The following is a 72,089-nucleotide window of genomic DNA, read 5'->3' on the forward strand; positions in this document are numbered from 1 at the left end:
GTAGATTTAAGGTAAGGGGCAGGAGGTTTAGAGGGAATTCGAGGAAAAATATTTTCAAGTTTCTCCAGTTGAATATCACAAAAATTAACGAATTATCCAATCAGAAGCCACCTCAATGGATCAAGCGTTTGACCAACGATGTCTAACTCTACACGTTAGCAATCTTTTCTTTCCTGCTATTAAATGATTCAGCTCTGGGTGGGGGAGGGGGGAGGGGGGAGGGGGAGGGGGAGGGGGAGGGGCAGGGAAAAACATACTTTCTTTCTCTAACCTGCTCGAAGCACAGTCATTTTCTCATCATGTCCTGTCCATTGCCCAATCCCGTGCCAGTGTTGACAGAGAGTCACAGAACAAGGCCATTCAGCCCATCGAGTCCATGCTTCTATACAGCAATCCAGTCTGTCCCATGCCCCCTCCTCTATCCCCATAGCCCTGCAAGTCTCTTTGCCTCCCATCTGATGTTCCCTCAAAACCATCCATCGTCCTGTTGTGGAGGAAAACAGGTACTGTGGAGTCTGTCAGATTCAAGTAATGAAAGATCTTAAATTTTAAAAATTCAGTCATAACAGGTCCCTTGCTCAAGTGACAGAGTCACACGAGGGGACCTGTTTTTAACATGGCTCACTGCTTTAGTTTTAATGTTATAAATCCTCAGTGCAAATGTACACCACACGGACTGCAACGGTTCAAGAAGGCAGCTCACCACCGCCTTCTCAAGGGGCAATCAGGGATGGGCAGGTCTAGCCAGTGATGCCCACTCTCTTTGTTGAATCCCCTACTGACTGGGCGAAAGCTGTCTGGGCTTGGGAGGTTCAGCATAACCATGTGAATTGTTTCTTTTATCTAGGGCCTTTGGATCAGGGTGGAGCACATGAAGGTTTATCAGAATTACGGGAGAAGGGTCAGGCACTGAGAAATACCCTTTTGAGTTTTGAGTACAGTTTTTAAATATTTGGAAATAAAATAAAAGTGAGGGTGAAGCTGTTGGATTGTGGTAAAAACCCAGCTGGTCCACCAACGTCCTTCAGAGAAAACAACCCACTGCCCGTCTCTGGGTTAGAGCAATAGGAGGCAGCATTGCAGTACCAGACCCCAGGGTGCCAACTCTTGGTGGATGTGTCCCTGGAGGATTCCACAAGAGTCAAACAGAATCATCCTGGGAGGGTTGGCAACAGCCTCACGAGACACTCAGCTGCACTGTGTAGGATAAGAGGTCCCGCTCTTTCTCAGGGCTGGATTATTGTTTAGTTTACAAGTGTTGGTGCTGACTCAAGCCAATTTCGATTGCTGAATGACATATCCTGCTCCAAACCCAAACATTGTGCTATCAGAACATCTGGGTCAGTGTGGTGGGGCTGACAAGAAAATGCGGACCGGATTTTGCCTTTCAGGATGAGCCCGTGACAGAGTTTTCACCAGAGCCCTTGTTGCCTCTGCCAGGGATCCCAGTGTGATTGTCGGTGCGCTTAACCTCATTCACCAGATCAATCTGTTGGTGCAGGGTTCACCAGAGCCCTGGAGGAAGTGCCCGTGTGATACCTTCGGTGAGACCCAGCGTCGATTCCTTTGATGTGACCCTTCAACGACTGAAAATTGTACCTTGGGTTAATAAGAATTGAAATTGATGCTGTAACAAAGATTTTGGCATAAGCTAAACATTTGCATCATCCCCAAGGCTGCCTATTTTTACCCCCCGTAATATCGCTGGACTCTGCCCTGCCTCAGCTCATCGACTGCAGAAACCCTCACACACGCCTTTGTTACCTCTACACTTGACTGTCCCAGCAGCCTCCTGGCCGCTCTCCCACATATGACCCTCCATAAACTCGAGCCCTTCTGAAATTCTGCTGCCCCCGTGTCCCAACTCACACCGAGCCCCGGTCACACATCACCCCCTGTGCTCGCTGACCCACTTTGCCTCCCGGTCAAGCGACGCCCCAGTTTTAAAATTCTCATCCTTGTCTTTAAATCTCTCCATGGCCTCACACCCCCTCCCACCAGCCCCTTCCCCTTCCCTCCTCCCTATCTCTGTAACCTCCTCCAGCCCCACAACCCTCTGACATCTCTGAGCTCCTCCAATTCCGGCCTTTTGTACAGCCCCCGATTTTAACCAGTCCACCAGTGGCAGCCATGACTTCAGCTTCCTGGTCCCTAAGCTCTGGAATACCCTCCCTAAACCTCTCCGCCCCCCTCTCTCTCTCTCTCTCTCCCTCTCCCCTCCTTTAAGATGACTTCTTTGGCCGAGAATTTGGTGACCTGATCCTAATACCTCCTTAAGTGACCTAGGGTCAAATTTTGCTTTGTAATGCTCATGTGAGGCGCCTTTGGGGTGTTTTATTCTGTAAAGGGCACTATATAATTATAAGTTGTTGTTATCAATTGCATGGTATGATCCCGGTTTAAAGTGTAATTATTCAATGCTGAAATAAATCTAGCTGGAGCTTGTGATATGTTTTTTGCAGCTTCTGTTTCGTGTTGAAAGTATGTTTTTTTCAATGTCTTGGTGTTGAAAATCTGGAACCTTCCACCTGGGAAACTGCTGATGTCAGGAGCCAATTGAAAATGCCAAAAGCACGGGTCAGTAGGTTTTTGTGAGATAAGTGTATTAAGGACATGGAACCAAGGAGGGTCATAGAAACATAGAAACTAGGAACAGGAATGAAGAACATTCAGTCCTTTGAGCCTGTTCCGCTATTCAATATGGTCATGGCTGATTCTCTGTCTCAACACCGTACTCCTGCTCTCTCCTTACACCCCTTAACGCCTTTAGAGTCTAGAAATCTATCTATTTCCTTCTTAAATATATTCAGTGACTTGACCTCCACAGCCTCTGTGGTAGAGAATTCCACAGGTTCACCATCCTCTGAGTGAAGAGGTTTCTCCTCATCTCTGTCCTAAATGGTCCACTCTGTACCCTGAGACTGTGACCCCTTGTTCTAGACCCCCCCTTATATGGGACACTTGCCTTTATCAATCGAGGCACAGGTTACAAAAGTAGGGAGGTCATGTTGGAGTTGTATAGAACCTTGGTGAGGCCACAGCTGGAGTACTGTGTGCAGTTCTGGTCGCCACATTATAGGAAGGATGTGGTTGCACTGGTGGGGGTGCAGAGGAGATTCACCAGGATGTTGCCTGGGATGAAACATTTAAGTTATGAAGAGAGGTTGGATAGACTTGGGTTGTTTTCGTTGGAGCAGAGAAGACTGAGGGGCGACCTGATCGAGGTGTACAAGATTATGAGGGGCATGGACAGGGTGGATAGGGAGCAGCTGTTCCCCTTAGTTGAAGGGTCAGTCACGAGGGGGGCATAAGTTCAAGATGAGGGGCAGGAGGTTTAGAGGGAATGTGAGGAAAAATTTTTTAACCCAGAGGGTGGTGACAGTCTGGAATGCGCTGCCTGGGAGGGTGGTGGAGTCGGGTTGCCTCACATCCTTTAAAAAGTACCTGGTTGAGCACTGGGCACATCATAACATTCAAGGCTATGGGACAAGTGCTGGTAAATGGGATTAGGGAGGTAGGTCAGGTGTTTCTCACGTGTCGGTGCAGACTCGATGGGCCGAAGGGCCTCTTCTGCACTGTGTGATTCTGTGATTCTTCAGAGGGGGAACATCCTTCCTGTATCCATCTGTCCCAACCTGCCAGAATCTTAAACCTTTCAATGAGATCCCCCCTCATTCTTCTAAACTCCAGTAAATACAGCCCCAGTTGGCCCGGGGGCGGGGCTACCATAGTAGTATTGTCACTGGACTAATATCCCAGAGGTCCAGGCTAATGCTCTGGGGACCCGGGTTCGAATCCCAGCACAGATGGTGCAATTTGAATCTAATAAGCTGCAGTAAGTCTGATGGTGACCACGAGACCATCGCTGATTGTTGTGAAAACCCATCTGGTTCACTAATGCCCTTTAGGGAAGCAAATCTGCCATCCTTACCTGCTCTGGCCTACATGTGATGCTAGACCCCACACTAATGTGGTTGAATCCTAAATGCCCGGCCTTTAGGGATGGGCAATAGATGCTGGTTCTAGCCAGTGAGCGTTGTCCACAGCCAATGAATATTAAAAAAAAAAATCTATCCTCATGCAACAATCCTGCCTTCTCAGGAATCAGCCTGGTTAACCTTTGCTGCACTCTCTCTGGGGCAAGCATATCCTTCCTTAGGTAAGGAGACCAAAACTGCACATAACACTCCAGCTGTGTAATGGATTTAAGATACTCTACCACCCACAAGGACAAGAGCAGCAGATGCATGGAAACACTACCGCCTGCAAGTTCCCCTCCAAGCCACTCACCATCCTGACTTGGAATTATGTCACCGGGTCAAAATCCTGGAGCTCCCTCCCTCACAGCGCTGTGGGTGTACCTACACCACATGCACTGCAGCGGTTCAAGAAGATGGCTCAATAACACCTTCTCTGGGCAATTTGGGATGGGCAACACATACTGGCCTAGCCAGCAATGCCCACATTCCATGAATGAATTAACAAAAAGGAGATATATATATAGATGTACATGCAGAAACAGATACATGTACACAAACATAAAGGTAAGAACAGACATGATAGCAGCAGTGGCATTCAACATGTCTCACTGACAATTAGCAGAAGTGCTAATTCTACAAGAGCAAAGTGGAACAAAATATTCTGGGATGACTACCCGGGGAAACCATGTCTCACTCACACCTTTCATCCCAGTCTGCAAATCTCACTGGTGCACTTTCATGTTGGAAGTTTATTATTAAATGCGTTACGAATGTGTGGGCCCACAATTCCTCTTTTATGGTTAGGCTTTGGTTTTTAACTTGGGAGTTACAAAAACCATCACATTTTCAGCTGTCACTGAGCCACACAATCCTGGATCTCGCTCCCTAACAGTGCTGTGGGTGTACCAACACCATTTATTCCAATTGGGATGATTATTGTGTATTTGTTTTATGAGGGGTTGACAATGGGTTATCAAACCCTCTCCAATTCTACATGCAATGACGTGGGGATATTCAAATGATCCAGGGAGTGTGGTTTCTCCTTACTGCTTGGTAAGGTTTCTCTCTGTTGTCTTCCCCTAGTGAATTTTCACAGGAGATTCACGTTCGCGTGTAGCCGATAGTAGCGTGAATTTAAAAAAGTTCAACAGATTTTCATTAAATGAGTCTTTAGAAGGCATGGAGTTTGTTCCAATCCTTCATTGTTCTTGAGGAGAAAGGAGTTAGCAAAGGAAACACTTTGGGGTGCGTACAGTTAAAGCTACAAATTCCTCGAGCTAGGTCATTTTGGACTTGTTTACAGCCTGGGGGTATTTAATTATCCATTCAAAATTTTATAGATGCTTGTCAACCCATGGGCGTTGTCTTCGATCCTGCTGATTGTGCTAGCCCTGCCACTTGACCAACGTGGATCTTGTGAGTTATTGTTCGTAACAAAATGAGCTGTCCAGTGTTGAACCTTCTCCAGGAGGGGAATGCTTTTATGGATTCCAAGCCGCTGTGCTGTGCACCAGGTGTGGCCTGAGTCGTGTTGGGTGCAGCATCTCCTTCACTGTAGAACGATGGAAGTTCCATTTCATGGACCCAAGTCCCTTAGAAGCCGTGTGTTGGATTTGTACATTCCACCTTAACTCGACTGGGATGAGATTTTCTAAGTACCGGCATTCGTTAGCAACTTCAAGGGGGAAGTACGTGCTGTGTAGTTGGTACTGATGGATATTAAGTATTGCTGAATCATGTGATATTACATTTCTCCATGTTGAGTTTCATACCCCAGATGTTGGTCCATTTGACGAGATTATTTAGACCGTCCTGAAGACCAACCTCATCTGCTTCTGTAATGGCTCTATAGACCAAGCAGTCATCTGCACAGAGACTGGCCTGGCTCTGATTCCCCATCCTGGATTTCATTTGTGAAGGGGAGAAGCAGAAGCAGGCCCAGGGTGTTACTGTGGGCCTTGCCACTGAAGATTGGCTTGCAGTTTGAGGCCTCCCCATTCGCTGTGACACTTTGTTGTTGCTATCATTGTCTCCCTCCCCCTCCCTGTGACTGATGACCGGTGACAGACTGTGAATATTGCCTGAGGGTGCGATTGGGCTTGATTGTGGTGAGGACCCACAGTCTAATAGGCACCCACCTGAGTTAAACCAAGCAAAGGTCAGCATTCACTCCCATTGTACATAATCCCAATGGATCCAGATCCCTCCCATTCACTCCCATTGTACAGAATCCCAATGGATCCAGATCCCTCCCATTCACTCCCATTGTACAAAGTCCCAATGGATCCAGATCCCTCCCATTCACTCCCATTGTACAAAATCCCAATGGATCCAAATCCCCTCCAATTCACTCCCATTGTACAAAATCCCAATGGATCCAGGTCCCTCCCCATTCACTCCCATTGTACAGAATCCCAATGGATCCAAATCCCCTCCCATTCACTCCCATTGTACAGAATCCCAATGGATCTAAATCCCCTCCCATTCACTCCCATTGTACAGAATCGCAAAGGATCCAGATCCCTGCCCATTCACTCCCATTGTACAGAATCCCAATGGATCCAAATCCCCTCCAATTCACTCCCATTGTACAGAATCCCAATGGATCCAAATCCCCTCCAATTCACTCCCATTGTACAGAATCCCAATGGATCCAGGTCCCTCCCCATTCACTCCTGCTGCACTGTACTGGTTGCACAGACTGAAGAGACACCGTAGCAAGGCGTGGAGAATATGGATGAAGAATGAATGTGAAGAAGACCAAGGCAATGATGATCATCATCATCGGCTATCCCTTGATTCGAGGATGACGTCTACTCAGTGCCGCATGTCTCTGCCGTGGGTCTTCATGTCACTCAACAGGTTGATTCTCAACCCTCAGACCTTTGGGCCCATGGGGTTGGATGTCCCACAAGGTAGCAGGATACAGGGTGCCCGATTTGCTTCATTTTCTTCCTTTCTCCGTTGCTGCTCTGCCTCATCATTAAGACACTTGGACTCAAAATGTGATGCAGCTCGATGGGCAAGTTGTCTTCATGCTGAACTATTGGTAGCAATCTCCTCCTGGCCATTGCTGCTGCGCTTCAAGGAAAGCCTCAGGGTGTTTTTGAAGACACTTGGCCATTCGAGAGTTGATAAAACAGGCGGAAGTGCTTTTCATCTATCCAGACAGTGTGCAGCCCTTTGAAGTTGCTTCTGCTTGAATGCTTGTGGAGCTGACTTCAAGAAGGACACTAGCATTTACAGCAGGGGGCATTGCTAATGGAAGCTCTCCAGTGTCCTCAGGTATTGCTGATTCACAGTCCCATTCGGGATAGTGGATGTGCGACACACACAATGGTGATAAGCAGAGGTCTATTGCTGGACTGAATGGAAAGGCTTGGAACAAGTGAAAAATTGCATGTAGCTTGGGCAGACTATCCCAGACAAGGTGAGCTGTAATTGTGAGATCTGAAGGAGAGTTTAGATAGACAAGAGCAGCTTTGTCAGAATGAAGGGCATGTTTACATCCCAGAAACTGGATCTATGTCTCAGGAAAGGAACGCTTAGATACCACATCTTGCCATCCATGTTATTTGCTTCAGTGACATAGGCAACAAGCAAAGAGATTACTGGTCAGCTGAATGTGTTGGAGATGTGATTGTACAGGAAGAAGTTCTACACTCTACCCAGAGGATGTGCTGGGAATGGTACTCCCAATGTACACAATCCCAATGGATCAAATCCCTTCCCATTCATTCCCATTTCACATAATCCCAATGGATCAAAATCCCCTCCCATTCACTCCCATTTCACACAATCCTAATGGATCAAATCCCTTCCCATTCACTCCCATTTCACACAATCCCAATGGATCAAACCCCCTCCCATTCATTCCCATTTCACACAATCCCAATGGATCAAATCCCTTCCCATTCACTCCCATTTCACACAATCCCAATGGATCAAATCCCTTCCCATTCACTCCCATTTCACATAATCCCAATGGATCAAATCTCTTTCCTTACAATCCCATTGTCCTGAATTCCAGTGGCACTTTGAGCCAATGAAGTACTTTGAAAGTTTTGTCATCCGTCTAACCCATGAAACACGGTGACGAACCTTTTGCGCACAGAAAGCTCCTGCAGTCAGCAACGTGACAATGACCAGATCATCTGTTTTTTAGTGATGCTGGTTGAGTGATTGAATAGTGGACTCAGGACACTGGGGAGAACTCTCCCCCGCAACCACCCCACCCCACCCCGCTCTGCTTCAGAACGATAGCCATGGGATCGCTTCCGTTCCCTGAGCTGGGTGGGGGGGGGGGCGCAGCTTAAAGTCTCATCCAAAAGATGGTGCCTCTGACAGTGCGGCACTGCCTCAGTTGCACGCTGTGGGTGTTAACCCAGAGTGCCTGAGGAGCAGTTTCACGGCAGATGATAAGTTGGTGAGGGGGGAATTGCTGTTTGAAAATCCTAGGATGAGTGTGGCTCTGAGGAAGAAGCTCCTTATTCTTTTGACCCCTGACTTGGGGAAATTTAAGTGGAAAGGCGTGTAGCTTTAATGTGCTCTGTGTGCTTTCCCAATTCGTAAACGATTGTCCCAGACATCTGGCTGATAAAGAAACAATGACTTGATGATTGATATTGGGCTGAGGGAACGTTTTCTTAGCTGATAGGCTCCTGTTGCAGCCTGAGCATGGGAGATAATGTTCTGCCTGGGAGGCTCTGGTCGTCTCTCGGGGCCACAGCTTCAACAGCATCAGCCCGTCCGCCGGCAGGGTCACGCACGGAGCGGGACCGGTTGCCCAACAGAGGCGCCGCTGCCCGGAAGCGGAGCACGCTCCGCTTTTAAACGTGTCTTTGAGAGGTCAGTGAGCACGCTGCTGCCCGATGTGTAGCCCAGGCGCCAACAAAGGAAAGCCCACCTTTCTATAGCACCTTTTGCGACTCTCCGACGTGCTTTCGGGCCAGCGAAGCACTTGCCTGAAGTGTAGCCGCTGCTGTCATGTAGAACAATGCAGCGGCCGATTTGCGCACAGCAAGATCCCACAAGCAGCAGTGGGATAACGGGCCGATAACTTGTGTCAGTGACGCTGATTGAGGGGTGAATGTTGGCCAGGCCGCCGGGCAGAACTCCCCTGCTCTTCTTCAAAATAGGGGCTGTGGGATCTTTTTTGTGCCCACTTGAGAGGGGAAGACCAGGCCTCGGTTTTAACGTCTCACCTGAAAGGCGGCGCATCCGACAGTGCTCCACTCCCTCAATACTGCACTGGGAGTGTCAACCTGGGTATTTCAGCTCAGGTCTCTGGGGTGAGACTTGAACCCCAATCTTCAAACTGAGGCATGAGCATCAAGAGACCAGGCAGCTTGACCCTGATTGGTCAAGGCATTACCCTGAGGAACGAGCCAGCGAATGGCTGTCACTTATTTTGTTTAGCTGAAACATGGGCAGCGTATGTACATGTTCTTTCTGTCTGCAAAGAACAGGGCCCTGTGTATTAATATATGGAGCTTCCACCTTGGCCGTCCAGCCAACTGAGGGGACCGGCCCCCAAAGAGGCCCCAGTTGCTGTGGCAACATGCGCTTTGACGGGCTAGTAGTGGTCTGGAGCTATGGGTGGTGACAATCGAGGCTCAAATGTCCTTCCCATCTCGTGGTCTGGCCAGGAATCCCTCCCGCTCTTACCGCCTGCCATTGGCGGCCATTGGAAGGACTTGCAGGGTGATACGTGAACCTGTTTGGCCGCTTTATGAATGCATCTTCCTTGGCCCTCAAGACCTGGAGTGGGACTCGAACCCTGGGGCTTCAGGCTCAGGGGCACAATCCACTGCCCAACAAGACACTATTAATGCATGTTGAAGAAAGCCTTTAGTCAACACCCAGGCCCTAAACCTTGAGGGCTGCAATAATTTAGTCGAGGTTAACATGAAGACTATTATGAGTCAAGTGCCTGCTGACAGGAAGTTCTCTCAGTGAATGAGTAATGACTCCAAGAATAATACACATAGTCAGGGACTCTCCAGTAAGACACACAGTAATGTTTGCTCACTCGGTGACTTCAAGGGTCAAATGCAGCGCAAAAGTGAAACTATTTAATGTGGATCATCAGGGGAATATGTGTTTGTGCCTAAAACACAGGGAATTTTTGTTTTGTCATGGGATGTGGGTGTCTCCAGAAAGGCCAGCATTTGTTGTCCATCCCTAAAACTGACAGGATCGCTCAACCATTTCAGAGCGAAGTTAAGCATCTACCACATTGCTGTGGGTCTGAGTCTCATGTAGGCCAGACAGAGTAAGGATAGCAGACTTCCTTCCCTAAAGGACATTAGAGAACCAGATGGGTTTTTAATGACAATCAACATGGTCGCCATTACTGAGGCCAGCTTTATAATTCTGCATTTATTTATTGAATTTAAATGCCACCAGCTACCATGGTGGGATTTGAGCCCATGTCCCCAGAGGATTAGCCTAGACTTCTGGATTTCTAATTCAGTGACACTACCACTACACCACCATCTGCCCATAACATTGGGACCACCCTCCCCCCTCCCTTTCTGAGACTGGGGGTCCAAATAGAGTTGCCGAGTCTCGACCTAATCCTACACACTTCATCCAAACTCCTGCCTCCAACTGCCCCGCCCCCACATGCCTGCCATTGGTCGCCCAACATAGCCATCCTTACCTTCTCATGGCCAATCAGATAGTGAACTGACCCAGCGTTACCATATCGGGTTTGGAAGGTGCTGTTGAAGGAGCCTTGGTGAATTCCTGCACTGCATCTTCCACACTGCTGCTTCTGTGCATCGGTGGTGGAGGGACTGAATGTTTAAGGTGGATGGGGTGCTAGTCAAGTGGGATGTTTTGTATTGGACGGTGTCAATCTTCTTGAGTATTGTTGGAGCTGCCCTCCTCCAGGCAGTGGAGAGTATTCCATCACACTCCTGACTTGTGCCTTGCAGATGGTGGACAGGTTTTGGGGAGTCAAGAGGTGAGTTATTCTCCACAAAATTCCCACCCTCTGACCTGCTCTTGTAGCCACAGTATTTATATGGTTGGTCCAGTTCAACTCAAGAGGTGAGGTGAGAGTGAGTGACCCTGACATTAAAGCAGCATTTGACCGAGTGTGGCATCAAGGAGCCCTAGCAATACTGGAGACATTGGGAATCAGGGGAATTCTCTCCGCAGGTGAAAGCCATACCTAGCACAAAGGAAGATGGTTGGAGCAGGCCAGAGGCTGGGAATTCTGTGGAGAGTGACTCACCTCCTGAGTCTGCAAAGCCTGTCCACCATCTAGAAGGCCTAGGATGTTGATAGTTGGGGATTCAGCGATAGTAATGCCCTTGAATGTCAAGGAGTGGTTAGATTCTATCTTATTGGAGGTGGTCATTGCCTGGCAGTTGTGTGGCAAGAGTGTTACTTGCCACTGGTCATCCCAAGTCTGGATATTGTCCAGGTCTTGCTGCATTTGGACACGGACTGCTTCAGTATCTGAGGAGTCGGGAATGGTGCTGAACATTGTGCAAACATCAGCGAACAGCTCCACTTCTGACCTTATGATGGAAGGAAGGTCAGTGATGAAACAGTACAAGATGGTTGGGCCTAGAACACTACGAGAAACTCCTGCAGTGATGTCCTGGAGATGGGAATCTCAACCATCTTCCTTTGTGCTAGGTATGACTCCAACCAGTGGAGAGTTTTCCCCCTGATTCCCATTGACTCCAGTTTTGCTAGGGCTCCTTGATACCACACTCGGTCAAATGTGGCCTTGATGTCAAGGGCAGTCACTCTCACCTCACCTTGGGAGTTCAGCTCTTTTGTCCATGTTTGAACCAAGGCTGTAACGAGGTCAGGAGCTGAGTGGCCCTGGCAGAACCCAAACTGGGCTTCAGTGAGCAGGTTATTGCTGAGTAAGCACCGATTGATAGCACTGGACATTTTCCATTGCTTTCCTGGTGATGGAGAGTAGACTGATGGGGGGTGGGGGGGTAATTGGCCGGGTTGGGTTTTCCTGCTTTTTGTGTACAGGACACACCTGGGCAATTTTCCACATAGCCGGGTAGTTGCCAGTGTTGTAGCTGCACTGGAACAGCTTGGCTAGGGGTGCGGCAAGTTCTGGGGCACAATCTTCAGTACTATTGCCGGGATATTGTCAGGGCCCATAGCCTTTGCAGTATCCAGTAGTTATTCCTTCATATCACATGGGGTGAATCAGATTGGCTGAAGACTGGTATCTGTGAGGCTGGTGACCTCCAGAGGAGGCTCAGATGGATGATCCACTCGGCACTTCTGGCTGAAGATTGTAGCAAATGCTTCAGCCTTATCTTTTACACTGATGTGCTGCCCCTCCCCCCACCACATCATTGAACATGGGGGCATTTGTGGAACTTTCTCCTCCCGTGAGTTTAATTGTCCACCACCATTCACAACTGGCTGTAGCAGGACTGCAGAGCTTAGGCCTAATCCATTGGTTGTGGGATCTCTTATCCCTGTCGATCATTTGCTGCTTATTCTGTTTGGTACACACGTAGTCCTGCGTTGTAGCTTCACCAGGTTGACACCTCATTTTTGGGTGTGCCTGGTGCTGCTCCTGGCATGCCCTCCTGCACTCTTTGTTGAACCAGGGTTGATGGTAATGGTAGAGTGGGGGATAGGCCAGGCCATGAGGTTACACATTGTGTTCGAATACAATTCTGCTGCTGCTGATGGCCCACAGCGCCTCATGGATGCCGAGTCTTGAGTTGCCAGATCTGTTGAAAATCTATCCCATTTAGCACAGCGGTAGTGTCACACAACACGTTGGAGGCTATCCTCAATGTGAATCTGGGACTTTGTCTCCACATGGACTGTGTGGTCATCGTTCCTACCAATACCGTCATGGACAGATGCATCTGCAACAGGTAGACTGGTGAGGACAAGGTCAAGGAGGTATTTCCCTCTTGTTGGTTCCCTCACCTCCTGCCAGTAGACCCAGTCTAGCAGCTTTGTCCTTTAGGACTGGACCAGCTTGGTCTGTGGTAGTGCTATCGAGCCACACTTGGTGATGGGCATTGAACTCCCCCAACCAGAGAACCCTCAGTGCTTCCTCCAAGTTCAACATAGAGGAAGCACTGATTCATCAGCTGAGGGAGGGTGGTACGTGGTAATCAGCAGGGGGTTTCCTTGCCCATGTTTGACCTGATGCCATGAGACATCATGGAGACCGGAGTCGATGTTGAGGACTGCCAGGGGAACTCCCTCCCGACTGTATACCACTGTGTCCCCACCTCTGCTGGGTCTGTCCTGTCTGGATCATTGGTCCTTTCATGTGGAATACAAACCCAATTAACCAACTGCTCTGCTATTGAATTTGCAACAGCCATGCCACTTACTTCACTGGAATTTCCTCCCTCAGTCCTCCAAGTGGCAGTATAATGCCTGAGAAGATTCAGGAAGCAAGCATTTGCTGTTTTTATTTCACTCCATATGACATAGGAGCTGATGTAGGAAAGTCCCTCACTGGTGATTATGTTAAAACAAAGTGCCAAATTCATTGGGAGCAGAGTTAGACGCGCTGCTCCTCAGGAGACAAAGCTTTAACTCCTCTGATGCAAAAATGTACAGCTTGAGCTTTGGAAAAGTGAACCAGGCGGACACCCCAGGTCTGTTGGCACTGGTTGCCTTGGCGATACTGCTGCCCGGGTCAGGTGAGTGATTTTAATTCTCCTGCCGTTTGATCGAATATGTTTGGGGGTTTTTTTTTGTGTCTCTGGGTATTTCTGATTCACAGCCTCAGTGGGGTGTGCTCCTTCCAACTCTCCACCTTCACCGGTCTCACCATGCGGGCAGTGCCCAAAAAGGGGGCCTCTGAGTTCACCCTGCGAGGTCTCTGGGTCCGGAGAGCAGGGTCGGATGGAGCGAGGGGGTGGGTGGGTGGGGAGCTAGAGAGATGGACTTCATTTCTGTAGAGCCTTTCTCAAGCACGGGACCGTCACCAAACACTGCCAACCCCCGCACCCCCCTAACCACCCCGTACCCCCATAACCACCACCCGCACCCCCCCCACCCACCCCCCCACTGCCGACAGACTGCATTACAGCCAAAGCTTGCGGATGCCAGTGAAGCACCTTCTTTTTTTCCAACCGCGATTACTTCTGTGGTGACAGGAAACGCGGCAGCCAATTTGCGCACAGTGCGATCCCACAAACAGCACAGCGGCAATGAGTGGGTCCGTGTGTCAGAAGTGCGTTGGGGTCAGGAAAGTGAAAGGAGGTCCGGGTGGGGGATGAGTGCTGGCACTGGAGGACATACGAAAGCTCGGAAGGCAGAATAGCAGAAGTAGCCATTCGCCACCGCCACCCCCCCCCACCCCCCCCCCCCCCAACCCCTCGAGCCAGCTCCATCATTCAATAAGACCCTGTGGCTGATCTGAGCGTGGTCTCAACCCCACCTTCCTGCCTGTCACGCCGCCCCACTGTTCTAACCCTTGACTCCCTTGTCGATCAAAAATCTGTCTAACTCAAGCCTCGAATATATTCAGTGACCCCTGTGCCTTTGCTGCTCTCTGGGGAAGAGAATTCCAAATACTAACGGCCCCCTGAGAGAAGAAATTCCCCCCTCATCTCCGTCTTAAACAGGAGACCCCTTATTCTGAAACTGTGACCCCTGGTTCTAGATTCCTGATCAACTTTTAACTCATAAGACAAGCCCTTCAACCAGAAGGCAACCTGTTGAGGACTGAGGCTGCCTCCGATTCAAATATAACTCTCCTAACTAAGGAAACTAAACCAAATCTGCACATAATACTGCAAGTGTCACCAATGCCCTCCGCAGTTTGTAGCAAAACACCTCTACTTTTATTCTCCATTCCCTTTGCAATAAAGGCGAACATTCCATTTACCTTCCGAATGCTCTACCTGTGTGCTAACTTCTGGTGACTCATGTACTCAGTCGATCCCTCTGCACCGCAGCATTCTGCAATTTTATTTCAATAGCATCCTGCTCTTTTATCCTTCCTGCCAATTGGACAGTCTCCTATGGTCCCACATTGTACTCCACCTGCCACGTTTTTGCCCATCTCTTCACCTGTCCATAAATATCCCTTTGCAGACTCTTTGTATCCTCTTCACAGCTTGCTTTTCCACCTATCATTGTATCGTCTGCAATAAATTGGCTGCAATGCAGCCTGTCAGCAGGGGAACGGTGGGGGGGGGGGGTGGTGGTGGGGGTCAGTAGAAGTGGGATAAAGTGGTGGATTCCTGCTCCTCGTTTAGGTCAATCTTAGTTACAGGCATTTCTCTGGCTTCAAGTTAAAATGTTGCCTCAGAACAGACCAATGTTGGAGAGTGGGGGGTCTCTTAGCATATCAAAAGGTCTCCTCCAGGCATAGGTAAACAACGTTCTGTTCACTAAATTGCTCCCTGGGGTGAGAGGGTTGTCCTATGACGAGACACTGAGTAAATTGGGCCTATATTCTCTGAGGTTAGAATAATGAGAGGTTACACTGTGCAAGATTCTGAAGGAGCTCGACAAGGTGAACCCTGAAAAGTTGTTTTCCCTTGGCCGGGGAACCTAGAACTCCGGAGGCACAGTCTCAGGATAGGGGGCCGGTCATTGAGGGCGCAGACCAGGAGAAATTTTCTCACTCAAAGGCTTGTGACCGTTGGAATTCTTTACCCCTGAGGGTTGTGGATAATTAACCTTGAAGAATGAGTGGTGAGCATGTGGAATTCATTACCACAGAAAGCAGTTGAAACTAAACCATCGTATGTTTTCAAGAAGGAGTTAGATATAGCTCTTGGGGTGAAAGGGATCAAAGGTTATGGGGAGAAAGCGGGAGCAGGCTGTTGAGTTGGATGATCAGCCATGATCATAATGAATGGTGGAGCAAGCTCGAAGGGCTGAATGGCCTACTCCTGCTCCTAGTTTCTATGTTTCTATGAAACATATAAGATTCTGAGGGGGTTTAACAGGGTGGATGCTGAGAGGGTGTTTCCCCTCCTGGGGGAATCTAGAACTAGGGGGCACAGTGCCAAAATCAAGGGTTCTTCATTTCAGTTAGAGATGGGGAAGGATTTCTTCTCTCAGAGTTGTTTGTGCTTGGAACTCACCAAGGCTCCTTAGGCAGCACCTTCCAAACCCACGACTGCTACCACCTAGAAGGACAAGGGCAGCAGACACATGGGGAACACCACCACCTGGAAGTTCCCCTCCAAGCCCACTCACCATCCTGACTTGCAAATATATCGGCCGTTCCTTCACTGTCGCTGGGTGAAAATCCTGGAACTCCCTCCCTAACAGCACGGTGGGTGTACCTACACCACAAGGTCTGCAGCGGCTCAAGAAGGCAGCTCACCACCACCTTCTCAAGGGGCAATTTGGGGATGGGCAATAAATGCTGGCCCAGCCAGCGACACCCACATCCCCGTGAATGAACGAAACAAATCCTGTACTCCACAAAGTCTGAGTCTTTGAATATATTCAGGGTTGGGTTGGACCGATTCTTGGGCCACAGTTGGGGGGGTGGGGGGGGGGGTCAAGGCTTACATGGGGCAGTCGGGAAAGTGGAGTTGAGGCCAGTCCAGACCAGGCTGCCCTTCCCGCTCGCCACTATGGCACCTTAGGCGTCAGTGCAGTGCCTGAAAAACCCTGCGCAAACGAGATGGGGTGCCATGCGAATGCAATGCCCTTCCATGTTGCCCATTCGTCCTTGTTTCCGTTTCCTTTCTCCATTTTCCTCTGCTCTCTGGCACTCATTCTCTTCCTCAGAGCAATTCACCTTCCCACCCCCCCCCAACACCTCCCCACCCCACCCCACCACCTCAACCCTTAGCCCGACAGCTACAGCCTACAGTCACCGCAAACGAGGAAACACGAGAGTGGAGGCCGGCAGTGAGCTGCCTTCTTGAACCGCCACAGTCTGTGTGGTGTAGGTACACCCACGGTGCCAATTCTGCCACGGTTTGGTACAATGGAGTGTTTGGCTCGGCCAGTTCAGAGTCAGGCACGTCGCTGTGGGCCTGGAGTCACGTGTAGGCCAGACCGGGTAAGGGCGGCAGACTTCCCTTCCCTGATGGACATTGGCGAGCCAGATGGGTTTTTACAACAATCTGGTAGTTTTGTGACAATTATTAACGAAAATAGCGTTTATTCCAGATCATTAATTCATCGAATTTAAGTTCCTTTTGGCTGCTTTGGTGGGATTCGGACTCAAGTCTCTGGATTATCCATCCAGTAAGATTGCCACCATCTCCATTTAGAATGGAGCACCAATTCACGATTGGCCGTTTTCAATGATCACACAAAGCTATTGAGGTAACGGGTGGATATTGGAGGGCGGAGTCAGCATAAGACCCCTCCCCCCATCACCTCAACCAAATTTCGGACCTTGCGTTCCAGAAAGGTTCCAGCCACACTGAGTCCATTTCCTCCTTACCTTCTCCACTAAAATAAGCGCAGCGTTTATATTTGCTCAGGGCAGGGTTATCAGACTAATCAAATACGATGCATGTTTCTGTGTGGGCAGCTTCAGTGCCTTGTACACCATGTAGAGAGCGGTAAAAGGGAACCTTTCAGATTCAAGAGCCCAACGCAAAAGGTTGTTCACTAAATTGGTTCCTGGGACTCTCGTCTCTGAGTCCAAACATTGTGAGTTCAAGTCCCACTCTGGAGGCTTCTTAAAAAATTCATTCATGGGATGTGGGCTTTGCTAGCCGGGCCCAGCATTTATTGCCCTTGAGAAGGTGGTGGTGAGCTGCCTTCTTGAGCTGCTGCAGTCCATGTGGTGTAGGTACACCCACAGTGCTGTTAGGGAGCGGGTTCCAGGGTTTTGACCCAGCGACAGTGAAGGAACGGCCGATATATTTCCAAGTCAGGATGGTGAGTGGCTTGGAGGGGGACTTCCAGGTGGTGGTGTCCCCATGTGCCAGCTGCCCTTGTCCTTCTAGGTGGTAGTGGTCATGGGTTTGGAAGGTGCTGTCTAAGGAACCTTGGTGAATTCCTGCAGTGCATCTTGTAGATGGTACACACACTGCTGCTACTGTGTGTCGGTAGTGGAGGGAGTGAATGTTTGTGGATGTGGTGCCCATCAAGCGGGGCTGCTTTGTCCTGGATGGTGTTGAGCTTCTTGAGTGTTGTGGGAGCTGCACTCATCCAGGCAAGTGGAGAGTATTCCATCACACTCCTGAATTGTGCCTTGTAGATGGTGGACAGGCTTTGGGGAGTCAGGAGATGAATCACTGGTGTGTACGGTTACGTTTTTATAATGATATAAAAGTACCAATGGCTCATAATGGATTGGCTAAACACATTGAGAGCTCACTAGGCACAATAGAACGTTTTTTAAAAAAAAATCATTGGATGTGGGCATTGCTGGCTAGGCAAGTGTTTGGTGCTCATCCCAAATTGCCCTTGTTCAGAGGACATTTAAGAGTCACGCACATTGCTGTGGGTCTGGAGTCACATGTAGGCCAAGACCTGGTAAGGGCAGCAGATTCCCTTCCCTAAAGGACATGAGTGAACTAGGTAGGTTTTTATAACAATTGACCATAGTTTCATGGTCATTGTCAGACTATTAATTCCAGATTTTTATTGAACGCAAATTCCACCATCTGCTCTGGCAGGTTTCAATCCTGGGTCCCCCAGAGCATTACACTGGGTCTCTGGATCACTCATCTCGTCGACAATACGACTACACCATTGCCTCCCCCTGATGGAGACAAGTAGAAAACTTGAAGATACCAGCAGCAGGGCTACATGTGCTGTGGTCTGCTCGTAGGCCAAAGTGAAACAAAGTGGATCACATGACGCACTTCCCTTCTACTGATGTCAAGCTGCTTTCCCTTAAAGGCATATTACAACATGTACTCAAGGGGAGATTGGTTAGGGCCTTGTGCCCTGGACCTTCGATCCTGAGTCTTGTGGAAGCAGGGGTGGGGGCGGGGGGGTGTCAGGAGCTGAATTACTCACTGCAGAATTCCCAGCCTCCGACCTGCTCTTGGAGCCATGGTGTTGACATAGCTCACCCAGTTCAGTTTCAGGCCAAAAGGAATGGAAGTCACTCAGTGGTCAGGGACACACCCTAGCAACGTTTCAAATGGTGTTGGCAGGGTAAATAATTGATTAAATGAGGGTCCACAGATTTCCCTCTGGGTTTTCCGATACCCCAGTTCTTGCCTGATGATCTTGCTCTAGTGTTAACTGGTGTTAACTGACATTAACTGGTGTGACGATACCAGGGAGTTGGCAGATGGTGTTCCTTGTTGAGTGATGTTCACCAAATTGGTTTTGTTACCCTCACAGCTTTGGGGGCTAAGCCCGAGACTGGAAATGGTTGCTGCCCAGGTTACATGAAAAAGGAGATGAATGCAAAATTCTTCAACCGGTTCCAAAGGAGTTATCAAGACGTCACAGTCTGTGGCAGCCAGCAAGCAGCAGTCATGTGAGTGTGTCTGAGATCAATTCCATTGTTGTATCTTTTTCAACATGTGCAAAACCGGTCACTCACTTAAAACCCCACTACCATCCGCATTGAGTGCCGGTGTGGACAGCTTGAATGGCACAGGGTTAGATACAGAGTAAAGCTCCCTCTACACTGTCCCCATCAAACACTCCCAGGACAGGTACAGCACGGGGTTAGATACAGAGTAAAGCTCCCTCTACACTGTCCCCATCAAACACTCCCAGGACAGGTACAGCATGGGGTTAGATACAGAGTAAATCTCCCCCTACACCATCCCCATCAAACACTCCCAGGACAGGTACAGCACGGGGTTAGATACAGAGTAAAGCTCTCTCTACACTGTTCCCATCAAACACTCCCAGGACAGGTACAGCACAGGGTTAGATACAGAGTAAATCTCCTTCTACACAGTCCCCATCAAACACTCCCAGGACAGGTACAGCACGGGGTTAGATACAGAGTAAATCTCCCTCTACACTGTCCCCATCAAACACTCCCAGGACAGGTTCAGCACGGGGTTAGATACAGAGTAAATCTCCCTCTACACTGTCCCCATCAAACACTCCCAGGACAGGTACAGCACGGGGTTAGATACAGAGTAAAGCTCCCTCTACACTGTCCCCATCAAACACTCCCAGGACAGGTACAGCACGGGGTTAGATACAGAGTAAATCTCACTCTACACTGTCCCCATCAAACACTCCCAGGACAGGTACAGCACGGGGTTAGATACAGAGTAAATCTCCCTCTACACAGTCCCCATCAAACACTCCCAGGACAGGTACAGCACGGGGTTAGATACAGAGTAAATCTCACTCTACACTGTCCCCATCAAACACTCCCAGGACAGGTACAGCACGGGGTTAGATACAGAGTAAACCTCCCTCTACACTGTCCCCATCAAACACTGCTGTCTGTTAACCTACATCTGAACCAATCAAAAGCTACTTTTTGAATCATCTTCCCTTGGTGCTGCCCTCCAGTGGTTTGCCCTCTGCCCTGAGTTCAGTCCCTCTGGTGGGTGATGTTGCTGATTGGATGGGCACTGGGGGCTGAATCTGCACTAACTGTGATCTGTACTGTGTGTATTACAGTTACACTAACCCCGGAAATTGGTTTCCTTCACAGGTTTAAACTAAAAGACGGAACTTCCATGTGTGTGGACCCACGGAGGGACTGGGTGAAGCTGCTGATGAAACGGATCGATAAAGGTTTCTATCCAACTCAATCCTTCGATGGTCCTCGAGCAGCAGAGAAAGCCTATGTTTCTTTTTGCAATTTGAAGCCCTTTAAAGTGCCATTTCGGTTGGTTTTGTTCCATCATTTGAATTGAGTAAGATGGGGAGTGTGCAGCGGAGATCAGAAATAGGGGCAGGAGGAGGCCATTCAGCCCCTCAAGCCTGGTCTGCCATTCAATAAGATCTTGGCTGATCTGATTGTGGCCTTAACTCCACCCTCCACCCTGTCGAGCCCCGCTCAGAATCTTGGATGTCTCAGTGAGGTCACCTCTTGTTCTTCGAAACTCCAATGAGTACAGGCCCAACCTGCTCAACCTTTCCTCATGAGACAAACCCCCTTCATCCCAGGAATCAGCCGAGCGACCCTTCTCCGAACTGTTTCCAAGTGTGTTGCTAAGGAGACCAAGGCGGTACACTCTAAGTGGGGTCTTACAAATGGGCTATACAGTTGTAGCAAGACTTCCCTACATTTATACTCCATCCTGCTTTGCGATAAAGGGAGCCTTCCTTGTTAGTTTACTGTACACATATCCCAGATCTCTCTGTTCGCGCAGTTTGACCCCTCCATCTCTATGTCTCACAGGGATGCTCTCTACGTAAAGTAACCCCTATCCGTGGTGCCTCAGTGGGTAGCACTCTCTCCCCGCAGAGTTAAAAAGTCAGGCGTTCAAGCCCCATTTCAGTGACTTGAGCTGACGCTCCCAGTGCAGTGCTGAGGGGGTGCCGCACTGCCCGAGGTGCCTTCTGAAGATGAGGGGCATTAAACTGAGGCTCCGCGGCGAGTGTAAAAAAATTCCATGTTGCTTTCTTTGAAGGGTGGAGGTGGGGTAGGCAGGCAAGGCAGGGAGTGGGGGGGGCGGGGTAGTTTGGCCTGATGTCCCGGGGCCAATGGTTATCCCCCACCCAACATTACAAATAACAGATGGCGCGCTTGTTATCCCGCTGTTGCTTGTGGGATCTTGCTGTGTGCCAATTGGCTGCTGTGTTTCCCAGAGTGCAACAGTGACAACATTGCGAAAGTGGTTTGTTTGCCGTAAAGGACTTTGGGAAGCCCTGAGGTCGCTTTAGGCGATAAGAAATTTTCTTTCCTTTCAGATACTGAGTTGAGTAAGTGCTGGGCACAGGGTTGGGGAGGGATGTACTGGCACACCGGTCTAACGTATTTTCTCAAACAGCCACAAGGAGCCAACGTAAACCAGCGGTCAAAAACCAGCCCCAGAGACAAACCGGCGCCAGCGGCACAAGGGCAACCAAACCACCAACATCTGGCAGCCCCACTTCCAGACCAGCGACCAGCACAGGCCAGGAAGTGAGCAGCAACCCTGCAGACTCAACAGAGGGTAAGGGTCAGAGGGACGGCTCGGTAAGGGTCCAGATGCAGGCAAGTGCTCAATATCGGCCGTGCCCTGCCGGGCGGTGCCTGTCACTGCAGTTACTGCACTGCAGATGAAACATCTGCCCCCAAAAGTTGTGTGTTGTTGGTGATCGGATGGGGCGGTGATTGTGGTGGAGGGATGGGTGTCTCTCAGAGAGCCAATCGACCAGAAACAGGGGATGGAACAGGAGAATGGATCATCGAACAGTTACAGCACAATAGGAGGCCATTCAGCCAGTCCTGTTGGTGCTGGCTCACCGAGACACCAATTCAGCTGGTCCAACTCTCTCACCTTCTCCCTGAAGCCCGGCAAATTTTTTTTACCGTCGGATAATTATCCAATTGCCTTTTGAAAGCCTCTGTTAAATGTACCTCCACCACGCTCTCAGGCAGTTCATTCCAGATCCTAACCACTCGCTGCGTGAGAAAGTTTCTCCCCAAGTCGCTGTTGTTTCTTTTGCCAATCACCTCCAATCTGTGTCCCTCTGGTTCTCGATCTTTCTCCCAATAGGAATTGGTTCTCCCGCTAGACTCTGTCCAGACCCCCTCATGAACACCCCCTTCAAGTCCCCTCTCGACCTTCTCTTGTCTGAGGAGACCAGCCCCAGTCTCTCCAATCTACCCACGGAACTGAAGTTCCTCACCCCTGGAACCGTTCTCGTGAATCTTTTCTGCACCCTCTCGAAAATTTTCACATCCTTCCTAAAGTGCAGTGCCCAGAACTGGACACAATACTTCAGTTGAGGCTGAACCAGTGTTTTATAAAGGTTCGGCAGATGGGCCGAATGTTCCTCTCGCTAAGGTTCTTTCTCGTCACCTGGACCCCCATTGACCTCTCTCTCCCTTACCCCCAAAACAGGCCACAGTGAAACCTCAGCACATCCTCAGCAGGGAGAAGGATCCAGCGCTCTAACTTCCGAGAACCAAATCGGCACTCGCCCAGCAATGCCTGTGGGCGATGCCAACACATCGAGCTCAACGAGGGCGCTGGGAACTCTCCCATTCACCCCAACGACAGCTGTAATCCAGGAAACAACATGGAGAACCACAACATCAATAGAACCACGGGGTAAGGAGCATAGATTCAGCAGCTGAACCGGTTGGGCTTAACTCTGAATGAGGGCTCCGTGTGGTGTAGGCACATCCACAGCGCTGTTAGGGAGGGAGCGCCAGGATTTCGACCCAGCGACAGTGATGGAGCAGCCAATGTACTTGCAAGTCAGGATGGTGAGTGACTTGGTGGAGAACTTGCAGGTGGTGGTGTCCCCCATCTCTCTCTGCTGCCCTTGTCCTTCTAGATGGTAGTGGTCGTGGGTTTGGAAGGGTTTCATGAAGAAGCCAACCCTCTGCCAATTCTCCGCAGGGTGAAAGCGCTGGCATTCCGGCTGCCAGGGATCAAACGTGTGCCCTGTAGATGGTGGGCAGTCTGTGGGGGAGTCGGGAGGTGAGATACTCGCCTCAGGATATCCGCCCTCCGACCTGCCCTTGTGGCAGCTTGCTGTGCACAAATGAGCTGCTGCGGTTCCTACGTTAGAGCAGTGTCTGCGCCTCCAGAACTGCTTCATGGACTGTACATACGGGTGAATTAGGAGCAGGAGGAGGCCATTCAGCCCCTCGAGGCTGCCCCACCATTCCGAAAGATCATGGCTGATCTGAATGTCACCTCAACCCTAAATTCTGCCTAACCCCCACTGTAACCTTTGACTCCCACTTTTGTCTAGCCCCTGCCTACCTCTGCCTCAAAAATATCCCATGGCATTGTCCTCACCGCTCTCTGGGAATGAGAGATCCACCAGCTCATCTTAAACCTGTAAAATTAAATATTAAATTTAATGTCTATTGAATATTAAATGAATTTAAATATTAAACATTAAAACTGATATTAACATTTAATTATAAATAATCGATTTCTACTGGTTGTGCAGGGTGCTATATAAATGGAGGTCCTGTCTGCGGGATCGGGACATACTCCGAGTTGGCCCTGCTCTCCATCTCTGCCCTCGAACACTTTTTCATCGCACTTAACGTTTCGACCTCTCTCTCTCTCTGTCTCTCTCCCCCTCCCCTCCCTCAACAACACAGGCAGCGGCCACACCTCCAGGAAGAGTCACCAGGGTGAAGGGGACGGCCTCCAAGCTTCTGAGGGGCAGACCGGCACTAACCCGCCGATACCCTGGGGTGCCAGCACGGCGAGCTCGGCGTCGAGGCCTGGAGCCGCTGGACCCGCTCAAACGGCAGCCGTGCTGAGGGAGACTCCGCCAGGCACCGTAACATCTACCGCACCACCGGGTAAGAGTTGGCCGGGCTCTGCTTGGTGAGGGCTTTGATTCCTTTGCTCGAAACTTAACCCTAATGACGCCCACTGATCATTCCTCATCGATGTGCTCACCCAGCTCCTCGCTCCCCCCAACTTCAGGATCACACAGTGCAGAAGAGGCCCTTCGGCCCATCGAGTCAGCACCGACACGTGAGAAACACCTGACCTACCTACCTAATCCCATTTACCAGCACTTGGCCCCATAGCCTTGAATGTTATGATGTGCCAAGTGCTCATCCAGGTACTTTTTAAAGGATGTGAGGCAACCTGGCTTCACCATCCTCCCAGGCAGCGCATTCCAGACCGTCACCACCCTCTGGGTAAAAAAAGTTTTTCCTCACATCCCCTCTAAACCTCCCGCCCCTCACCTTGAACTTATGTCCCCTCGTGACTGACCCTTCAACTAAGGGGAACAGCTGCTCCCTATCCACCCTGTCCATGCCCCTCATAATCTTGTACACCACAATCAGGTCGCCTCTCAGTCTTCTCTGCTCCAACGAAAACAACCCAAGTCTATCCAACCTCTCTTCATAACTTAAATGTTTCATCCCAGGCAACATCCTGGTGAATCTCCTCTGCACCCCCACCAGTGCAACCACATCCTTCCTATAATGTGGCGACCAGAGCTGCACACAGTACTCCAGCTGTGGCCTCACCAAGGTTCTATACAACTCCAACATGACCTCCCTACTTTTGTAATCTATGCCTCGATTGATAAAGGCAAGTGTCATATATACTTTTTTCACCACCCCACTAACATGCCCCTCCGCCTTCAGAGATCTACGGACACACACGCCAAAGTCCCTTTGTTCCTCAGAACTTCCTAGTGCCATGCCGTTCATGAACACTTCCTTACCCCTTCTCGAAATCTATCCCTCCGTTATTCTTAATGGGATGTGGTTGTCACAAGAGCACAGGAAATGGGAGCAGGAGTTCCACATGGCGGGTAAAACGGCTTCTGTCTGAATCCTATATTCACAGAGCAATGACGGCAGAGGTCACATGACTACGGCAAGCACGGTGCACAAGAGGCAAAGGCATTCCTTGGAACACATGCAGCCTGTTCAGCCTGCTCCGCCACTCAGTGCCACAATTCTACATTCCCCGCCATACCAGTTGACTCCCTGAGAGAGCAAGAGGCTGTCCATTCCCAGCCGCAAGTAAACTCAGCGATGGAGCACCCCCAACCCTCTGGGGTAAAGAATTCCAAAGATTCGCAAACCCTTTGAGTGAAGAAATTACCCCTCGTCTCAGTCCTAAATGATCGCCCCCCCACCCCCACCCCCCCCCACTCCCCTCCCCACCTTATCCCGGGGGAGTGTGCCTCTTATTGCCCTCCTCTCACCCGAGTGGTCATTTCAGAGGAAGCCGTTAAGAGTCAGCCCCCTTGCTTGTGGGCCTGGAGGTCACATGTAGGCCAGACCGGGTACGGATGGCAGACTTCCCTTCCCTGAAGGACCCTAGTCAACCGGATGGGTTTTTCCACATGGTTCACTGAGGCAGATCCCAGATATATTTAACTGATTCATTGTTTACATGAGTTAACTCAATTTTAACTCCCCTGTTGCCGTGGTGGGATTTGAACTCGCCCTGCGCTTGAGGACTTGTCCTTGGTGGCTTGCGTGCCCACCTGGAGTGGGATCCGAAGCTGTACCATGGCTGGTACTCCTTGGCAGGGCCCAGCTGAGAGGATTAAAGACTCTGGGTAAAAAAAAACTACCCGTCCGGGAGGCTTGAGGCCTGGGTCAAAACTAGGCCTCAAGCCTAATTTCAGGCTGCCAAAGCCTGTTGCTAGCTGCGCCTCAGAGGGTCGCACTCTCGACTTAGAGTCCGAAGACTGCGGGTTTTAAGGCCGTAACCTTGGCTGACACTCCCAGTGCAGAGCTGCAGGAGTGCTGCACTGTTGGAGGTGTTTTTTTTTGGCTAAGTGGAGGGGAAAGATACAAGGGATTGGGTGATTTTTAAAATTCATTCATGAGATATGGGCATCGCCGGCTAGGCCAGCATTTGTAATTGCCCCTTGAGAAGGTGATGGTGAGCTGCCTTCTTGAGCCGCTGCAGTCCCTGTGGTGTAGGTACACCCGCCGCGCTGTTAGGGAGGGAGTTCCAGGATTTTGACCCAGCGACAGTGAAGGAATGGCCGATATATTTCCTAGTCAGGATGGTGAGTGACTGGGAGGGGAACTAGCAGAGGGTGGTGTTCCCCATCTATCTGTTGCCCTTGATCTTCTAGACGGTAGAGGTCGCAGGTTTGGAAGGTGCTGTCGAAGGAGCCTGGGTGAGTTCCTGCAGTGTATCTTGTAGACACTGCTCTTACTGTGCGTCGGTGGTGCAGGGAGTGAATGTTTTGTCCTGGATGGTGTCGAGCTTCTTGAGTGTTGTGGGAGCTGCACTCATCCAGGCAAGTGGGGAGTATTCCATCACACTCCTGACTTGTGCCTTGTAGATGGTGGACAGGCTTTGGGGAGTCAGGAGGAGAGTCACTAGCATGTTTCTATATTGATATAAAAGCACCAACCACTCCTAAGAGATTGGGTGAACATGTTGTGGGTTCATTTATTGAGACGAGGCACACGAGAAAATTTACACTCAGGTAGAAAGCTTAATGACACCACAAGCAGCCGAGCCGAGCTCTGCTCGCAGGCCAAAGTGAAAGTGTGTCTGGACCACGCAACACACATCCCTTCGAGTGATGTCACGCTGCTGTCGCTTAAAGATGTATTACAACAAGTACTCAAGGAGAGGGACTTGTGGGTCATTATAGTTTCCTTCTGTTTTGATGACTGCTGTCTCTGAGTTGGCTGGAATTCAGTCCTGAGTCCCAGCTATTAATGATTCACCTCATCGCTGTGCCTTGAATGAAAAGAATTCAGCGGTTAACCATTACTGTGGCTGAGATACACATAACTGTGGCTCCTGTCCTGTTTGAAACTGGTTAGGGGGATGGAGATCGGTTAACTGGGTTATCGAGTGACGTGCAGAGGATTAGAAGGTGCTGGAGCACACAGGCCAGGAACAGAGCCAAGGGGGTGAAGGTGGGGGTTGGGGGGGGGGGGGGTTGGGGGGGTGGGGGGGTGGAAGGCAAGAACAGGACAGCTAGCAGGCCAAAATTGGATAATTCTTTCAAATACAGAAACAAAAATAGCTGGAAGGACTCAGCATGTCTGGCAGCATCTGCAGAGAGGGACACAGTTAACGTTTCGAGTCCGTATAACTCTTCATCAGAACTAAAGAAATATAGAAATGAGGTGAAATATAAGCTGGTTTAAGGGGGGGGTGGTGGGACAGGTAGAGCTGGGTAGAGGGCCAGTGGTAGTTGGAGGCAAAGAAGAGATTGCCAAAGATGTCATAGACAAAAGGACAAAGGGCTGGCACCGACATGATAGGCTGAATGGTCTCCTCCTGTGCTGTAGGAATCCGCGATCCTGCCAGTGTCTGTCCGATTCTCTTTCGAAAGTTGCAGTCCAATCATCTTCCACCGTCCATTCGGGCGCTCGTTCCAGATTTGACCAACTCACGGGGTCGGCCAGAGAGTCCCTCAAACATCTCCCCTCCCCCTCCCCCTCCCCTCAATCACCTCCCCTCACCCACCGCTCAAACATCTCCCCTCACCCACCCCTCAAACATCTCCTCTCCACCTCCCCTCAATCATCACCCCTCGCCCTCCCCTCAAACATCTCCCCTCCACCTCCTCTCAAACATCACCCCTCCCCCTCCCCTCAAACATCTCCCCTCCACCTCCTCTCAAACATCACCCCTCCCCTCAATCATCACCCCTCCCCCACCCCTCAAACATCTCCCCTCCCCCTCCCCTCAATCATCACCCCTCCCCCTCCCCTCAAACATCTCCCCTCCACCTCCTCTCAATCACCTCCCCTCCCCCACCGCTCAAACATCTCCCCTCACCCACCCCTCAAACATCTCCTCTCCACCTCCCCTCAATCATCACCCCTCCCCCTCCCCTCAAACATCTCCCCTCCACCTCCTCTCAAACATCACCCCTCCCCCTCCCCTCAAACATCTCCCCTCCACCTCCTCTCAAACATCTCCCCTCCCCCTCCCCTCAAACATCACCCCTCCCCTCAATCATCACCCTCCCCCACCCCTCAAACTTCTCCCCTCCCCCTCCCCTCAATCATCACCCCTCCCCCTCCCCTCAAACATCTCCCCTCCACCTCCCCTCAATCATCACCCCTCCCCCTCCCCTCAAACATCTCCCCTCCACCTCCCCTCAATCATCACCCCTCCCCCTCCCCTCAAACATCTCCCCTCCACCTCCCCTCAATCATCACCCCTCCCCCACCCCTCAAACATCTCCCCTCCCCCTCCCCTCAATCATCACCCCTCCCCCTCCCCTCAAACATCTCCCCTCCACCTCCCCTCAATCATCACCCCTCCCCCTCCCCTCAAACATCTCCCCTCCACCTCCCCTCAATCATCACCCCTCCCCCACCGCTCAAACATCTCCCCTGCACCTCCCCTCAAACATCTCCCCTCCCCCTCCCCTCAAACATCTCCCCTCCCCCTCCCCTCAAACATCACCCCTCCACCTCCCCTCAAACATCTCCCCTCCACCTCCTCTCAAACATCTCCCCTCCCCCTCCCCTCAAACATCACCCCTCCCCTCAATCATCACCCTCCCCCACCCCTCAAACATCTCCCCTCCCCCTCCCCTCAATCATCACCCCTCCCCCTCCCCTCAAACCTCTCCCCTCCCCCTCCCCTCAATCATCACCCCTCCCCCTCCCCTCAAACATCTCCCCTCCACCTCCCCTCAAACATCTCCCCTTCCCTCAATCATCACCCCTCCCCCACCCCTCAATCACCTCCCCCACCCCTCAAACATCTCCCCTCCCCCTCCCCTCAATCATCACCCCTCCCCCACCCCTCAATCACCTCCCCCACCCCTCAAACATCTCCCCTCCCCCTCCCCTCAATCACCTCCCCTCCCCCACCCCCTCAAATATCTCCTCTCCCCCTCCCCCTCCCCCTCCATTCAAACATCTCCCCTCCACCTCCTCTCAAACATCACCCCTCCCCTCAATCACCTCCCCTCCCCCCTCAAATATCTCCTCTCCCCCTCCCCCTCCCCCTCCATTCAATCATCTCCCCCCTCCCCTCAATCACCTCCCCTCCCCCCTCAAATATCTCCTCTCCCCCTCCCCCTCCCCCTCCATTCAATCATCTCCCCCCCTCCTCTCAATCATCTGCCTTCCTCCCGTCAATCATCTCCCCTCTGCTCAATCACCACCCCTCCCCTCCCCCTCCCCCTCCTCCTCCCCCTCCCCTCAATCACCTCCCCTCAATCATCTCCCCTCCCCCTCCCCTCAATCATCCTCCTCTCTCCCTCACCCCATTACCCTCCCTCCCCTCCTCCTCCCCTCCCACTCCCCTCCCGCTCCCCTCCTCCTCCCCACCCCCTCCCCTCGCCCCCTCCCCTCCTCCCTCCCTCCTCCCCCTCCCCCTCCCCTCCCCTACACTCCTCCCCTCCTCTCCCTCCTCCTCCCCTCCTCCCCTCCCGCTCCCCTCCTCCTCCCCACCCCCTCCCCTCGCCCCCTCCCCTCCTCCCTCCCTCCTCCCCCTCCCCTCCACTCCTCCCCTCCTCTCCCCTCCTCCCCTCCTCCCCTCCTCCTCCTCCTCCCCCTCCTCCCCTCCCCCTCGCCTCTTCCCCTCCTCCCCTCCCCCCCTCCCCCCGCTCCTCCCCTCCTCTCCTCCCCCTTCCCTCCTCCCCCCCACCCCACAGCTGTCACTGGGCTATGGTTGTGAAAGATCAGGTGCAGGATGAGTTGTGTTAACCCCGTGAGCGCCATTGCCCAGCACCAATTGGACTCAAGTGATGGGATTGGTCAGTTTGCTGACCCCGTGGCCTGTAATTGGCTGAGCAAACAGCCCTGCTGCCCCTTGTGAAGCCAATGGCAGCCCAGCTTTTGTTTGAGACTGTCCCACTCCAAGGGGGGCGGTGGGGTGCAGGGGGCAGGGGTTGTGGATGGTAGGGGGAGAGATAGGGCAGGTTAAAATATCACAACACGAGTGGAGTGAATGGGGATGATGTATGTGTACAGGAACCGGCAATGAGAGAGACACACACCCACACAGACACACGCACAGATGCACAGAAACACACACAGATACAGACACACACACACACACACACACAAACACACAAATACACACACACACACACACACAAATACACACACACACACACACACACAAATACACACACACAAATACACAAATACACACAAACACATAAATACACAAATACACACACACACACAGAAATACACACACACACACACAAACACAAAAATACACACAAACACACAAATACACACACAAACACAAATACACACACACAAATACACACACAAACACACAAATACACACACACAGACACACAAATACACACACACAAACACACAAGTACACACACAGACACACAAATACACACAGACACACACAAACACACACACACACAAATACAAACACACACAGACACACAAATACACACAGACACACACAAATACACACACAATACACACAAATACACACACATGCAAATACACACACACAGACACACAAATACACACAGACACACACAAACACACACACAAATACACACACACACATGCACACACACATGCACACACAGACACACACAAATACACACACACACAAATACACACACACAGACACACAAATACACGCACACAAACACACACAGACACACACAAACACACACACACAAATACACACACAAATACACACAGACACACACAAACACACACACACAAATACACACACACACATGCACACACACAGACACACACAAATACACACACACACACAAATACACACACACACACATGCACACACACACACAAATACAAACACAGACACACAAATACACACAGACACACACAAATACACACACACACAAATACACACGCACACAAATATACACACACAAATACAAACACAGACACACAAATACACACAGACACACACAAACACACACACACAAATACACACACACACACACAAATACACACACACACATGCACACACACAGACACACACAAATACACAGACACACACAAATACACACACACATGCACAAACACACACACACAAATACACACACACACAAATACACACACACACAAATACGCACACAGACACACAAATACACACAGACACACAAACACACACACACACAAATAAACACACACACACATGCACACACACAGACACATACATAGACACGCTCGCCTGATGTCACTGTGCATACTTCACTCCCGTTTGGGTCGGGTGCCCCCACCCTTGGAAGGAAACATTCTGCCCATTGATACACACACACTGAGACTCCACACCTCACTACACCACCCCACACCTCACTACACCTCTCCACACCTCACTACACCTCACTACAGCACTCCACACCTCACTACACCACTCCACACCTCACTACACCTCACTACAGCACTCCACACCTCACTACACCACTCCACACCTCACTACACCTCACTACACCACTCCACACCTCACTACACCACCCCACACCTCACTACACCACTCCATACCACTCCACACCTCACTACAGCACTCCATACCACTCCACACCTCACTACACCACCCCACACCTCACTACACCACTCCACACAACTCCACACCTCACTACACCACCCCACACCTCACTACAGCGCTCCACACCACTCCACACCTCACTACAGCACTCCACACCTCACTACAGCACTCCACACCTCACTACAGCACTCCACACCACTCCACACCTCACTACAGCACTCCACACCTCACTACACCACTCCACACCTCATTACACCACTACACACCTCACTACACCACTCCAAACCTCACTACACCTCACTACACCAATCCACACCTCACTACAGCACTCCACACCTCACTACACCACTCCACATCTCACTACACCACTCCACACCACACTACACCACTCCACACCTCACTACACCACTCCACACCTCACTACACCTCACTACACCACTCCACACCTCACTACACCTCACTACACCACTCCACACCTCACTACACCACTCCACACCTCACTACAGCACTCCATACCTCACTACACCACTCTACACCTCACTACACCTCACTACACCACTCCACACCTCACTACACCACTCCACACCTCACTACAGCACTTCATACCTCACTACACCACTCCACACCTCACTACACCACTCCATACCTCACTACACCACTCCACACCTCACTACACCACTCCACACCACTCCACACCTCACTACACCACTCCATACCTCACTACACCACTCCACACCTCACTACACCACTCCACACCACTCCACACCTCACTACACCACTCCACACCTCACTACACCACTCCATACCTCACTACACCACTCCACACCTCACTACACCACTCTACACCTCACTGCACCACTCCACCCCTCACTACACCACTCCACACCTCACTACACCACTTCAAACCTCACTACAGCACTCCACACCACTCCACACCTCACTACACCACTCCACACCTCACTACACAACTCCACACCTCACTACACCACTCCACACCTCACTCCACACCTCACTACACCACTCCACACCTTACTACACCACTCCACACCACTCCATACCTCACTACACCACTCCATACCTCACTACACCACTCCACATCTCACTACACCACTCCACACCTCACTACACCACTCCACACCTCACTACACCACTCCACACCACTCCACACCTCACTACACCACTCCACACCTCACTACACCACTCCACACCACTCCACACCTCACTGCAGCACTTCACACCTCACTACAGCACTCCACACCACTCCACACCTCACTACAGCACTCCACACATCACTACACCACTCCACACCTCACTACACCACTCCACACCACTCCATACCTCACTACACCACTCCATACCTCACTACACCACTCCACATCTCACTACACCACTCCACACCTCACTACACCACTCCACACCACTCCACACCTCACTACACCACTCCATACCTCACTACACCACTCCACACCTCACTACACCACTCCACACCTCACTACATCACCCCACACCTCACTACACCACTCCACACCTCACTACACCACTCCACACCTCACTACAGCACTCCATACCTCACTACAGCACTCCACAGCTCACTACGCCACTCCACACCTCACTGCAGCACTTCACACCTCACTACAGCACTCCACACCGCTCCACACCTCACTACACCTCACTACACCACTCCACACCACTCCACACCTCACTACAGCACTCCATACCTCACTAAACCACTCCACACATCACTACACCTCACTACACCACTCCACACCACTCCACACCTCACTACAGTACTCCATACCTCACTACACCACCCCACACCTCATTACAGCACTCCATACCTCACTACACCACTCCACACATCACTACACCACTCCACACCTCACTACACCACTCCATACCTCACTACACCACTCCACACCTCACTACACCACTCCACACCACTCCACACCTCACTACACCACTCCACACCTCACTACACCACTCCAAACCTCACTACACAACTCCACACCTCACTACAACACTCCACACCTCACTACACCACTCCATACCTCACTACACAACTCCACACCTCACTACACCACTCCACACCTCACTACACAACTCCACACCACTCCACACCTCACTACACCACTCCACACCTCACTACACCACTCCATACCTCACTACACCACTCCACACCTCACTACACCACTCCACACCATTCCACACCTCACTACACCACTCCACACCTCACTACACAACTCCACACCACTCCACACCTCACTACACCACTCCAGATCTCACTACACCACTCCACACCTCACTACACCACTCCACACCTCACTACACCACTACACTTCACTCCACTCCACACCACTCCACCCCACCCCACTCCACTCCACCCCACTCCACTCCACTCCACTCCAAATCACTCCACACGACTCGACCCGACTCGACTCGACTCGACTCCACTCCTCACTACACCACTCCCCTCCATTCCACTCCACTCCACTCCAAACCACTCCATTCCACTCCACTCCTCACTACACCACTCCACTCCATTCCACTCCACTCCACTCCACACCAGTCCACTCCACTCCTCACTACACCACTCCATTCCACTCCAAACCACTCCACACCACTCCATTCCACTCCACTCCTCACTACATCACTCCACTCCACTCCACTCCTCACTACACCACTCCACTCCACTCCACTACTCACTACACCTCTCCAAACCACTCCACTCCACTCCACACCACTCCACTCCACTCCACTCCACTCCAATTCACACCACTCCACTCCACACTGCTCCACTCCATTCCACACCTCGCCACTCCAACCTTGCCACCCCAACATCACCACTCCAACCTCGTCACTCCAACCTCACCACTCCACACCTCATCACTCCAACCTCAACACTCCAACCTCACCACCCCAACCTCACCACCCAACCTCACCACCCAACTTCACCACCCCAACCTCACCACCCAACCTCACCACTCCAACCTCACCACCCCAATCTCACCACTCCAACCTCACCACTCCAACCTCAACACTCCAACCTCACCATGTAAGCCTCAACACTCCAACCTCAACACTCCAACCTCACCACCCCAACCTCACCACCCAAACTCACCACTCCAACCTCACCACCCCAACCTCAACACTCCAACCTCACCACTCCAACCTCACCACTCCAACCTCAACACTCCAACCTCACCACCCCAACCTCACCACTCCAACCTCAACACTCCAACCTCACCACGTCAACTTCACCACTCCAATCTCACCACTCCAACCTCAACACTCCAACCTCAACACTCCAACCTCACCACTCCAACCTCAACACTCCAACCTCACCACGTCAACCTCACCACCCAACCTCACCACCCAACCTCACCACTCCAACCTCACTACTCCAATCTCACCATTCCAACCTCACCACTCCAACCTCAACACTCCAACCTCAACACTCCAACCTCAACACTCCAACCTCAACACTCCAACCTCACCACTCCAACCTCACCACTCCAACCTCAACACTCCAACCTCACCACCCAACCTCACCACTCCAACCTCACCACTCCAACCTCAACACTCCAACCTCACCACGTCAACCTCACCACCCCAATCTCACCACTCCAACCTCAACACTCCAACCTCAACACTCCAACCTCAACACTCCAACCTCACCAACCCAATCTCACCACCCAACCTCACCACCCCAACCTCACCACTCCAACCTTACCACTCCAATCTCAACACTCCAACCTCACCACCCAACCTCACCACCCCAACCTCACCACTCCAACCTCACCACTCCAACCTCACCACTCCAACCTCAACACTCCAACCTCACCACGTCAACCTCACCACCCCAATCTCACCACTCCAACCTCAACACTCCAACCTCAACACTCCAACCTCAACACTCCAACCTCAACACTCCAACCTCACCACCCCAATCTCACCACCCAACCTCACCACTCCAACCTCACCACTCCAACCTCAACACTCCAACCTCACCACCCAACCTCACCACTCCAACCTCACCACTCCAACCTCACCACTCCAACCTCACCACTCCAACCTCACCACTCCAACCTCAACACTCCAACCTCACCATGTCAACCTCACCACCCCAATCTCACCACTCCAACCTCAACACTCCAACCTCAACACTCCAACCTCACCACTTCACGCTCTCGCCCACCACATCCCCCCCCACCCCATCCCCTGCCTGTATTGGACCCACTGCCTCCACAGGTCTGACTGTCCTTGGGGAGGGATGAGAAAGAGATAAACAAGTCAGTTTGGCTGGACAAGGAGACCGGAAGCCGCAGTGTGAGGGAGCAGGGGGATATAACAGCTGGAACCAGGGTCTGCAGCAGCAGATGGTCAAACACACACACAGCCGAGAAAATCAACCAGCAAATCCTCCAGCGGCTCAAACATTTCTCCTGCTACATGGGACAACTTTACTGTAAGTGTTTAGCAGCTCTGGCAGATGGAGAGGAGACGTAAAGAGCACATGTTTCAGGGTCGATGACCCCATGCTAGAAGTTTTGAGATTTGAGATGGTTTAAGCAATAGAGAGGAGGGGAGCTGAAAGGCTGACCACCGACATGAGAGAAAAGTTTCCTCGGGTTTAACTCTGGGAGAGGCACTGTCCCTCTAACATGGCCCAACCTCAGAATGACTCCAGCATTTTCTGCTCATGTTAATAGACTCCTAGGTGTTTACAGCACAGAAGGAGTCCATCGTGTCCACACCGGTCAACAAAGATCACACTACACTAATCCCATTTTCCAGCACTTGGCCCATAGCCCTGGAGGCTATGGAGATGCAAGTGAATTTCTAAATTCTTGTAAAAGTTACGAAAGTTTCTGACTCAACTTAATCTCCTGCTGCTTTGTTCCTTGAAGTCATGGGGAGGTTAAATGAAGTGGAAACAACATCTTGAATACTATGTACAGTTCCGGTTGCCTTAATTGAGAAAAGACATAATCGCACCGGAGACTCATTCCTGGGATGAAGGGGGTTTGTCTTATGAGGAAAGGTTGAGCAGGTTGGGTTTGTACCCATTGGAGTTTAGGAGAATGAGAAGGGATCTTATTGAAATGTATAAGATTCTGTGGTGGGCCCTTGACAGGATAGATGCTGAAAGGGTGTTTCCTCTTGTGGGAGGAATCTAGAAATATAGGGGGCACAGCTTCAAGGATACGAGGTGTCCCATTTAAGACGGAGATGAGGAGGATTTTTTTCCCTCTTAAGAGGGTGATTGGTCTGTGGAATTCTCTTTCCCGGAGAGCAGTGGAGGCTGGGTCTCTGAATACGTTCAAGACTGAGGTAGGCAGTGTGTGGATTAACAAGGGAGTCAAGGGTTAATGGGGGACAGACAGGGAGCCACAACCAGATCAGCTATGATCTCATTGAACGGAGGAGCAGGCTCGAGGGGCCGAATGGCCTGCTCCTGCTCCTAAGCCCCACGTTCCTGTGCTGCAAGATGGGCCTCCGACACCTTGCACCCTGGTTGCCGATAGTGTGAAATCTTTGACTAAGCGAATCCTGGAGCTCCCTCCCTAACAGGGACCTACACCACAGGAACTGCGCCGGCTCACCACCACCTTCCCCAGGGGGGCACTTAGGGACGGGCAACAGGTGCTGGCCGAGCCAAGCGACACCCAAATCCCAGGCAAGGAATTACCGGCCCCTTTAATCACATTTTGATTTAGTGTTGGTAAGTCCCCTGTAAACTTTTGCCCTCAACTTCTTGCAGTTTCCCTTTAATGGGCTGAGTTTACTTGGTAACAAAAACAGAATTACCTGGGAAAATCTCAGCAGGTCTGGCAGCTCCGCCGATGCTGCCGGACCTGCTGAGTTTTTCCGGGTGTTTCTGTTTTTGTTTTGGATTTCCAGCATCTGCAGTTTTTTGTTTGTGTCTCTGAGTTTACTTGGGCCCCTGATTTTGCTGATTTGCTTTGATTGGCTCGACTCCAGAGAGTTAAAAGGCGACACTGAGAAGCCAGGCTGGATTTGGACCGAGCTGTGAAATGTTCTCAAGGACGTCACATTCGAGTGAGAGAGTGCTTTGTAAATGAGAGCTGTGTGTTTTTTTTTATATATATAGGCCGATTATTTCTTAAGGTTAAAATAGCAACTTTTTTTTCCAGCCTGTTAGACATCTAAACCGGAAGAGACTTCTGATTTGGCTCCTTACATCAGATGTGATTTGTGAGCTTGTTGCCTGTGCATGCTATTCTGGTTAGTGGTCATGCAGCAGAACATTAGTGGTTTGCCTGACCCTTGTCACTGTTTACATCAGTGAAACAGTTCTCAAGCAAGTTCTTCCGTCCTTTCTTAGAAACAATACTAAACCTCTTTGCAGGCAGCGCTTCCACATTCTCAAAGAATCACCGGGTGGGTTGTCGCACTGACTGAAAGAGGCCATTCAGCCTGCGGTTTCCATGCTAGCCCTCTGCGAGGGCAGCCCGCCCAGCCCCACTTGGAGCCCTGTAGATTTTCTTCATCTCCACTCCACCTTCAGGAGCCCAGGATTGTTTCTGCTTCCAACACGCTCTCAGGCAGCGCACTCCAGATCCTAACCTCTCGCTGCCTCCTGCTCTTTCCCCACTCGTCTTAAACCAGTGGCCCCCCTGGTCCTCGATGGGACCAGTTCCCCCCCCACCCCCACACCCCCCCCCACCCCCCACCACACCATAGATTAAAAACCAGTCTAGTTCACTAATGCCCTTTAGGGAAGGAAATCTGCCGGTCTGACCTGCATGTGACTCCAGACCCACAGCGACGTGGTTGACTCTTAAATGGCCAAGCCAGCCACTCAGTTCAAGGGCAATTAGGGATGGGCAACAAATGCTGGCCTGGCCAACGATGTCCACCTTCTGTGAACGAGCAGAGAGGGAATAAAATCTGGAGCTGGAGTGTTTCCTTTGGTGGTTCTATAGCTAGTCTCTCCCTGCTGCTGAAAGTGAGGGAGGGAGGGAGTGTTTGCCAAATTTGAGTAAGATGTTAACCAGTGAATGGCGATTAGCTAAGTGGGGGGTTTGGACATGAGCCCTGTGCATAGTGGGAAGCTTGGCAAACAGAGGAAGCGGAGGACCACAGGGAATTTTGGGAAGAAATCCAATGAAACCTGAGATTGTAATGGGATTAATGACCCTGGGGTATTTTTTAAAAGTATTATTCATATCGTTCATGGGATGTGGACGTCGCTGGCTCGGCCAGCATTTATTGCCCATCCCTAACTGCCCTTGTCCAGGGGGCATTTTAAGCGCCAGCCGCATCAGTCACACGTGGGCCAGACCAGGTAAGGGTGGCAGATTTCCTTTCCTGAAGGGCATTAGTGAACCCGGTGGGGTTTTTACAACAATCGGCAACGGTTTCGTGGTCACCATTAGAATTTTAACGCCAGATATTTATTGGATTCGAATTTCACCTTCTGTCTTCGGGAGAGGGGAGGCGGGGATACAAACCCAGGTCCCCAGGGCATTACCCCCGGGGTCTCTGGGTTACTAGTCCAGCGACAATACCACTACGCCCTTGACTCCCCTAAATAGCAAACCCTGGGGTATTTACCAGTTGCTGAGATGTTGACTAAAAAGCTTTTAACATGTGGACATTTGGGGCTCGGGTGGTTAGTTTATGAGCAGAGTTGAACAGACTAGGCTTGTATTCCCTCGGGGAGGGTTACAGAGCCAAGGTGGGTGGGTGGTATTAAGACACAGGTCAGCCATGGGGACAGGTTTGAGGGGCCGAGGTGGGGGCCTCGTCTCATTCCCACGAGCCTCTGGGTCTCTCCGGCTAACCATAAGCGTTTCTCACTTTCTTGACAGGAGGCGGAGGGCCGGAGAAGGAGGTGCCAGAGACCCAGGCCTCGAGCCCTTCCCCGGGGGAAGCGCAGTCGGGGGGAGCCAGAGCGGATGGCCCAGCCTCGTGGTCCGGCCGGGGCGGGGAGCTGGTCAAAACAGACCGGCGGGAAGGCACCGAGCCCACGATGAAGCGGCTGCCAAAGAGCCACCTGGCAGTTTCCGTCCTCCTCCTGCTCACCTTTCTCTTGGTCTCCGTCAGCACCTACCTGTACTGCAAGAAGCGTGGGGGGCAAGGTGAGGCCCGTGGGTTCTCTTCACTGCACGGCGCAAAAGGAGGCCATTTGGCCCCCTTGCGCCTGGACTAGCCCTGTCAATGGATCTGCCCATTTAGCCCCACCTCTTCCCTAGGAGCCCCCCCCTTGAGTGTTTCCTTTCCAAATATCCGTCCGATTCCCTTCTCGAAGTTGTGAGTGAGCTGCCACCCATTTGGCCAGAATGGTTCAAAACTTGCATTCAACTTGAGTTTCTTCCCCCCCCCCCACCTCCCCCCCACCTCCCCCCCCCATTCTCCCCCTCCCTTTGCCCCTTTAAGGGCATCAAGGGAAGGTGGGGCAGCCTCTTGTCATCCTCGAGCCTCATGATTGATGGAGAGGGCGGCCCTGTCATGTCTTGCTCGACGGCCTCTCTCTCTCTCTCTCTCTCCCTCTCTCCCTCCCCCTCTCTTGAAGCCTCAAGGCCGAGGGCATTGGGCGCATTCCCCTGCCCCACTCCCCCCACACCCCCCACACCCCACCCGCCCCCCCCCCCCAATCCTGGCACCCCTGCCACTTAACCCCGTGTGGGAGTTGACAGTGAAGGGGCTGGGTTTGACCTCGCGGGGGTGGGGAGGACATCTCTGCCGGGTCCAATCCTAGACCGGGCATTGACCCAGGAGCCGGTGTGTCTGTACAACTCATTACGTAACTCATCGAGCCCACCAGAGGGACCAATAGGATCGTCATAGATGTTATCGGGATATCACCAGCGCTACCTCCCTGGCAGTAGTCCAATGGGCATCCGATCGCGGTGTGAGGGTGTTCCCTTGGGGAGAGAACCATCCAGTTAGCCTCCGGCTTCCCTAATGCGGCTACTCCACCCACTCCCTACCTTATAACCTGAGCTAAAAGGCTGGGGTGTCAATTGCAGTGGTCATGTGGGGATTGGAGGGGGCACCAGGGCAGTATAAGAGAGTGACCTCGGTCTGGCCCTCACCACAGTCACTCACTTTCCTGACTCCCCAAAGCCTGTCCACCATCTACAAGTCAGGAGTGTGATGGAATACACCCCACTTGCCTGGACGAGTGCAGCTCCCACAACGCTCAAGAAGCTCAACACCATCCAGGACAAAGCAGCTTGATTGGCTCCCCATCCACAAGCACTGACTCCCTCCCTCACTGAAGCACAGGGTGTACCATCTACAAGATGCGCTGCAGGAACTAACCGAGCTTCCTTTTTTTATTCGTTCGTGTAATGTGGGCGTTATTGGCTAGGCCAGCATTTAATGCCCATCCCTAATTGCCCCCTTGTGCGGGGGGGCATTTTTAAGGGTCAACCATATGGCTGTGGGTCTGGAGTCACGTGTAGGCCCAGACCGGGTAAGGGTGGCAGATTTCCTTCCCTGAAGGGGCGTTAGTGAACCAGATGGGGTTTTTTTTTAAGGACAATCGACACAGGTTTCATGGGGCAGGATCTTCCGATTGGCGAGCGGGGGTGGGGCCTGCTTGCCGACACTGGGTGGAACTTGAAATGGTGGCGCACCCCTGTACTTCTGCACCCCCCCAACAGGGGGAGCAATTCTCCCCCTGGTCATCATTAGACTTTTTAATTCTAGGTATTTATTGAATTTCACTGGTGGGATTTGAACCCAGGGTCCCCTGAGGATCACCCTGGGGCTCTGGATTTCCAGTCCAGTGACAATGCCGTGATACTATTGCACCCCCCACCTCCCCCCCACCCCCGGGCAGTAGCTTCCAAACCCATGACCTCTACCACCTAGAAGGACAAGGGCAGCAGATAGATGGGAACACCACCACCTGCAAGTTCCTCTTCAAGCCGCTCACCATCCTGGGGTTGAGAAACTTATCAGCCATGATTGAATGGCAGAGCAGACTCGATGGGCCGAATGGCCTAATTTCTGCTCCTATGTCTTATGGTCTTATGGTCTATCCTGACTTGGAAATATATCGGCCGTTCCTTTACTGTCGCTGGGTCAAAATCCTGGCGCTCCCTCCCTAACAGCGCGGCGGGTGTACCTACACCACGTGGACTGCAGCGGTTCGAGGAGGCAGCAGCTCACCCACCACCTTCTCAAGGGGGCAATTAGGGATGGGCAATAAATGCTGGGCCCAGCCAGCGACCCCCGCATCCCGCAGAGCGAATTTCTAAAGAAAAGATATCGTGTCTGTCACATGATCTGTTCTCAGTTTGAACACCGTTTTCTTCTTCTCTCTCTCTCTCTCTCTCTCTCTCTCTCAGGTCAGAGGTATCACAGTGCTTCAGTCGAATGCACCGAAGATGTGTGCAATGCTTTGTAACCAGCCTGCCTCACGCCAACTGGTCTGAAGGGACGTTGCTGAACACTTGCAGTTCTGAAGCCTATCATTTCCAAACTTTCAAATCCTGCCAAGGCCTCACTCCATTCCCTATCTCTGTAACCCCCTCCGGCCCTTACCACCGTCCGAGATCTCTGCACCCTCCCATTCTCGCCGATTGAGCAACCACCCACCCACCCCCCCACCCCCCCCACCAAACCTCTCCGCCTCTCCCTGTCCTCCTATTAAGACGCTTGTAAAAATTCTACCTCTTTAGCCAAGCTGTGAGCTGCACGTGTGGGAATCTCCATGGGTGGCTTGGAGCGACATTGCTGTCATGACGCCACCCGCGGGCATTTCACCAAAGTGAAAGGCGCTATGCCAATGCACATGGTCAACCGACGATCGAGGAGTGGGGGGGATGGGGGGGGGTGGTTGGGAAACGACACAGGGCAACGCGGCGAGAGCATACGCCCAGCAACCATCCCTGACCCAAGAGGAAATCAGAGCCTGCAGCTGGGCACTGCCACTGATGCCTCTGGCAACACACCTCCAGGCACAGGAGGAGGCCATTCAGCGCCACCCGCCCCCCCACCCCACACCCCCCCCCCCCCAACTCCCCGAGATCCTACATAAATTGGCTTTAGATGCCCTAGGTTAGGCAGGGTGAGAGTTCACTACTAGACTGACTTGGAAACTTGGACCAAGGCTTGACATGGAATGAGATAACCCGGGTTAGCAAACGGGATGGGATGGGCCAATCTCAGGCTTTCACAATGAGAATGAGGGGGAGTTCCTTCTCTCAGAGGGTTGTTCGAGTTTGGGATTCTCTCTACCCGCACCCCCGCCACCCCCACCCCCCACCCACCCACCGGCGAGCAGCAGAGGCTGGGTCTCTGAACATGCTCAAGGCCGAGTTGAGAGAGATTTTTTTGATCAGCAAGAGGGTCGAGGGTTATGGGGGGGGGGCGGTAGGAATGTGGAGTTAAGGCTACAGTTGGGTCAGCCATGATCTAGTTGAATGGCGGAGCAGCATCGAGGGGCTGAATGGCCTCCTCCTGTTCCTAATTCATGAGATTTTATAACCTTAATTATCGTGAGACAGCAGCCCCCAGACTGGGAACCTGCATTTACGTAGAACCGTTCATGAGTGCAGGGTGTCCTAAAGCACTTCAGAAACCTACCTTAGCAGCACCCCCGCCAAAGCGAGAAATGGAACATCGACTCCCCCCCTCCCCACACTACCCACCCCCCCAACCCCCACCCCACCCCCCCCTCCCCCCACCCCCCACCCCACCCACCCACCCACCCCCCCCCCCCCCCGCCCACCCCCACCTAAATGTTACACCTCATTATTTGAGTTAATAATGACATCCCACGTGACGGAGGTTTTAAGTGAGAGGAAATGCAAATGAATTGATTGTCGCTTCCAACAATCCCATCCACACGGAGGTAGCAGCTGAGTTGCGCACAGCAAGATCCCACTCACAGCAAAATGGTAACGACCCGTTAATTTGCCCTTGTGGCGCCGTGGGTCGGGGGGGAATAACTACCGGTCAAGGTCACTGGGCCGGGAGAGGGTCAGCCACGGACGACTTGGTCAAGTCTCCAGGGTAGGATTCGAGTCCAGCAACCTTCAGACTCGGTGGTGGGGTGGGGGTGGGGGTGGGGGTGGGGGGGGGGCCGAAGGCGCCACCCACTGAGTCACCGCTTTGCTGAGCCCGTCCAAAGCGGTTGGTGTGTAGCGTGCACCACCTCCGCAGACACGCTGGAAGATGCCCCACTTCCTCCACTTCTCAGGTGCCAATGAATGACTTAAGTATAATCACCAGCATGCCCGTGGGAAAGTGCCTGGTAAAACATGCGGGGGCTTAGTCCCCTGACGGTTGGGTGGGTTGCCACTGAAATCCCCGACACTGTCGCCGGGAGAGAAATCGTTGGGGATTTAATAAAAAAAAAAAAATAGGCGCGTTTATTCCAAAGAAAAACTGAAACGCTTTTGTTTGTAAAGTTATGAAAATATCAGATGGGCTGAGGGAAATAAGTGGATGATACCACGAGATTTGGGGAGGGTGGGGGGGGGTGGGGGTGGGGGGGGTAGCTTAAGGCCAGGGTTGGCAACCCATGTGGGCACTGGTGCCCTATAAGTAGTGGTGAGGCTCCTGCTCCAAGGAATGTGAATGGGACACGCGATCAATGCACGAGGGCAAAACTGATTCGAAGGTTGCGTTGATGGGGTGAGGGAGCAGGAGGAGGCTCGTGCGGAGTATAAATGCTGGCGGGGGGAGAGGGGCCGAATGGCCAGTTTCTGCTCTCAGCAGTTTGTAAAACACTGCAACAATTTTGATTATTACTGGCTGTCCTTCCTACGCCTCGTGTCAAATTATTTTTATGATAAAGCTTTGAGAAAGGACAAAATTCTTGATTATTTTTTACATTGAATACTGTGTCTCCTTTCGAACATCTCGCACTGCACAGCCCCACGACCCCCAGCTTTCTATTGCACCCCCCCCACCCCCACCGCCTCACCCTATTTCAGAGAAGGTTCACTCGGCTGATCCCTGGGATGAAGGGGGGTGGGGTGTGCTGTTTGTCTTGTGAAGAAAGGTTGACCCTGTACCCATTGGAGTTTAGAAGAACGAGCTGTGATCTTATTGAAACACGTAAGATTCTGAGGGGACTTGACAGGGTGGACACTGAGGGCTTCCTCTTTTGGGGGGATTTGAGAACTAGGGGACACCGTTTTGAAGATAAGGGGTCTCCTGTTTAAGGCCGAGATAGAACCATGGAAAAGTTGCAGCTCAGAAGGAGGCCATTCGGCCCATCTTGTCCATGGCCAGCCCGAGGACACCCAGATGCCCTTTCTAACCCCACCGTCCTGCACCCGGCCCATAGCCCTGCAGCTTACAGCACTTGAGGTGCAGATCCAGGTACTTTTTAAAAGAGTTTAGGGTTTCCGCCTCTACCACCAACTTGGGCAGCGAATTCCAGACACTCACTACCCTCTGCGTAAAAAAAGTTCCTCCTCATGTACCCCCTACACCTTCTGCCACTCATCTTGAATCTATATCCCCTGGTTCGAGAATTCTCCATCAAGGGAAACAATTTTGATTATTACTGAATGTCCTTCCTGTGCCACGTGAGAATTTATTTTTATAATAAAGCTTTGATAAATGATAAATTCTTGTTTCTTTTACTTTGAATGACCCTCTTCACTCAGAGTGTCGTTAGTATTGCTGATAAAAGAGACTTTGTCGAAGTTTTTCATCTTGCACTCATCAGGGCAATCGCAAGAATTACCAAATGTTAAGGAAACAACAACTTTATACTGTATGAGAAGAGAGTGCTGATTGGTTGGCAAGTGGACTCTGATTGTTCGAGGCATTGCCATGGAGAATGCACCAGTTAATGGTGACTGACAGTTAACTGTCAAGCATTGTTTGAAATTTAAAACAGGCAGCCTGACTCTGATTGGTCAAGTCATTGCCCTGAGGAATGAACCAGTGAATGGCTGCCACTTGTTTTGTTTAGCTGAAACAGGCACTGTGTGTACATGTTCTTTCTGCCTGCAAGGAGCAGGGCCCTGCGTATTCATACATGTAACTTACAGTGCTCGCAAATGTGCCACACTGCGAGCTCATTTTAAATTGGTTGTCAGTGTAATGTTCAGCGCACAAGTGTTGACCAATCACGGAATCGCATCTAATGTTGGCCCCAGTGTTCTGAGTTTTGCAATCACGGGCTGGTTGGGTACGGTCTGTACCTTACCCACTGTGAACAGCAGCTGGGACACGCTGTTTGATATGATCCGTCAGTCTTTGGGATGTATGTACCCTAGCATCACACAGACATGAAATTCATAAATCACATTACTCATTTGTGTGGTAGGCAGAGCGTCTTTTTGGCTTGAAAGCAGCATCCTGTTAGTGGTGAATACCACTCGTGTTCTGTTGCATTGTAGCAGCATAAAACAGCTAGCTAAGTTGACATACTAACTTTGACATACCTTGCCCTTCCAGAGTAACCTGAGGGCATTAGTGTTTGGAATTCTCCCCCCACCCCTCCCAGCGAGCAGTAGAGGCTGGGTCACTGAATATATTCAAGGCTGAGTTAGACAGGTTTTTGACCTGCAGGCTCCACATCCCCCCTCCCCCCCACTCCCTTTAACAGTAAAAATTTCATCACATTTCTGCTTCCTTTTAGCTCTGATGAAGAGTCATACGGACTCGAAACGTTAACTCTGTCTTTCTCTCCACAGATGCCAGACCAGATGCTGAGTTTTTCCAGCATTTTCTGTTTTTGTTTCAGGCTTCAATCAAGGATCTGCAGTATTTTGCTTATATCTAAGGGAATAAGAGACGGAGGGACAGTGCGTGTGATGGTGGAGTTGAGGTAGATTAGCCCTGCTCTTATTGAAGGGAAGAGGAGACTCGAAGGGCCAACTGACTGACTCCTGCTCCTACATGTATTTCTTAAGTGGGGCAAGACTGTGGCAGAATGCAGAGGCCCCGGTTCCCCAGATATTGCACCACACTCGCATAGGTTAAAGAGGATACTTGTGCCCAGTAGAGTTGCAGTGACCCACAATATTAAATTCACTCTCTCCACCACCGACGCACAGTAGCAGCAGTGTGTGTATCATCTACAAGATGCACTGCAGGAACTCACCAAGGCTCCGTCGACAGCACCTTCCAAACACACGACCTCCACCATCTAGAACAAGGGAAGCAGATAGATGGGGACACCACCACCTGGAAGTTCCCCTCCAAGTCACTCAGGGCGCGGGGTGGGGGTGGGGGTGGGGGTGGGGGTAGGGTTGGGGTTGGGGGCGGTGTTGGGGGTGGTGGTGAGTGTGGGGGTGGTGGTGAGGGTGAGGGTGGGGTTGGGGGTGGGGGTGGTGGTGAGGGTGGGGGTGGGATTGCGGGCGGAGGTGAGCGTGGAGGTGGGGGCACGGGTGGGGGTGGGGGTGGGGATGTGGGTGGGGGTGGGGATCAGGGTGGGGTTGGGGGTGGGGGTGAGGGGTTTGGGCAGTGGTGAGGGTGGGGTTGGGGGTGGGGGTAGGGTGGGGGTGGGGACACGGGTGGGGAGGTGGGGTGGGAGTGGGGGTGGAGACGCGAGTTGGGGTGGGAGTGGGAGTGGGGGTGGGGGTGGGGGTGGGGGGTGGAGATGCGAGTTGGGGTGGGGGTGGGAGTGGGGGTGGGGGTGGGGGTGGGTGTGGAGACACGAGTTGGGGTGGGGGTGGGGGTGGGGGTGGGAGTGGGGGGTGGAGATGTGAGTTGGGGTGGGGGTGGGAGTGGGGGTGGGGGTGGGAGTGGGAGTGGGGGTGGAGATGCGAGTTGGGGTGGGGGTGGGAGTGGGGGGTGGAGATGTGAGTTGGGGTGGGGGTGGGAGTGGGGGTGGGGGTGGGAGTGGGAGTGGGGGTGGAGATGCGAGTTGGGGTGGGGGTGGGAGTGGGGGTGGGGGTGGGAGTGGGAGTGGGAGTGGAGATACGAGTTGGGGTGGGGGTGGGGGTGGGGGTGGGGTGGGGGTGGAGATGCGAGTTGGGGTGGGGGTGGGAGTGGGGGTGGGGGTAGAGATGCGAGTTGGGGTGGGAGTGGGAATGGGAGTGGGGATGGGGGTGGGAGTGTGGGTGGAGATACGAGTTGGGGTGGGGGTGGGAGTGGGGGTGGGGATGGGGGTGGAGATGGGGGTGGAGATGGGAGTTGGGGTGGGGGTGGGGGTGGGAGTGGGGGTGGGGGTGGAGATGCGAGTTGGGGTGGGGGTGGGAGTGGGGGTGGGGATGGGGGTGGAGATACGAGTTGGGGTGGGGGTGGGAGTGGGAGTGGGGGTGGAGATGCGAGTTGGGGTGGGAGTGGGAGTGGGGGTGGGGGTGGGAGTGGGAGTGGGGGTAGAGATGCGAGTTGGGGTGGGGATGGGAGTGGGAGTGGGAGTGGGAGTGGGGGTGGGGGTGGGGGTGGAGATGCGAGTTGGGGTGGGGGTGGGAGTGGGAGTGGGAGTGGGGGTGGAGATGCGAGTTGGGGTGGGAGTGGGATTGGGAGTGGAGATGCGAGTTGGGGTGGGGGTGGGAGTGGGGGTGGGGGTGGGAGTGGGAGTGGGGGTGGAGATGCGAGTTGGGGTGGGGGTGGGAGTGGGGGTGGGGTGGGGGTGGGGGTGGGGGTTGGAGATGCGAGTTGGGGTGGGGGTGGGAGTGGGAGTGGGGTGGGGGGTAGAGATGCGAGTTGGGGTGGGGGTGGGAGTGGGAGTGGGGAGTGGGGGGTGGAGATGCGAGTTGGGGTGGGGATGGGAGTGGGAGTGGGGAGTGGGGGGTAGGAGATGCGAGTTGGGGGTGGGGGTGGGAGTGGGAGTGGGGAGTGGGGGTAGGAGATGCGAGTTGGGGTGGGGGTGGGAGTGGGAGTGGGAGTGGGGGTAGAGATGCGAGTTGGGTGGGGGTGGGAGTGGGAGTGGGGTGGGGGTGGGGGTGGGGGTAGAGATGCGAGTTGGGGTGGGGATGGGAGTGGAGATGCGAGTTGGGGTGGGGATGGGAGTGGGAGTGGGAGTGGGGGTAGAGATGCGAGTTGGGGTGGGGGTGGGAGTGGGAGTGGGAGTGGGGGTAGAGATGCGAGTTGGGGTGGGGGTGGGAGTGGGAGTGGGAGTGGGGGTAGAGATGCGAGTTGGGGTGGGAGTGGGAGTGGGGGTGGGGGTAGAGATGCGAGTTGGGGTGGGGGTGGGAGTGGGGGTGGGGGTAGAGATGCGAGTTGGGGTGGGGGTGGGAGTGGGGGTGGGGGTGGGGGTGACATGCGAGTTGGGGTGGGGGGTGGGAGTGGGGTGGGGGTGGAGATGCGAGTTGGGGTGGGGATGGGAGTGGAGATGCGAGTTGGGGTGGGGGTGGGGGTGGAGATGCGAGTTGGGGTGGGAGTGGGAGTGGGAGTGGGGATGGGGGTGGGGGTGGGGGTGGAGACGCGAGTTGGGGTGGGGATGGGAGTGGAGATGGGAGTTGGGGTGGGGGTGGGAGTGGGGGTGGGGGTGGGGGTGGAGACGCGAGTTGGGGTGGGGGTGGGAGTGGGGGTGGGGGTGGGGGTAGAGATGCGAGTTGGGGTGGGAGTGGGAGTGGGAGTGGGCGTGGGGGTAGAGATGCGAGTTGGGGTGGGAGTGGGGGTGGGGGTGGGGGTAGAGATGCGAGTTGGGGTGGGGGTGGGAGTGGGGGTGGGGGTGGGGGTGGACATGCGAGTTGGGGTGGGGGTGGGAGTGGGGGTGGGAGTGGGGGTGGGGGTGGAGATGCGAGTTGGGGTGGGGGTGGGAGTGGGGGTGGGGGTGGGGGTGGACATGCGAGTTGGGGTGGGGGTGGGAGTGGGGGTGGGGGTGGAGATGCGAGTTGGGGTGGGGATGGGAGTGGAGATGCGAGTTGGGGTGGGGGTGGGAGTGGGGGTGGGGGTGGGGGTGGACATGCGAGTTGGGGTGGGGGTGGGAGTGGGGGTGGGGGTGGACATGCGAGTTGGGGTGGGGGTGGGGGTGGGAGTGGGGGTGGGAGTGGGGGTGGGGGTAGAGATGCGAGTTGGGGTGGGAGTGGGGATGGGGGTGGGAGTGGGAGTGGAGATGGGAGTTGGGGTGGGGGTGGGAGTGGGGGTGGGGGTGGGGGTGGAGACGCGAGTTGGGGTGGGGGTGGGAGTGGGAGTGGGAGTGGGGGTGGAGACGCGAGTTGGGGTGGGGGTGGGGGTGGGAGTGGGGGTGGGGGTGGAGACACGAGTTGGGGTGGGGGTGGGAGTGGGAGTGGGAGTGGGGGTGGAGACGCGAGTTGGGGTGGGGGTGGGGGTGGGAGTGGGCGTGGGGGTGGGGGTGGGGGTGGAGATGCGAGTTGGGGTGGGGATGGGAGTGGAGATGCGAGTTGGGGTGGGAGTGGGAGTGGGAGTGGGAGTGGGGGTAGAGATGCGAGTTGGGGTGGGGGTGGGAGTGGGAGTGGGGGTGGGGGTGGACATGCGAGTTGGGGTGGGAGTGGGAGTGGGGGTGGGGGGTAGAGATGAGAGTTGGGGTGGGAGTGGGGGTAGAGATGCGAGTTGGGGTGGGGGTGGGAGTGGGAGTGGGGGTGGGGGTAGAGATGCGAGTTGGGGTGGGAGTGGGAGTGGGGGTGGGGGGTAGAGATGAGAGTTGGGGTGGGAGTGGGAGTGGGAGTGGGGATGGGGGTGGGGGTGGGGGTAGAGATGCGAGTTGGGGTGGGAGTGGGAGTGGGAGTGGGGGTGGGGGTAGAGATGCGAGTTGGGGTGGGAGTGGGAGTGGGGGTGGGGGTAGAGATGAGAGTTGGGGTGGGAGTGGGAGTGGGAGTGGGGATGGGGGTGGGGGTGGGGGTAGAGATGCGAGTTGGGGTGGGAGTGGGAGTGGGGGTGGGGGTGGGGGTAGAGATGCGAGTTGGGGTGGGAGTGGGGATGGGGGTGGGAGTGGGAGTGGAGATGGGAGTTGGGGTGGGGGTGGGAGTGGGGGTGGGGGTAGAGATGAGAGTTGGGGTGGGAGTGGGAGTGGGGGTGGGGGTGGGGGTGGAGATGCGAGTTGGGGTGGGGGTGGGAGTGGGGCTGGGGGTAGAGATGAGAGTTGGGGTGGGAGTGGGAGTGGGAGTGGGGATGGGGGTGGGGGTGGGGGTGGGGGTGGGGGTGGAGATGCGAGTTGGGGTGGGGGTGGGAGTGGGGGTGGGGGTGGGGGTGGAGATGCGAGTTGGGGTGGGAGTGGGAGTGGGGGTGGGGGTGGGAGTGGGAGTGGGGGTGGGGGTGGGGGTGGAGATGCGAGTTGGGGTGGGAGTGGGAGTGGGGGTGGGGGTTGGGGTGGGAGTGGGGGTGGGGGTAGAGATGCGAGTTGGGGTGGGGGTGGGAGTGGGGGTGGGGGTAGAGATGCGAGTTGGGGTGGGGGTGGGAGTGGGGGGTGGGGTGGACATGCGAGTTGGGGTGGGGGTGGGAGTGGGGGTGGGGGTGGAGATGCGAGTTGGGGTGGGGATGGGAGTGGAGACGCGAGTTGGGGTGGGGGTGGGAGTGGGAGTGGGGGTGGGGGTGGAGATGCGAGTTGGGGTGGGGGTGGGAGTGGGAGTGGGAGTGGGAGTGGGGGTAGAGATGCGAGTTGGGGTGGGGGTGGGAGTGGGGGTGGGGGTGGGGGTGGACATGCGAGTTGGGGTGGGGGTGGGGGTGGGGGTGGGGGTAGAGATGCGAGTTGGGGTGGGAGTGGGGATGGGGGTGGGAGTGGGAGTGGAGATGGGAGTTGGGGTGGGGGTGGGAGTGGGGGTGGGGGTGGGGGTGGAGACGCGAGTTGGGGTGGGAGTGGGGATGGGGGTGGGAGTGGGAGTGGAGATGGGAGTTGGGGTGGGGGTGGGAGTGGGGGTGGGGGTGGGGGTGGAGACGCGAGTTGGGGTGGGGGTGGGAGTGGGAGTGGGAGTGGGGATGGAGAAGCGAGTTGGGGTGGGGGTGAGAGTGGGGGTGGGGGTGGAGACACGAGTTGGGGTGGGGGTGGGAGTGGGGGTGGGGGTGGGGGTGGAGATGCGAGTTGGGGTGGGGGTGGGGGTGGGAGTGGGAGTGGGGATGGAGACGCGAGTTGGGGTGGGGGTGGGAGTGGGAGTGGGGATGGAGACGCGAGTTGGGGTGGGGGTGGGAGTGGGAGTGGGGGTGGAGACGCGAGTTGGGGTGGGGGTGGGGGTGGGAGTGGGCGTGGGGGTGGGGGTGGACATGCGAGTTGGGGTGGGGGTGGGAGTGGGGGTGGGGGTGGAGATGCGAGTTGGGGTGGGGATGGGAGTGGAGATGCGAGTTGGGGTGGGAGTGGGAGTGGGGGTAGAGATGCGAGTTGGGGTGGGAGTGGGAGTGGGGGTAGAGATGCGAGTTGGGGTGGGAGTGGGAGTGGGAGTGGGGGTGGGGGTGGAGATGCGAGTTGGGGTGGGAGTGGGAGTGGGGGTGGGGGTGGAGATGGGAGTTGGGGTGGGGGTGGGAGTGGGAGTGGGGGTAGAGATGCGAGTTGGGGTGGGAGTGGGAGTGGGGGTGGGGGTAGAGATGAGAGTTGGGGTGGGAGTGGGAGTGGGAGTGGGAGTGGGGGTGGGGGTAGAGATGAGATTTGGGGTGGGAGTGGGAGTGGGGGTGGGGGTAGAGATGAGAGTTGGGGTGGGAGTGGGAGTGGGAGTGGGGATGGGGGTGGGGGTGGGGGTAGAGATGCGAGTTGGGGTTGGGGGTGGGAGTGGGGGTGGGGGTGGGGTAGAGATGCGAGTTGGGGTGGGGGTGGGAGTGGGGGTGGGGGTGGGGGTAGAGATGCGAGTTGGGGTGGGGGTGGGAGTGGGGGTGGGGGTAGAGATGCGAGTTGGGGTGGGAGTGGGAGTGGGGGTGGGGGTAGAGATGCGAGTTGGGGTGGGAGTGGGAGTGGGGGTGGGGGTGGGGGTGGAGATGCGAGTTGGGGTGGGGGTGGGAGTGGGGCTGGGGGTAGAGATGAGAGTTGGGGTGGGAGTGGGAGTGGGAGTGGGATGGGGTGGGGGTGGGGGGTGGGAGTGGAGATGGAGTTGGGTGGGGGGTGGGAGTGGGGGGTGGGGGTGGGGGTGGAGATGCGAGTTGGGGGTGGGAGTGGAGTGGGGGTGGGGGTGGGAGTGGGAGTGGGGGTGGGGGTGGGAGTGGGGTGGGAGTGGGGGTGGGGTGGGAGTGGGGTGGGAGTGAGATGCGAGTTGGGGGTGGGGGTGGGGGTGGGAGATGCGAGTTGGGGTGGGAGTGGGAGTGGGGGTGGGGGTAGAGATGAGAGTTGGGGTGGAGTGGGAGTGGGGGTGGGTGGAGATGCGAGTTGGGGGTGGGAGTGGGAGTGGGAGTGGGATGGGGGTGGGGTGGGTAGAGATGGCGAGTTGGGGGTGGGAGTGGGAGTGGGGGTGGGGGTGAGATGCGAGTTGGGGGTGGAGTGGGAGTGGGGTGGGGGTGGAGATGAGAGTTGGGGTGGGAGTGGGGGTGGGGGTGGGGATGGGGGTGGACATGCGAGTTGGGGTGGGGATGGGAGTGGAGATGCGAGTTGGGGTGGGGGTGGGAGTGGGGGTGGGGGTGGGGGTGGAGATGCGAGTTGGGGTGGGGATGGGAGTGGAGATGGGAGTTGGGGTGGGGGTGGGTGTGGGGGTGGGGGTGGAGACGCGAGTTGGGGTGGGAGTGGGAGTGGGGGTGGGGGTAGAGATGCGAGTTGGGGTGGGGGTGGGAGTGGGAGTGGGGGTGGGGGTAGAGATGCGAGTTGGGGTGGGATGGGAGTGGGAGTGGGGGTGGGGGGTAGAGATGCGAGTTGGGGTGGGGGTGGGAGTGGGAGTGGGGGTGGGGGTAGAGATGCGAGTTGGGGTGGGGGTGGGAGTGGGAGTGGGGGTGGGGGGTGGAGATGCGAGTTGGGGTGGGGATGGGAGTGGGAGTGGGGATGGGGGTGGGGGTGGGGGGTGGGGGTGGGGGTGGGGGTGGGGGTGGAGATGCGAGTTGGGGTGGGAGTGGGAGTGGGGGTGGGGATGGGGGTGGGGGTGGGAGTGGGAGTGGGGATGGGGTTGGGGGTGGGTGTGGGGGTGGGGGTGGGGGTGGGAGTGGGAGTGGGGGTGGGAGTGGGGGGTGGGGGGTGGGGGGGTGGGGTGGGGGGTGGGGTGGAGATGCGAGTTGGGGTGGGGGTGGGAGTGGGAGTGGGAGTGGGGGTGGAGACGCGAGTTGGGGTGGGGGTGAGAGTGGGGGTGGGGGGTGGAGAACACGAGTTGGGTGGGGGTGGGAGTGGGGGTGGGGGTGGGTGGAGATGCGAGTTGGGGTGGGGGGTGGGGGTGGGAGTGGGAGTGGGGGTGGAGACGCGAGTTGGGGTGGGGGTGGGGGGTGGGAGTGGGAGTGGGGGTAGAGATGCGAGTTGGGGTGGGGGTGGGAGTGGGAGTGGGGGTGGGGGTGGAGATGCGAGTTGGGGTGGGAGTGGGAGTGGGAGTGGGGGTGGAGGTGGAGACGCGAGTTGGGGTGGGAGTGGGAGTGGGAGTGGGAGTGGGGGTAGAGATGCGAGTTGGGGTGGGAGTGGGAGTGGGGATGGGGGTGGGGGGTGGAGACGCGAGTTGGGGTGGGGATGGGAGTGGGAGTGGGGGTGGGGGTGGGGGTGGAGACGCGAGTTGGGGTGGGAGTTGGAGTGGGGGTGGGGGTGGGGGTGGAGATGCGAGTTGGGGTGGGAGTGGGGGTGGGGGTGGAGATGCGAGTTGGGGTGGGAGTGGGGGTGGGGGTGGAGATGCGAGTTGGGGTGGGGATGGGAGTGGAGATGGGAGTTGGGGTGGGGGTGGGAGTGGGGGTGGGGGTGGGGGTGGAGATACGAGTTGGGGTGGGGGTGGGAGTGGGAGTGGGAGTGGGGGTGGAGATGCGAGTTGGGGTGGGGGTGGGAGTGGGAGTGGGGGTGGGGGTGGAGATGCGAGTTGGGGTGGGAGTGGGAGTGGGAGTGGGGGTGGGGTAGAGATGCGAGTTGGGGTGGGAGTGGGAGTGGGAGTGGGGTGGGGGTGGGGGTGGGGGTGGAGACGCGAGTTGGGGGCGGGAGTGGGAGTGGGGATGGGGGTGGGGGTGGGGGTGGAGACGCGAGTTGGGGTGGGAGTGGGGGTGGGGGTGGAGATGCGAGTTGGGGTGGGAGTGGGGGTGGGGGTGGGGGTCGGGGAATCACACTGAGGCTCCCTGAAAGACCTGGAAACCTCCTGGGCTGATGGTCCCGCTCGCCAATCAGGAGGTTGGACGGGCAGCGAGAAATGGCCTTTAATTCATGGACCAGTGGCCTCGATCGGCCTCTTCATTGTTGGCGCACCCGCTGACCGAAATCTCGCCCGAGGGCACAGCGACGTCGGGGCCCTCGCCTCGATGCCATCGCTCGCCTGTTTACGCCCGATCGGGTCAGGTGTCCGCCCACCCATGGGGCATAACTCCCCTGCCCATGGTGTCCAGCTCTAGCCTTCAGTCTATAGAAAGGGTGGAAAGACATTGGAGGAACTCTGCACAATCCATCCACCGGGGTGATACCATCCACCTGTCAGCAGAGGCTGACCGCGCTGGGGCTATTCTCCCTCGAAAAGAGAGGGCCCGAGGGTGACCTTGATGGGGATTTTTACAACGATGCAAGGGGCGGACATCGAGGAGATGTTTCCACATGTCGGTGGGGGGGAGACCAGAGCTAGGGCCATGAATATAAGATGGTCACTAATAAATCCTTTGCTTTCAAACCTCTCGATTTTTGTGGTCAATTCTGACCCCCCTCCCCCCACCCCCACCCACCACCAGAGTGGGGCTCGAACCCTACCTTCAGAAGTTAAAGTGTGACCAACTGACCCATGGCTCGAGCGGGGATTGTGTGGGGGCAGGGCGAGCTGACATGGGCTGAAACAGGTGATTTAATGCAGTCAAGGCTGGCGTTTTGAAAGCAGAGAGAGAAGTGTCGAGGTCACTGAGGGTTGCAAATGCCCCGGGGGGGTGGGGGACTTTCCCGGCCTGGGAATGTCACTAGGCTGGGATTTTCTTTTGGCAGTGCATTCCTCTCTCTCAGGCCCCCAAGCCGCATTCCAGGCTGGTGTGTCAGGTCCCTGGCACGATGCCAGGGCTGCCAACATTAGGCTCGAGAATGATGAAGGGGCCTCGAATACAATTGAGCAGTGAGGAAATTGTTCAGGGCCTTTTCATGCTATAGTGCTACTTCCTGTCATCGCAGTCCTAGACTTTATCGTCCGAAACTTTTGATGAACAATTTCATGGTAAACCCATTCCCTCTCCGTAGCGCAGCAACCTCCTCCCTTTTACTCCAAAGTTTAAAACACTTCCAAAGTCCAAAGGTACGCCAGTGAAAGTTGGGGATGACTGGTGCTGGTCTGAAATGGTCTTATCAATCTTGAAATAGAACTCCAGCTCGGGCCAGTATCAGTCATCGACAAAGTTTAACTGGACTTCCCGTCCGGGAGCTAAGGGGCAGGAATTTTCCAATCTGGGACGCAGATGGTGGGAAACCCGGTCTCTCAGGTCCCACCGCACGGGGAGTCGGCGGCGTTGTGGTACTGTCACTGGGCTAGTAAACCCCAGAGGCCCTCTGGGCCACCACGGGTTCAAGTCCCACTGCGGCAGCTGGTGGAATTTAAATTAAAATGAATGAAGTCGGGAACATGAAGCTCGTCTCAGTGACGGTGGCCATGAAACTACCATCGATCGCTGTTTAAAAACCCCATCTGGTTTCACTAATGCCCCCTTTAGGGAAGGAAACCTACCATCCTTAACCGGTCTGGCCTACACGTGACTCCAGACCCACAGCAAATGTGGTTGACTCTTAAGTGCCCTCTGAAATGGCCCAGCAAGACACTCAGTTTGGGGGCAATTAGGGACGGGCAACAAATGCTGGCCTTGCCAGCGATGCCCGCACCCCATGAAATAATTTTAAAAACTGCCTGACTTATTTATTTCATCGTCTAAATGTGTCCCTCCTGAATAAAAGTGAGCAAAATTGTATCTATATTCGCATTTTCCCACTGCTTCTCCCCACCGACACCCAGCCCCACCCTCACTCACTCCCCCTTGCACACGTCCGCCAGAGGCTTTAGCAGCTCCTCTGTACTGAACAACAAAGTAAATAAGGTAACTAAGCGTTCATCAAAAACACTCGGAAGGCCAACAAAGATCACTGCATTCCAGACCAAAAGATAAAATCTCCCCTCGGAGCGAAGAGCAACAAAGGCAAGTTTCTCCACTCTCCACACCATCAAACGCTCCCAGTGCAGAGTTAGATACAGCGTAAATTCCTCCTACACTGTCCCATCAAACACTCCCAGGACACGTACAGCACGGGGTTAGATACAGAGTAAAGTTCCCTCTACACTGTCCCCATCAAACACTCCCAGGACAGGTACAGCACGGGGTTAGATACGGAGTAAATCTCCCTCTACACTGTCCCCATCAAACACTCCCAGGATAGGTACAGCACGGGGTTAGATACAGAGTAAATCTCCCTCTACACTGTCCCCATCAAACACTCCCAGGACAGGTACAGCACGGGGTTAGATAGAGTAAAGCTCCCTCTACACCGTCCACATCAAACACTCCCAGGACAGGTACAGCACGGGGTTAGATACAGAGTAAATCTCCCTCTACACCGTCCACATCAAACACTCCCAGGACAGGTACAGCACGGGGTTAGATACAGAGTAAATCTCCCTCTACACTGTCCCCATCAAACACTCCCAGGACAGGTACAGCACGGGGTTAGATAGAGTAAAGCTCCCTCTACACCGTCCACATCAAACACTCCCAGGACAGGTACAGCACGGGGTTAGATACAGAGTAAACCTCCCTCTACACTGTCCCCATCAAACAGTCCCAGGACAGGTACAGCACGGGGTTAGATACAGAGTAAAGCTCCCTCTACACTGTCCCCATCAAACACTCCCAAGACAGGTACAGCACGGGGTTAGATACAGAGTAAAGCTCCCTCTACACTGTCCTCATCAAACACTCCCAGGACAGGTACAGCACGGGGTTAGATACAGAGTAAATCTCCCTCTACATTGTCCCCATCAAACACTCCCAGGACAGGTACAGCACGGGGTTAGATACAGAGTAAAGCTCCCTCTACACTGTCCCCATCAAACACTCCCAGGACAGGTACAGCACGGGGTTAGATACAGAGTAATGTCCCATTAATATATGGAGGTGCAGAAGGGCACCAATGGGATATATTTCCATAATGTACAGTAGTCATCCCGTGCGTGGAGTTCCTTGGAGAAAAAACTTTGGTTGATTTGAGCTGTGTTCTTTGCTGAATTGACCCAAACAGGTTGTGAATGGAAACCATTTACCCTGGCTCACCAAATCCACCAACACCCACCTCCTCACCAAATCACTCAATACCCACCTCCTCACCAAATCCCCCAATACCCACCTCTTCACCAAGTCCGTCAGTACCCAACTGCTCACCAAAACCCCAATACCCACTTGCTCACCAAAACCGCCAACACCCACCTCCTCACCAATCCCCCATTACTCACCTCCTCACCAAAACCTCAATACCCACCTCCTCACCAAATCCCCCAACACCCACCTCTTCACCAAATCCCTCAGTACCCACCTCCTCACCAAAACCCCAATACCCAGCTGCTCACCAAAACCCCCAATACTAACCTCTTCACCAAAACCCCAAAAACCCACCTCCTCACCAAATCCCCCAATACCCACCTCCTCACCACATCCCCCAATACCCACCTCCTCACCAAACTCCCAATACCCACCTCCTCACCAAATCCCCCAATACCCACCTCCTCACCAAATCCCCCAATACCCACCTCCTCACCAAATCCAACACCCACCTCCTCACCAAATCCCCCAATACCCACCTCCTCACCAAATCCCCCAACACCCACCTCATCACCAAATACCCCAATACCCACCTCCTCACCAAACCCCCAATACCCACCTCCTCACCAAATCACCCAATACCCACCTCCACCTAGTCCCCAATACCCACCTCCCAACCAAATCCCTCAATAAACACCTCCTCACCAAATCTCTCAATACCCACCTCCTCACCAAAACCCCCAATATCCACTTCCTCACCAAATCCCTCAATACCTACATCCTCACCAAATCCCTCAATACCTACCTCCACACCAAATCCCTCAATACCCACCTCCTCACCAAATCCCCAATACACACCTCCTCACCAAAACCCTCAATACCCACCTCCTCACCAAATACCAAATCACTCAACACCCACCTCAACAAATCACTCAATACCCACCTCCTCACCAAATCCCCCAATACCCACCTCTTCACCAAGTCCCTCAGTACCCAACTGCTCACCAAAACCCCAATACCCACCTGCTCACCAAAACCGCCAACACCCACCTCCTCACCAATCCCCCATTACTCACCTCCTCACCAAAACCTCAATACCCACCTCCTCACCAAATCCCCCAACACCCACCTCTTCACCAAATCCCTCAGTACCCACCTCCTCACCAAAACCCCAATACCCAGCTGCTCACCAAAACCCCCAATACTAACCTCTTCACCAAAACCCCAAAAACCCACCTCTTCACAAAAACCCCCAATACTCACCTCAGCACCAAATCCCTCAACACCCTCCTCCTCACCAAAACCCCCAATACCCACCTCCTCACCAAACTCCCAATAACCACCTCCTCACCAAAATCCCCATTACCCACCTCCTCACCTAAACTCCAATACCCACCTCTTCACCGACCCCCCAAAACCCACCTCTTCACCAAACTCCCAATAACCACCTCCTCACCAAAACCTCCAATACCCACCTCCTCACCAAATACCAAATCACTCAACACCCACCTCAACAAATCACTCAATACCCACCTCTTCACCAAACACCCCAGTTCCCAACTCCTCAACAAATCTCTCAATACCCACCTCCTCAACAAAACCCCCAACACCCACCTCCTCATCAAACCCCCAACACCCACCTCCTCACAAAACCCTTAATACCCACCTCCTCACCAAATCCCCCAATACCCAACTCCTCACCAAATCCCCCAATACCCAACTCCTCACCAAATCCCTCAATACCCACCTCCTCACCAAAACCCCCAACACCCACCTCCTCATCAAACCCCCCAATACCCACCTGCTCACCAAAACACCAATACCCACCTCACCAAATCCCCAATACCCACCTCCTGGCCAATTACCCCAACACCACCTCCTCATCTAATCCCCAATACCCACCTCCTCACCAAATCCCTCAATACACACCTCCTCACCAAATCCCTCAATACCCACCTCCTCACCAAAAGCCCCAATATTCACCTCCTCAACAAATCCCTCAATACCTACCTCCTCGCCAAATCCCTCAATACCCACACCTCACCAAATCCCTAATACCCACCTCCTCACCAAATCCCTCAATAGCCACACCTCACCAAATCCCTCAATACTCACCTCCACACCAAATCCCTCAATACCCACCTCCTCACCAATCCACAATACTCACCTCTTCACTAAATCCCTCAATACCCACATCCTCACCAAATACCCCAATACCCAACTCTTCACCAAATCCCTCAGTACCCACCTCTTCACCAAAACCCCAATACCCACCTGCTCACCAAAACCCCCAACACCCACCTCCTCACCAAACCCCCCAATACTCACCTCCTCACCAAAACCTCAATACCCACCTCCTCACCAAATCCCCCAATATCCACCTCTTCACCAAATCTCACAGTACGCACCTCCTCACCAAAACCCCAATACCCACCTGCTCACCAAAACCCCCAATACTAACCCCTTCACCAAAACCTCAAAACCCCCCCTTCACAAAAACCCCAAATACCCACCTCCTCACCGAATCCCTCAACACCCTCCTCATCACCAAAACCCCCAACAGCCACCTCTTTACCAAAACCCCCAATACCCACCTCCTCACCAAAACTCCAATACCCACCTCTTCACCGACCCCCCAATACCCACCTCCTCACCAAACTCCCAATAACCATCTCCTCACCAAAACCCCCAATACCCACCTCCTCAGCAAATCCCCCAATATCCACCTCCTCAGCAAATCCCCCAATATCCACCTCTTCACCAAATCCCTCAGTACCCACCTCCTCACCAAAACCCCAATACCCACCTGCTCACCAAAACCCCCAACACCCACCTCCTCACCAAACCTTCAATACCCACCTCCTCACCAAATCCCCCAATACCCAACTCCTCACCAAATCCCTCAATACCCACCTCCTCACCAAAACCACAATACCCACCACCTCACCAAAACCTCAATACCCACCTCCTCACCAAAACCCCCAATACCCACCTCCTCAGCAAATCCCCCAATATCCACCTCTTCACCAAATCCCTCAGTACCCACCTCCTCACCAAAACCCCAATACCCACCTGCTCACCAAAACCCCCAACACCCACCTCCTCACCAAACCTTCAATACCCACCTCCTCACCAAATCCCCCAATACCCAACTCCTCACCAAATCCCTCAATACCCACCTCCTCACCAAACCTTCAATACCCACCTCCTCACCAAATCCCCCAATACCCAACTCCTCACCAAATCCCTCAATACCCACCTCCTCACCAAAACCACAATACCCACCTCCTCACCAAAACCTCAATACCCACCTCCTCACCAAATCCCCCAATACTAACCTCTTCACCAAAACCCCAAAATGCACCTCTTCACAAAAACCCCCAATACCCACCTCCTCACCAAAACCCCAATACCCACCTCTTCACCGACCCCCCAATACCCACTTCCTCACCAAAACCCCAACACCCACCTGCTCACCATATCCCTGAATACCCACCTCCTCATCAAAACCCCCAACACCAACCTCCTCACCAAATCCCCCAATACCCATCTTGTCACCAAATCCCCAATCCCCACCTCACCAAATCCCCAAAACCCACCTCCTCGCCAATTTCCCCAACACCCACCTCCTCTCCTAATCCTCAATACCCACCTCGTCACCAAATCCCTCAATATACACCTCCTCACCAAATCCCTCAATACCCACCTCCTCACCAAATCCCTCAATATACACCTCCTCAGCAAATCCCTCAATACCCACCTCCTCACCAAACCCCCAACACCCACCTCCTCACCAAATCCCTCAATATACACCTCCTCAGCAAATCCCTCAATACCCACCTCCTCACCAAACCCCCAACACCCACCTCCTCACCAAATCCCTTAACACCCACCTCCTCACCAAAACCCCCAATACCCACCTCCTCACCAAACGCCCCAATACCCACCTCATCACCAAAACCCCAATACCCACCTCATCACCAAAACCCCAATACCCACCTCACCAAATCCCCAATACTCACCTCCTCGCCAATTTCCCCAACACCCACCTCCACCTAGTCCCCAATACCCACCTCCTCACCTAATCTCCAATACCCATCTCCTCACCAAATCCGTCAATACCCACCTCCTCACCAAAACCCCCAATATCCACCACCTCACCAAATCCCTCAATACCCACCTCCTCACCAAAGCCTCAATACCCACCTCCTCACCAAATCGCCCAATATCCACCTCCTCACCAAATCCCCCAATATCCACCCCCTCACCAAAACCCCAATACCCACCTGCTCACAAAAACCCCCAATACTAACCTCTTCACGAAAACACCAAAACCCCCCTCTTCATAAAAACCCCCAATACCCACCTCCTCACCAAATCCCTCAACACCCTCCTCATCACCAAAACCCCCAACACCAACGTCTTCACCAAAACCCCCAATACCCATCTCCTCACCAAAACTCCAATACCCACCCCTTCACCGACCCCCCAATACCCACCTGCTCACCAAAACCCCCAACACCCATCTCCTCACCAAACACTCAATACCCACCTCCTCATCAAATCCCCCAATACCCAACTCCTCACCAAATCCCTCAATACCCTCCTCATCACCAAAACCCCCAACACCAACCTCTTCACCAAAACCCCCAATACCCATCTCCTCACCAAAACTCCAATACCCACCCCTTCACCGACCCCCCAATACCCACCTGCTCACCAAAACCCCCAACACCCATCTCCTCACCAAACACTCAATACCCACCTCCTCATCAAATCCCCCAATACCCAACTCCTCACCAAATCCCTCAATACCCACCTCCTCATCAAAACCCCCAACACCAACCTCCTCACCAAACCCCCCAAAACCCACCTCGTCAGCAAATCCCCAATACCCACCTCACCAAGTCCTCAATACCCACCGCCTCGCCAATTTCCCCAACACCCACCTCCTCTCCTAATCCCCAATACCCAGCTCCTCACCAAATCCCTCAATATACACCTCTTCACCAAATCCCTCAATACCCACCTCCTCACCAAAAGCCCCAATAATCACCTCCTCACCAAATCCCTCAATACCTTCCTCCTTGCCAAATCCCTCAATACCCAAACCTCACCAAATCCCCAATACCCCCCTCCTCGCCAAATCCACAATACCCACCTCCTCACCAAATCCCCAATACTCACCTCACCAAATCCCAACACCCACCTCCTCTCCTAATCCCCAACACCCACCTCCTCACCAAATCCCACAATACCCACCTCCTCACCAAATCCCACAATACCCACCTCCTCACCAAATCCCTCAATACCCACCTCCTCACCACATCCACAATACCAACCTCTTCAATGAATCCCTCAATACACACCGCCTCACCAAATCCCCCAATACCCAACTCTTCACCGAATCCCTCAATACCCACCTCCTCACCAAACCCCCAACATCCACCTCCTCACCAAACCCCCCAATACCCACCCCCTCACCAAAACCCTAATACCCACCTGCTCACCAAAACCCCCAACACCCACCTCCTCACCAAATCCCCCAATACCCACCTCCTCACCAAGACCTCAATACGCACCTCCTCTCCAAATCCCCAATACCCACCTCCTCACCAAATCCCCCAATATCCATCTCTTCACCAAATCCCCCAATACCCACCTCCTCACCAAAACCCCAATACCCAGCTGCTCACCAAATCCCCCAATATCCACCTCTTCACCAAATCTCTCAGTACGCACCTCCTCACCAAAACCCCAATACCCACCTGCTCACCAAAACCCCCAATACTAACCTCTTCACCAAAACCTCAAAACCCCCCCTCTTCACAAAAACCCCAAATACCCACCTCCTCACCAAACCCCCCAATACTCACCTCCTCACTAAATCCCCCAATACCCAACTCCTCACCAAATCCCTCAATACCCACCTCCTCACCAAAACCACAATACCCACCTCCTCACCAAAACCTCAATACCCACCTCCTCACCAAATCCCCCAATAGCCACCTCCTCACCAAAACCCCAATACCCACCTGCTCACAAAACCCCCAATATTAACCTCTTCACCAAAACACCAAAACCCCCCTCTTCATAAAAACCCCCAATACCCACCTCCTCACCAAATCCCTCAACACCCTCATCACCAAAACCCCCAACACCAACCTCTTCACCAAAACCCCCAATATCCACCTCCTCACCAAAACTCCAATACCCACCTCTTCACCGACCCCCCAATACCCACCTGCTCACCAAAACCCCCAACACCCATCTCCTCACCAAACCCTCAATACCCACCTCTTCATCAAATCCCCCAATACCCAACTCCTCACCAAATCCCTCAATACCCACCTCCTCATCAAAGCCCCCAGCACCAACCTCCTCACCAAACCCCCCAATACCCACCTCGTCACCAAATCCCCAATACCCACCTCACCAATTCCCCAATACCCACCGCCTCGCCAATTTCCCCAACACCCACCTCCTCTCCTAATCCCCAATACCCACCTCCTCACCAAATCCCTCAATATACACCACTTCACCAAATCCCTCAATACCCACCTCCTCAACAAAAGCCCCAATATTCACCTCCTCACCAAATCCCTCAATACCTTCCTCCTTGCCAAATCCCTCAATACCCAAACCTCACCAAATCCCCAATACCCCCCTCTTCGCCAAATCCACAATACCCACCTCCTCACCAAATCCCCAATACCCACCTCACCAAATCCCAATACCCACCTCCTCTCCTAATCCCCAACACCCACCTCCTCACCAAATCCCTCAATACCTACCTCCTCACCAAACCCCCAACACCCACCTCCTCATCAAACCCCCCAATACCCACCTCCTCACCAAAACCCCAATACCCACCTGCTCACCAAAACCCCCAACACCCACCTCCTCACCAAATCCCCCAATACCCACCTCCTCACCAAAACCTCAATACCCACCTCCTCACCAAATCCCCAATACCCACCTCCTCACCAAATCCCCCAATATCCATCTCTTCACCAAATCCCCCAATACCCACCTCCTCACCAAAACCCCAATACCCAGCTGCTCACCAAAACCCCCAATATTAACCTCTTCACCAAAACCCCAAAAACCCCCCTCTTCACAAAAACCCCCAATACCCACCTCCTCACCAAATCCCTCAACACCCTCCTCATCACCAAAACCCCCAACATCCACCTCTTCACCAAAACCCCCAATACCCACCTCCTCACCAAATCCCTCAACACCCTCCTCCTCACCAAAACCCCCAACACCCACCTCTTCACCAAAACCCACAATACCCACCTCCTCACCAAAACCCCAATACCCACCTGCTCACCAAAACCCCCAACACCCACCTCCTCACCAAACCCCCCAATACTCACCTCCTCACCAAATCCTTGAATACCTACCTCCTCAACAAAACCCCCAACACACACCTCCTCACCAAATCCCTCAATACCTACCTCCTCACCAAATCCCTCAATACCCACCTCTTCACCAAATCCCCAATACCCACCTCCTCACCAAATCCCTCAATACCCTCCTCCTCACCAAATCCACAATACCCACCTCTTCACTAAAACCCTCAATACCCACCTCCTCACCAAATCCCCCAATACCCACCTCTTCACCAAATCCCTGAAAACCCTCCTCCTCACCAAAATCCCCAACACCCACCTCCTCACCAAATCCCCAATACCCACCTCCTCACCAAATCCCTCAATACCCACCTCCTCACCAAATCTCTCAATACCCACCTCCCCGCCAAATCCACAATACCCACCTCTTCACTAAAACCCTCAATACCCACCTCCTCACCAAATCCCCCAATACCCACATCTTCACCAAATCCCTCAACACCCTCCTCCTCACCAAAATCCCCAATATCCACCTCCTCACCAAAAGCCCCAATACCCACCTCTTCACCAAACCCCCCAATACTCAACTCCTCACCAAATCCCTCAATACCCACCTCCTCACAAACCCCCAACATACACCTCCTCAACAAACCCCTCAATACCCAGCTCCTCACCAAAATCCCAATACCCACCTCCTCACTAATTCCCCAATACCCACCTCCTCACCAAATCCCCCAATACCCACCTCCTCATCAAATCCCTCAACACCCTCCTCCTCACCAAATCCCTCAATACCCACCTCCTCAACAAAACCCCCAACATACACCTCCTCAACAAACCCCTCAATACCCAGCTCCTCACCAAAATCCCAATACCCACCTCCTCACTAATTCCCCAATACCCACCTCCTCACCAAATCCCCCAATACCCACCTCCTCATCAAATCCCTCAATACCCACCTCCTCACCAAATCCCCAATACCCACTTCCTCACCAACTCCCTCAATACCCACCTCCTCACCAAATCCTCAATACCCACCTCTTCACCAAATCCCCAATACCCACCTCTTCACCAAATCCCTCAATACACACCTCCTCACCAAATCCCCCAATACCCACCTCCTCATCAAATCCCTCAATACCCACTTCCTCACCAAATCCACAATACCCACCTCCTCACTAAAACCCTCAATACCCATTTCCTCACCAAACCCTCAATACCCACCTCCTCACCAAATCCCCCAATACCCACCTCCTCACCAAGACACCAATACCCACCTGCTCACTAAAACCTCCAATACTAACCTCTTCACCAAAACCCCAAATACCCACCTCCTCACCCAAACCCCCAACGCCCACCTCTTCACCAAAACCCACAATACCCACCTCCTCACCAAACTCCCAATTCCCACCTCCTCACCAAATCCCCAATACCCACCTCCTCACCAAATCCCCCAATACCCACCTCCTCACCAAGACACCAATACCCACCTGCCCACTAAAACCTCCAATACTAACCTCTTCACCAAAACCCACAATACCCACCTCCTCACCAAACTCCCAATTCCCACCTCCTCACCAAATCCCCAATACCCACCTCCTCACCAAATCCCCAATAGCCACCTCCTCACCAAACTCCCAATACCCATCTCCTTACCAAACTCCCAATACCCACCTCCTCACCAAGTCCCTATTACTCACCTCCTCACCAAAACCCCCAATACCCACCTCCTCACTAAAACCCCCAATACCTACCTCCTCACCAAATCCCCCAATATCCACCTCCTCACCAAAACCCTCATTCCCACCAAACTGCCCCCTGCCCACAGCCTCGTTCAGAAATGGGTCCACTTGCCCCTTGCACCCATTGGTCCCGGTCACTCCTGTGTTTGGACGTGGGTTTCTTGTTTTTCCACAACAATAATGGACAGAGTGGCACAGCGGGGGTGGGGGGGGGGGGGTTGGGGGGGGGGTGGGGGGGGGGGGGGGGGGGGGGGGGGGGGGTGGGGTGGCGGCGGTGGGGGGTGGTGCCCCACATTCCTGGGTGGGATATCATGCCCTGCGGCTGCCCCAGGTGGCAAAGCGGTGGGAATGGGAAATGGGATGCGCCGGAGAACCTAATGGGACGCTCAGCAGCTAAAGCAAGGAGGACCTGCATTGCTATGGCGCCCGAGGAACCTGCAGAGTGCGTGACAGCCAAATGAAGTGACTTGTGACGCGCAGTGGCTGCTGTAATGCCGGAAATGCGGCAGCCGTGCTTCCCTCCCCCACCACACCCCTCCCCCGCCGACTCCCCACACAGCAAGATCCCACCAGCAGCAATGGCCGGACGATCTCTTGCTTTGTAACGTGACGCTGGTTGAGTGTTGACCTGTTTGGATCCCGATTGGGGAGAATGACCTCAGCAATTGTAGCCAACTCAGAAAACAAGAGGGTTTCACTGAACGGGATAACCACTGGCCAGAAGGAACACCTTAATATCGGGAACAGGGTTCCACTGGCCATGAAAAAGGCCCAGGGCCCTACAACCCACACAAATCCCACCTTCTCCCCATACCCTTTTAAATAGAGGGCAAGAGTCCAAATGCAAGCAACTTATGGTCCAACTTTTATAAAACACGGTTTCGGCCTCAGCTGGAGTATTGTGTCCAGTTCTGGGCGCCGGACCTCAGGATGGACGCGGCCAAGAGAAATTCAGAACCCGCGGGATTTCCTGCTAGCTTATAACAAAATGACTGAAAGCTGCTTCGACAAGTGTGCGACCAACCTCAGCTACAGGAGCATCACTCTGACTGAGGTCAGGGGTTTACCAGGAGCAGGCCATTCAGCCCATTCCAACCCTGCTCCACCATTCATTATGATCATGGCTCATCTCTGGCCTCAACTCCACTCCCCGCATCATTTAAATCCCTGAAAGATCGAACCTCTTTGGGGAGAAACTTCTTTAGCCAGAGAGCGGTGAATCTATGGAATTCATTGCCACAGAAGGCTGCGGAGGCCAGGTCATTGAGTGTGTTTAAGACCGAGATAGGTAGGTTCTTGATTGGTAAGGGGGTTCAAAGGTTACGGGGAGAAGGCGGGAGAATGGGGTTGAGAAACTTATCAGCCATGATTGAATGGCGGAGCAGACTCGATGGGCCGAATGGCCTAATTTCTGCTCCTATGTCTTATGGTCTTATGGAAGGCTTTAGCAAGGGGGCAGAAAAAGATTCACGAGAACAGTGTCAGGGATGAGGAACTTCAGTTGCACGGATGGATTGGAGGTTCTGAGGCCGTCTTCCTTGGAGAAGAGAAGTTTGAGGGGAGATTTGATGGAACTGTTCAGAGCCGACTGGGAGAAACTGTTCTCAATGTCGGAAGGATTGAGAACCAAGGGGCACAGATTTATGGCGCGTGGCAAAAGGTCTATAGGCGACAGGAGGAGAATCTTTTTCATGTCGTGAGTGGTTAGGATCTGGAACGTGCTGCCCGAGAGTGTGGTGGATGCAGGGTTCAATTGCGGCTTCCAAACTGGATAATTATTTGAAGGGGTAAAGGATTGCAAGAAGGGTTGGGGGGTGGTGGGGGGGGGTGGGGGGGGGGGGGGTGCGGTGCGGAGGGCAGGGGAGTGGGACAAGTTAGCTGCTCTTGCAGAGGGCTGACACACACACACACACACAGACACACACACAGACACACACACACACACACAGACACACACACAGACACACACACACACACACACACACACAGACACACAGACACACACACACACACACACAGACACACAGACACACACACACACACACAGACACACACACACACAGACACACGCACAGACACACACACACAGACACACACACACACACACAGACACACACACAGACACACACACACACACAGACACACAGACACACACACACACACACACAGACACACACACACACAGACACACACACACACACACAGACACACACACACACAGACACACACACACACACACACAGACACACGCACAGACACACAGACACACACACACACACACACAGACACACACACACACACACACACACAGACACAGACACACAGACACACACACACACACAGACACACACACACACACACACAGACACACACACACACACACACACACACAGACACACACACACACACACACACACACACACACACACACAGACACACACACACACACACACACACACAGACACACACACACACACACACACACAGACACACACACACACACACACACACACACACACACAGACACACACACACACACACACACACACACACACACACAGACAACGGGCTGAATGGCCTTTTGTTATGCCGCAGCCATTCTACAATGTTTACACTGTGAAAGCTGGCCTGTCAGCACCAACTGAACCACCCACCTCTCCCCTTCTCCCCCTCTCCACCCCCCCGCCTCCCTCCCACCCCTCCGGCAAGGTCTCAACTCTCAAAGTCTTAAAAGAAAAGAGTCTCAAAACTCTCCCACGTTCAGAAAACAAAAGTGCTCACACAACCTGTCCCTCACGCCCACAGCACTGCTCAGGGGGAAATTTGTGGAAATTCCTGGACATTCCCACAGCGTATTTGTTGGAAGCTACTGTTTAGGTAGAGGCAGGTGGGGCCGGGCCAGTTAAATAGGTTGCCGACTGGAAATCCCCCACTGCGAGAGGTTGTTCATTCGTCAAGTGGAGCATGATGCATTTGACTGATAATTGCAGCTCAAACCGTTTCCTTTTCATCATTCAACCCACAGCCCCTCACTCTGTGCTCTCTCTCTCTCTCTCTCTCTCTCTCTGCGCAATCGAGTGTTGAAGTTTCTCCTCTCTGACAGCAGCCAGAACTTTGACTCGTCTTTCCTTTCGAAGAAATGGAACTCTGGATCCCACTCCTTCTCCTCTCATCCACCGCCTCCCTCCCAGGTAAGATCCTCATAGACTGAAGCACATCGCTCTCCCTCTCCCCCTCCCCCCCTCGCTCCCTCTCTCTCTCTCTCTCCCTCGAGGACCTCAGTCCCAGGGAAGCGGGGATGTTGGGTACAGAGAGAAAGGGTGAGGCACCACACCGGTGACGCAGGGGCTCGGTCTGTCGGAAGAAGGTCCCTGGGTTGGAGACTAGAGAGGGTCAAAGAGTCGGGGGAGGGGGGGGTGGCGACCCCCGGGGTCAGGGAAGTGGGGGTTGGGGGTTCCAAGACTGCGCCCCAGAGACAATGAGGCTGTAAGATGCGCGGGGAGACGCCTGGTTTGAGTGTTTGAGGGAGGCTGTAAGGTCGGGGGGGGGTCCCAACTTTCTTAAGACAAATCGTTCTCTTAAATTTTTGAGTTTTTCATAGGCCGTTAATGCCCAGTTTCCCCTTCCCCCTCCCCCCTCCTCCCCTCTACCCCCCTCACCCCCTCTACCCCCCCTCCCCCCCTCCTCCCCTCCTCCCCTCTACCCCCCTCACCCCCTCCCCTCTCCCCCTCCCCCCCTCTACCCCCCTCACCCCCTCTACCCCCCTCCCCCCTCCTCCCCTCTACCCCCCCTCACCCCCTCTACCCCCCTCCCCCCCTCCTCCCCTCTACCCCCCTCACCCCCTCTACCCCCCTCCCCCCCTCCTCCCCTCCTCCCCTCTACCCCCCTCACCCCCTCCCCCTCTACCCCCCTCACCCCCTCTACCCCTCTACCCCCCTCTACCCCCCTCACCCCCTCCCCCTCTCCCCCTCCTCCCCTCTACCCCCCTCACCCCCTCTACCCCCCTCCCACCCTCCCCCCCTCTCCCCCTCCCCCCCTCTACCCCCCTCCCCCTCTCTACCCCCCTCCCCCTCTCTACCCCCCTCCCCCCTCCTCCCCTCTACCCCCCCTACCCCTCCACCCCCCTACCCCTCCACCCCTCTACCCCTCTCTACCCCCCTCACCCTCTCCCCCTCTCCCCCTCCTCCCCCCTCCACCCCTCTACCCCTCTCTACCCCCCTCACCCTCTCCCCCTCTCCCCCTCCTCCCCCCTACCCCTCTCTACCCCCCTCCCCCTCTCTACCCCCCCTCCCCCCTCCTCCCCTCTACCCCCCCTCACCCCCTCTACCCCTCTCTACCCCCCTCCTCCCCTCTACCCCCTACCCCTCTCTACCCCCCTCACCCTCTCCCCCTCCTCCCCTCTACCCCCTACCCCTCTCTACCCCCCTCACCCTCTCCCCCTCCTCCCCTCTACCCCCTACCCCTCTCTACCCCCCTCACCCTCTCCCCCTCCTCCCCTCTACCCCCTACCCCTCTCTACCCCCCTCACCCTCTCCCCCTCCTCCCCTCTACCCCCCTACCCCTCTCTACCCCCCTCACCCTCTCCCCCTCCTCCCCTCTACCCCCTACCCCTCTCTACCCCCCTCACCCTCTCCCCCTCCTCCCCTCTACCCCCTACCCCTCTCTACCCCCCCTCACCCTCTCCCCCTCCTCCCCTCTACCCCCTACCCCTCTCTACCCCCCTCCTCCCCTCTACCCCCCTCACCCTCTCTACCCCCCTCCCCCCCTCCTCCCCTCTACCCCCCTCACCCCCTCTACCCCCCTCACCCCCCTCCCCCTCTCCCCCTCCTCCCCTCTACCCCCCTCACCCCCTCTACCCCCCTCACCCCCTCCCCCTCTCCCCCTCCTCCCCTCTACCCCCCTCACCCCCTCTACCCCCCTCCCCCCTCC

At 54.0% G+C, this 72,089-nt stretch overlaps 2 protein-coding genes across 5 annotated transcripts in view; both read left to right on the forward strand.

The window, feature by feature from the left end:
* Positions 1 to 13,451: 13,451 nt before the first annotated feature.
* Positions 13,452 to 42,506, forward strand: LOC121272196 (probable GPI-anchored adhesin-like protein PGA18). Of its 2 annotated transcripts, XM_041178719.1 has the most exons (8): positions 13,457 to 13,645; positions 19,239 to 19,377; positions 20,527 to 20,609; positions 21,812 to 21,976; positions 22,871 to 23,080; positions 24,094 to 24,300; positions 39,754 to 40,023; positions 42,244 to 42,506. In XM_041178719.1, the coding sequence occupies exons 1-8, from the start codon at positions 13,555 to 13,557 to the stop codon at positions 42,300 to 42,302; spliced, it is 1,224 nt and encodes a 407-aa protein (XP_041034653.1). In that variant the 5' UTR covers positions 13,457 to 13,554; the 3' UTR covers positions 42,303 to 42,506. The 2 variants fall into 2 exon arrangements, with proteins under 2 accessions (XP_041034654.1, XP_041034653.1); XM_041178720.1 differs by lacking the exon at positions 24,094 to 24,300 and having other exon boundaries at positions 13,452 to 13,645.
* A 27,556-nt stretch (positions 42,507 to 70,062) lies between these two features.
* LOC121272324 (mucin-2-like) overlaps positions 70,063 to 72,089 on the forward strand; it is a 13,965-nt gene continuing 11,938 nt past the window's right edge. For all 3 annotated transcript variants that reach the window (XM_041178936.1, XM_041178937.1, XM_041178938.1), the window contains exon 1: positions 70,063 to 70,351. In XM_041178936.1, the coding sequence (XP_041034870.1) occupies positions 70,300 to 70,351 (52 nt within the window). In that variant the 5' untranslated portion in view covers positions 70,063 to 70,299. The remainder of the gene's footprint in view (positions 70,352 to 72,089) is intronic.

This window comes from Carcharodon carcharias, chromosome 33 (assembly GCF_017639515.1).
Source record: "Carcharodon carcharias isolate sCarCar2 chromosome 33, sCarCar2.pri, whole genome shotgun sequence".
Taxonomy (NCBI): Eukaryota; Metazoa; Chordata; class Chondrichthyes; order Lamniformes; family Lamnidae; genus Carcharodon; species Carcharodon carcharias.

Excerpts from the sequence above, each read along its gene's own strand:
- LOC121272196 (XM_041178719.1), top strand. The coding sequence starts at position 13,555 with ATGTACAGCTTGAGCTTTGGAAAAGTGAACCAGGCGGACACCCCAGGT. Across the intron at positions 21,977-22,870 it reads CCCTGCAGACTCAACAGAGG|GCCACAGTGAAACCTCAGCA; the intron begins GTAAGGGTCAGA and ends CCCCCAAAACAG. Across the intron at positions 40,024-42,243 it reads CAAGAAGCGTGGGGGGCAAG|GTCAGAGGTATCACAGTGCT; the intron begins GTGAGGCCCGTG and ends TCTCTCTCTCAG.